Source organism: Octopus bimaculoides, chromosome 16 (assembly GCF_046866305.1).
Source record: "Octopus bimaculoides isolate indiv1 chromosome 16, ASM4686630v1, whole genome shotgun sequence".
Classification (NCBI taxonomy): Eukaryota; Metazoa; Mollusca; class Cephalopoda; order Octopoda; family Octopodidae; genus Octopus; species Octopus bimaculoides.
In genome coordinates, this window is record NC_142943.1 from 29,298,527 (window position 1) to 29,370,615 (window position 72,089).

Sequence of the window (72,089 nt, forward strand, 5' to 3'; positions counted from 1 at the left end):
TTACATGAAAACAAAATCTCTAATAGTAGCAGTAGCAGCAGCAGCAGCAGCCAATAAGTCAAGAGTTATGAGGGCAACATAACTGGATTTATGACTGAGAATTAACAAAGTGAATTGTGTTGAAGACTGGCAAAAACAAAGATGTCTTTTTTTTTTATATATATAATCAAGCTTAATTCATTGTTTCTAAGTCACAGTTTTGAATTTTGCTGGATCAAAGAGTAAAAGACTAAACCTTGCTTAACTGGAATATACAGTGAGATTAGTAACACCATGAAATAGTAATAATATTGGTAGCTAATTCTTCATTTGAGTCATTTTTACAAGGTTAAAAGTTAAATGAAATATTCAAATTAATATCAATTAGGATTCTCTAACTAGCATTCTCTCTTGGATCAGGAAAAAAAACTGATACCAAAGGGGGTGACATTTTTTAGTTTATAAAAGTGTGGTAATTAAATAAGGAAGTATGATGAGTAAGGTAGCAGTTTCAGGAATATGGAAGAAAGAATGGTTCAAGAACTTTTTTTTTTTTTTTGTAGTTAGAAATAGTTGTATTGAGAAAATGGTGGAAAATGTATGTCTGAAATTAAAGTTTATAAGTTTTGAAGAAACACAAATGTGAGACATAGGGATTTTAATTGAGTAGGTGATCTTTTACGATGGATACTGGGAGAAAACTGGCCATCTTATGGGGCTTGTGTATGTAATCCACGGGAAGTGTTTTGTAGGAACATAAATAAAGGTTTGAAAACAGTTTGAAGAATAATTATTATTAGAGACATTAGCAAAGGAGTCATTTTATGCAACCATTGCATATGTATAAAAAGAAGAAATTGATTCAAACCACTTTGAAGATGAGATGCAGCCTTTACATTTAGTACAGAAAATAAACAAATATAATAATAATAATGATGATGATGATCATTCAATGTGTGTGTACAGGTTGAAATACATAAATTCAAACTTGAAAAGTGAAATTAACTGAAGAACTGTCTTGACATTTTTAATAAAAATTACAATTTGAAACTGAACATTTAAAACAGACATAAGTTCAATTCATTTGATAATTTTTCTTTGAGTATAATGCACATATTTACAATATGTATGAGTGTGTGTATGTGTATATATATATATATATATATATATATATATATATATATATATATATATATATGAGGGATCAAATCTAAACCAACCATATGAAGTATACCATTCTTATAAAATAAGACTTGCCATAAGACATTATACTCAAGAAAAACAAAAATTGTTACTAAGTTTAATACTTCTGTTTTTTTCTTCAGTTAAAATAGGGGCATTCAAGTGAACAGAAGTATCTAAGGTTTTTCTAAGAATTTTCTAGAATTTTTTTTTTTTTGAGGGTGGGGGGATTTTTAAAGTTAGAATATTCATGCTTCCGGGATTTATATACCAAACTATAAAACAACAAGCACAATAGCAATCTATTCTCTAAATGGAAGACTTTGTACAAGAGGTTGATAAGTTCAGTTGAATAAATAATTTAATGTTTCAGGCTGTTGCTCTTCATCAGAGAATGGAGAAGATTAAAAGACAAAAAAAAAAAAAGCCTTTAAAGTGTTGTCCTTTAGTTGCAAGCTAACAATGCTACACATTGGTGTGCAACCAAAACAGCAAAACAATCATCCTTGTTCTCAGATCAAAGTGCAGGAAACCAAAGTATTATATTTCTTCACCTAAATTATCAAAGAACTCTTTCACACATTCTCTTATGAATTTATTGCCAATGGAGACCATCACCAAGTTTCTTTAGATTCCAGATTTTAACCTATTTTCGAACTGACCTTGAAGTTTCATACAAACACATACTTACATAATTTTCTTTTCTTTTTCCATACTAATGTCTTTTAGCAAGGTTTTAAAATATGTAGAACAGAGAGTTGGATTTCAAGTGAGACTTACTGATTACAATGTTAACTTTGATTAAAATCTCAATAAAACAGCTGTTAAGAGATTAAAATAAAAAAACATTTTTTTTTCTCTTAGTGTAATCTTACAACATAAAACTGAAAATTTCCTAAAACTTAAATCCAGGAATACAGCAGTCAAACCCAGCAAATATAGAAATAAATAATGGTTGTTTATTTTCTCCATTTGAAGCTTAAACTTGTTAAATTATTGTACTGATAACATCAATAATACAAAAAGCAGAAAATCTCTTCAAGGAATTGGTTTAAAATACATGAAATGGAATTTAAAAAAAAAAAAAAAAATTACCAAAAAACAAAAAAAAAAAAGATTAATAAAAATCTTTTGACGTATTCCAATGTATTTCATGATTTCATGACAAATCCTAGATAGAGGGAACTTAAAAGAACTAACACTAAAGAATGGTTAAACATCACATGAAGTAATAAATAAAAACTGCAACTTAAAAGAGATTTAGGTTTCGCAGTTGAAGTTAATATATGCAACATATTTAGAACCAATAAATGGATGAAACAACAAGGAACAGAGGTTGACTTTGGGTAGGTTTCGTTTTCTGTAAGGTTTCTTCTTCTCAGCAATAATAATTGAAAAAGATTTCCACATCCAATTATTAAAAATTTGAGTTTTCTTGTATCTTCTCATAAGAAAGAATTTCTCATTCAGTCATTCAGTTCTAAAATATTTATCACAGGGCTTTTACTGAAAAAACAGGAAAGGATTAAAAAAAAAAAAAAAAAAAAAAAAATCGAAATGTGAAATAAAAAAAGAAAATGCAAAGGAAGAAAAAAAAAACCCATTCAAATTAGTTAAAAATAATTTGAAATCTGATAACTTTTTCTTTTTCTTTTTTTGTTTTTGTTGTTTCTCTGGAATTCAAGTTTCCAATGTTTTGGCACATTTGTTGAATGTCCTGAAAGACTGCACAAACCAAAAGGACAATCATTAAACGAAGAAAATAAATATGCTATGAAAAAAAAAAAAATTTTAAGGAGGGGGGTAGGGGGACTTGAGAAATGGAATGATGTAAGAAGAGAGAATGAAATCACAGAGTTAAGAACTAAAGTTTTTTTTTTTGATCACAAAAATTGCTCTCTGGATTAAGTTTCTAGCTTTTTGTTTGTTTTTTTTTGTCTTTTTTTTGTTTTTTTTCTTCTTTGTCTTTTTGTTTCAAAGTATTCTTTATCAGAGTTCCAACTTGTAAGTCTGCTCAGTTTGATTAATTTAGTCACTGACTTCTGAGCTGCACCGGGACCGCTGTCTCCGATTGGAAGAAGAAACAAAAAGACTAACACACTTTCGAGATTCCAATTGCTCAAGCCAATATTCTTGCTCTGTAGGGTCCACATATGTTAAATTCTGAAAGATAATAATTAAAGTGCAAAATAAATACATATTTATTAATTAAGAATTAAGTCTCAAAATAATTATTGGTAAACTTTTAATTCCACTCAAGACAAAAATGAAACATTCATCTACGAATAAAATTGGCTGAGGGTCTCATGGATTTTGTTTACCAACTAAGTTTCCTATATTCTATTTGCACAAATATCATATCAACCCTTTTGATACAAACCCGGCTGAAACCGCTTCTGGCTCTGTAGTACAAATATCTTGTTTTCGAAAGTTCTGAATTAAAATCTTCCACCAAACCTTAGTCACAATTTATGTTCCTAACACTAGCTTAATGATAACTATGTTATTTTACTAAACTCTTTGTTATATTTAAAATTAATTGAAACACAGAGCGTCTCAACAGAAATATGGTAACAAAAGAGTTAAAATATTTAAAATTAATTGAAAGAAACAAAGAGCATCTCAACTGTAATATGGTAACAAAAGGATGAATGATTTTACATAGAATAATAATAAAAATATTACCTCTAAATTAAATAAATCAGGAAACTCTAGTCTTAACTGCATCCAATCTTTGGGAGGTTTCTGAGATGAAGGGGAAGTCGACAAATGAAGAAGCTTCTGTCGTGACAATTTGCATTTCAGTTTTTCTTGGGAAGCTACAAAATTTGAAACAGAATTTTGAGAACATTCAGAAAAAATACCCAAGCATGAAATCCAAATTCTATCCATAAAAGTGGGGATTATCCCTGTCTATGTGTGTGACGGAGGGTGTAATGCATTTCAATGTAAGTTATTCTAGATTTCTTATTCTTTTACTCGTTTCAGTCATTAGACTGTGGCCATGCTGGGGCACCACCTTGAACAATTTTTAGTTGAATGAATTAACCCCAGTACTTTTAAAACCTGGTACTGATTTTCAATTAGACTGTAGAAGTTCACAACAAAATAGGATTGAGAGAGAGAGATAATTTCGTCCAGCGCTCTACCGATTGTATCAATCAACCGCACATGTAACAATAAATGATATTAACAGTACTACAACTTTACCTTTCATCCTTTCGGATGATAAATTAAGTACCAGCTGCGTACTGGATCTAATCAACTGGGACCCCTTCCCAAAAATTTCGGGCCTTGTACCTAGAGTAGACAAGGATATTTAACAGTACTGAAGAAAAGCAAGGTACATAACTCTTACAATATTACAATTACGCCCCTTGCAACTATTCCTCATAAAGTCAGAGTAAACCAACAGCGACTTTTAGAAACAACGGGATCCGTTTGTTCACCGTGAAGTAGAAATGGGACACTTCATACAGAAGTCTTCCACTCAAAAACAGATTTCTCTTCTCCTCTTTTACAGCAAATTAATTTGTAGTCTCTTTTGTGCGAACTTCTTACTTCATGCATTTACAACAAAAATTAATTATTTCTGTCACTAGATCAGTTAAAAATCCAATGATAAACCCTCTACTATACACCAACAGATAAGGACAATAAACTATACCATTGAACAGAAAACTGAAAGATATAGCAATAACATGCTCTGGATTTTTCACACACACAGGTGTGTGTGTGTGTGTGTGTATCAGAGTTTATTTTGAATTCTTGAATTATCTGATAATTTTCATTTTTATTTTCATTAAGAAGTAAGTGTTATATAGGAGTTGTGTGAAGTGCTTGAAAACTGTTTCTTACAAATTTCAGGCAAAATATCATTCATCAAATGAAGAACATCTGTCAAAGAATGGTATTTATTTTCTTTTACATCTCCAAAGAAAACAGATCTGGAACTATTGACACAACCAGCTGATTTGGGCCCATTACACTTCTGGAAATAAAGGGAAATAAAAAATAAAAAGAATGAAAGAAAAAAACATAAATATACACGTGTGTTGTACATTGTAAAGCATAATAAAATATCAGTTGTAAGCCAAATGTTTCTAAGATGTAAGAATTAATAGAAAAAGATATATTTAATCATCATCATCATCATCATCTTCGTTTAACGTCCGCTTTCCATGCTAGCATGGGTTGGACGATTTGACTGAGTACTGGTGAAACCAGATGGCTACACCAGGCTCCAATCTGATTTGGCAGAGTTTCTACAGCTGGATGCCCTTCCTAACGCCAACCACTCAGAGAGTGTAGTGGGTGCTTTTACGTGTCACCCGCACGAAGGCCAGTCAGGCGGTACTGGAAACGGCCACGCTCAAAATGGTGCAATTTATGTGCCACCCGCATATATATATACATATATATATACATATATATATATATATATATATATATATACACATACATAAGTAAACATATATATATATATATATATATATATATATATATATATATATATATATATATATATATATATATATATATATATATATATATATATATATATATATATATATACGATAGGTTTCTTTCAGTGTCTGTCTATCAAATTCATTCACAAGGCATTGGTTGGCCCAAGGCTAGAGAAGAAGACACTTGCCCAAAAGGTGCCAAGCAGTGGGACTGAACCTGGGACTATGTGGTTGGGAAGCAAGCTTCTTACCATTCAACCATGCCTATATATATATATATATATATATATATATATATATATATATATATATATATATATATATATATATATATATATATATATATATATATATATATATATATATAAACCTCTGTACCTGGCTTTCGTTGACATGGAGAAAGCCTTTGACAGGGTCCCCCGATCCCTTATCTGGTGGTCAATGAGGAAACTTGGGATAGAAGAATGGTTAGTGAGAGCTGTGCGAGCCATGTACAGAGATGCTGCCAGTAAGGTGAGGGTTGGAAATGAGTACAGCAATGAATTCCGGGTAGAAGTAGGGGTCCACCAAGGTTCCGTCCTCAGCCCCCTCTTATTTATCATAGTCCTCCAGGCAATCACAGAGGAGTTCAAGACAGGTTGCCCCTGGGAGCTCCTCTATGCTGATGACCTTGCCCTAATTGCGGAGTCACTATCAGAACTAGAGGAGAAGTTTCAGGTGCGGAAGCAAGGTCTAGAATTGAAGGGCCTTAGAGTCAACCTAGCTAAAACCAAAATCCTAATAAGTAGGAAGGTAGATAAAGCACAAACTCCTTCAGGTAGATGGCCCTGCTCAGTATGTAGAAAAGGAGTAGGTAGTAACTCTATAAGATGTACCCGGTGCAAGCTATGGACACATAAGAGGTGCAGCAACATCAAAGGCAGGTTAACTAGCAAGTTAGTTTTTGTTTGTGGCAGATGTTCAGGTGCAATAAAGACTGTAAACAAACAGGAAACAACTTCTATCTCATTCCAGGGTGAAAAACTAGAGGTAGTCGATAGCTTCCGCTATCTGGGCAACCAAGTTAGTAGTGGGGGTGGGTGCGCTGAAAGTGTAGCTGCTAGAATAAGAATAGCCTGGGCAAAGTTTAGAGAGCTCTTACCCCTGCTGGCGACAAAGGGACTCTCACTCAGAGTAAAAGGCAGACTGTATGACGCATGCGTACGAACAACCATGCTACATGGCAGTGAAACATGGGCTGTAACTGCTGAGGACATACGTAAGCTCGCAAGGAATGAAGCCAGTATGCTCCGTTGGATGTGTAATGTCAATGTGAATACCCGTCAGAGTGTAACTATCTTGAGAGAAAAGCTGAACATTAGAAGCATCAGTTGTGGCGTGCAAGAGAGACGATTGCGCTGGTATGGACATGTGGTGAGAATGGAGGAGGATAGCTGCGTGAAAAAGTGCCACACCCTAACAGTTGAAGGAACCCGTGGAAGAGGTAGGCCCAGGAAGACCTGGGCTGAGGTGGTGAGGCAAGACCTTCGTACATTGGGCCTCACCGAGGCGATGACTACTGATCGAGACCTTTGGAAATGTGCTGTGCGTGAGAAGACCCGGCAAGTCAAGTAAGATCGTTGCCAGTGCCCCTGGACTGGTTCTTGTGCGGGTGGCACATGAGATGCACCATTTTGAGCGTGGCCGTTGCCAGTACCGCCTGACTGGCTCCTGTAGGATTTTCGAGCGAGATCGTTGCCAGCGCCCCTGGACTGGCTTGTGCGGGTGGCACATAAAAGACACCATTTCGAGCGTGGCCGTTTTCGTGCGGGTGACACGTAAAAGCACCCACTACACTCTCTGAGTGGTTGGCGTTAGGAAGGGCATCCAGCTGTAGAAACTCTGCCAAATCAGACTGGAGCCTGGTGTTGCCATCCGGTTTCACCAGTCCTCAGTCAAATCGTCCAACCCATGCTAGCATGGAAAGCGGACGTTAAACGATGATGATGATGATGATGATATATATATATATATATTGCTATATTTCAGGATGGTCACTTTTTTTTTGCTTAGAATGGACTACAAAGGACAGGAGGGGACACATGAGATGGAAGAGTTGCTGAAGAGGTTACAGATGTGTGATGAAAGATTTCCAGACAATGGACATACGATAAAATAAGAACAATAATAAACAAGTTAAGAACAACTATATAGTGTGTGTGTTTATTTGGCAGGAAAAAAAAATGACCATCCTGAAATATAACAATATCTGTTTCAACACACAATTTCACATCAGGAATCTTACAAGACAAATTCATAAACATATTCTTTTTCTTCTTTTACTGGTTTCAGTCATTTGACTGTGGCCATGCTGGACCACCGCCTTTAGTCGAACAAACTGCCTCCAGGACTTATTCTTTGTAAGCCTAGTACTTATTTTATCAGTCTCTTTTGCTGAACCACTAGATTACGGGGATGTAAACACACCAACATTGGTTGTCAAGCAATGGTGGTGAGACAAACACAGACACACAAATACATACACATATATATATATACAATGGGCTTCTTTCAGTTTCTGTCTACCAAATAATGATAATTAAGGATAGAGGAGGGGATTACAGTGAAAATTTCAGCAAAACTAAGAAGAGAGTTCCGGATAGTTCTATGAAAGAGGGACTTGCAGAAAGTGCTTGGGGTTGACAAAAAGAAAAACCATTACATTTTCATTTTAGGTCAGACCATTATTATAGAGTGAAGAAGATGAGAGGAAGGTTTTTTTTTAATGGAATACACAAGACTGAAAAAAAGACATGGCTCTTTTTATTCATTCGTCTTTGAAGTACATTAGTGAGAATGTTTGTCTATGAGGTGAAAAGATTTTTATTGCATATGGTATATATATATCTATAAGTATTATAGAATGTCGAATGACTTGAATGCTAATTCTACTCCGGTGGCTTAATTACATCAGCAGCAGAGATAAGTACTTGATGTATCAGTAATAAATTAATGAAATTGATAATGACAGAAAAATAGAGCAGTATGCCAATGTTGCATAACCGGCACCTGTGCCAGTGGCATGTAATAAGCATACTTCAAACTCTGGGCCTTGCAGAGGCAGTGCCAAGTGACCGAGACCTTTGGCAATTTTACCGTGCTTGGGAAGACCCGTCAGGCCAAGTGAGATCGCAGTCGTAACCAAAACTGGTGTTTTGTAACTGGCACCCATGCCAGTGGCACATAACTCTTTCAGTGGTTGGCATAAGGAAAGGCATCCAACTATAGAAACCATGCCATCTATGCATTGGAACTTGGTGCAGCTCCCCAGCTTACCAGTTTTCAGTGAAACAGTCCAACCCATGCCAGCATGGAAAGCAGACATTAAATGGAGATGATGATGTTGATGATGATGACACACTTCTTTTGCTTTCATCATTTAAACATCTGTCTATCGACATTTAGTCTGTTGATTGTGCTTTCAATAGAGTGTAAGGTTATTTAAAAAGTAGGTGACATCTGAATGTATAAATAATGCAAATACACAAGAATCTCCACCTCTTACTGCAACTCATTAAACTGAAGCAGTGGCAGGTGGCGACAGCTGGTGACCAATCCATTGCCAAGGATTGAAACAGATGGAGATCTCTTGTTGAAGCCTTATGTTCCAAGTGGTGTCAAAGGAATTACAAAATCTCTAAATCAGTGGTTCCCAACCAGGGGTCTGCAAAGGTAGTACTAGGGGTCCGTGAGTTCAAAATTTCATTTGAAATCTGAAATCGAAATCGAACCGAATCCGATGACTGGCACCCATGCCAACCTCTCCTTCATTGAACACTAAACTCTGCTTGCGAAGACCTGTTGAGGCAAGTAAAATCGAAATCGTAATTGAACCATACTCGATGAGTGGCACCTGTGCCAGTGGAGCATTAACAGCACTGTCTGAGCGTGTTCATTGCCAGAGCAGCTGTCTGGCTTCCGTGCTGGTGGCCCATAAATAGCACCATTTGAGTGTAATTGTTACCAGCGTCGCCTTCTAGCACTTGTGCTGGTGGCATGTTAGAAAATCATTCGAATGAGGTCATTGCCAGTGCCGCTGGACTGGCTCCCAAGCAGGTGGCATGTAAAAACACCTTTTTAAGTGTGGTCGTTACCAGTACCGTGTGACTGGCCCTCGTGCCGGTGGCATGTAAAAGCACCCACTACACTCTTAGAGTGGTTGGTGTCAGGAAGGGCATCCAGCTGTAGAAACTCTGCCAAATCAGATTGGAGCCTAGTGCAGCCTTCTGGCTTGCCAGTCCTCAGTCAAATCATTCAACCCATGCTAGCATGGAAAGCGAACGTTAAACGATGATGATGATGATGATGATGATATATATATATTCTTTTATTGGTTTCAGTCATTTTGAATGCGGCCATGCTGGAGCACCACCTTGAGTCAGACAAATCGACCCCAGGACTTATTCTTTGTAAGCCTAGTTAGTATGTTTTGTATTGGTCTCTGTGGGAAAACTCATTTAAATAAAAGGGGTCCTTGGTAGTAAAAAGGTTGGAAACCAGTGCTCTAAACCCTTCCCATTCTAATTCTCCCACTCACTTTTCCTCTCTGTTACTGTTCATCTTTTTCTGCCGTTCACTCGTTCTCTGCTGTTTGTCATTTGACAGTCTCCTACTTCCTGCCGCATAATCTCATTAGAATGATTCCTTTTACCATTTCCCTTTTCCTTGTTTCAGTTATGTGACTGTGGCCATGCTGGGGCTGAAGGAATTAATCCCTGTCTTGATTTTTTAATGCCTGGTCTCTTTCGCCGAACTGCTAAGTCATAAACACACAAACACTGGTCGTCAAGCAGTTGTCGGGGACAAACACAGTTACAAAGATATATATACACATAGGTATATATAAATATACAGGCTTCTTTCAGTTTCCATCTACCAAATTCACTCACAATTGTTTGGTTGGCCCGAGGACAAAGACACTTGCCCAAGGTGTCATGCAGTGGGGCCGACCTTGGAACCCTGTAGTTGGGAAACAAACTTCTTATCACACAACTATGCCTGTGCCTCCACACAGCTACGCTTGACCATTTTAGTAAATAAAAGCCCTTTACTAATCATTGCAAGTAGACAATTCTCCTTACCAATACTGATGGACTGCTCTCACTTAGGGGCTCATGAGATAGACTCCTTTGGATCACAAAATTTGCCTTGTTCTGCAGAACATTTTGAAGACTAATTTTTCTCTGCCAAAAAAAGAAAAAAGAAAAAGAATCAGACATTTATTCAGGATTAATAAAATATAAAATGATTTAACGTTCTTGTTTGTTTTACCCATCAAAGTGAATGCCAAATATGACTGTCACCTTCAAAATGGTATCATAAATTCTTAATGATTCAAAAGAATACATCAATAACAATACTGAAGATTATTCAGTTACAGGAAACCATTCCAAATGATTGTAGATCCAGGCACCCCAGTTAATATAGACAAAACCCAGATTTAAAAAACTGGATGATGATGAAGACGAGAAGAAATGAAAGACAAGCCATCCTTAAATTGAAGGATGGTGACTCATTCAGAACTGAGTGTCAAAGGGAGGTTTTGTTTATGAAGGACTTCTTTCAGTTTCTGTCTACTAAATCCATGAACAAGGCTTTGGTTAGCCAATGTAGGACTGAACTCAGAACCATGTGGCTGGGAAGTAAATTCCTTACCACACAACCATACTTGCACCTGGGTTTGGGTCGCAAACGTATGAAACACACGGTCAAGCATCGAGATAAATTTTCAGTCAAAATACAACTTGAATGTTTATGGAATGTTCGTGGAAATAGGCAACTGGAATGAAATTAAAATGTTTCATTTCATATAGGTGTGGCATGCCAATGTGGTTAAGTAGTTCAATCCCACTGTTTGGTACTTTGGGCAAATGTCTGTTGCCTGTAGTCCCTGGTTGATTAATGCCTTTAATGGATGGAGACTGTGAGGAAGCCTGTTGTGTGTGTGAGTGTGTGCCCCCACCTTGACAACTGACTGGTGTTAGTTCATGTCCTCATAACTTAGTACTTCAGCAAGAGATAGAAGTGCCAGGCTTTAAAAAAATTAGTACTGGGGTCAATTTGTTTGACTAAAATCCTTCAAGGCAATGCCCCAGCATGGCCACAGGCCAATGAACGAAACAAGTAAAAGATAAAAGAACCTAATTTTTATGCAAATGGTTTGTCCTTCAGATTTCCACTTAACTTCTCAGACTTCACAAAAACACCTCAATATTTTGGTGTAATTATTTATGAAGGACAGGTTATGTAATAAAACTCCGCAAACGGTAAATAATGATAATCAACAATTGTGGAGGTGATGGGTTGTAAACGAGGCGCAGGAGTGGCTGTGTGTTAAGAAGTTTGCTTCCCACCCACATGATTCTGGGTTCAGTCACACTCTCTGGCAACTTGGGCAAGTGCTGTCTACTATAGCCACAGGCTGACCAATGCCTGGTGAGCAGATTTGGTAGATGGAAACTGTGAGAAGAGAAGCCTGTTGTGCATATATATATATATATATATATATATATATATATATATATATACACACACACACACAATAATATATGTGTGTGTGTGTGTGTTTGTTTGTTCCACACCACTACTTGACAACCAGTTCACCACTACATGACACAGTTCAGCTAAAAGACCCTGATAGAATAAGTCCCAGACTTTTAAAAAAACAAGTACTGGAGTTGATTGATTTGACTACAAATTTGTCGAGGTGCTGCCCCAGCATGACCATAGTCTAATGACTGAAACAAGTAAAAAAAATAATAAAAGATGATAAAATCTAGGAGTGTTCAGAAACCAGTCTTTTTCATGCTTAACAACATGAGAGAAAAATGTGAAAAATTCCTGCCATATTACATTGGAAATAGCTGCAATAATTATTGTGAAAAATCCAGTTTTCTGACCCAGTCACAATGATACATTTAACCTAGATTTGTAAGCAGCACAGAGACTCTTGTTCAAGGTCTTGTTTCAATCACAAGAAGCTACACACATCTCAACAATCAAAATGAAGGTCATATGATCATTAATGATCATTAATATTATAAACAACACAGATGTATAAGCAGGTGCAGGTGTGGGCATGGGGTAAGAAGCTTGCTTCCCAACCACATGGTTCTGGGTTCAGTTCCACTGCGTGGCACCTTCGGCAAGTGTTTTCCACTATAGCTTTGAGCAAACCAAAGCCGTGTGAGTGGATTTGGTAGATGGAAACTGAAAGAAGCCCACTGTATATAATATGTGTGTGTGTGTGTGTGTTTGTTCCCTACAACCACTTGACGACTGGTGTTGGTGTGTTTATGTCCCCGTAATGTAGCAGTCCAGCAAAAGAGACCAATAGAATAAGTACAAAGTTAACAAATAAATAAATAAGTACTGGCTGAGTACTCCACAGACATGCATACCCTTAATATTTTTAGGGGGAGATCCAGCCTGACACAGAGTGTGACAAGGCTGGCCCCCTTTGAATTACAGGTACAACTCATTTTTGCCAGCTGAGTAGACTGGAGCAGTGTGAAATAAAGTGTCTTGCTCAAGGACACAATGTGCCACTGGGAATTGAACACGTGACCTTATGATTGTAAGCTGAATACCCCTAACCACTAAGCCACAAGCATTCACACTAAACACACAAACACGCACACACCTGCGGACACACACGTACACACACGCACACACACACACACACGCACACAACCAGCTTGTAATCAAATCTATTAAGCTTTAAGCCTAATCTATTCTTTTCATACAACCACTAAAAAATAATCTTCATTTCAATAAAGTCTCCCTTGGTATTAATACACAAACTACACACAAGAAGTGTGTACCGAACACTTTCTTTTACTCATACAGAACCATAACACTGTGTGTGTGTGTGAGTTTGTACACGTGTGCATATATATATATATATATATATGTGTGTGTGTGTGCTGGTATGTTGATGTAAACAAGAAAAATAGAATTCAAATTATGAGTATATGGATATCTTTTATTAATATTTAGCAGAAGTAACAGAGTGACTCAATGTCAGGGAGTTTCATGCATTGGCATTTATCAAACTCTGTTACTTCTGTTAACTATATATATATGGTGGTTGTCTACTCCTTAAACAGAGTTTGACCACCTCCTGCACCTACACCTTAGCCCTTTCATGGCGTCTGATGTGGCTTTTTAAACCAGACAGTGTTTTGAAAAAACACCCACACAGATTGCACCTCTGATTTGCACTACCAATACCTGCAAGTAAGTTCTGCTCATTGTGGATCCTAACATGTCTTTTAAGACCCCCATTGGATTTGCAAACCCTCTGGCACACACCACATTCAAACGTGTGCACAGACATATAATCAGAATAGCTGGATGAGGTTTGTTTTCCATGGGTTCGCAGGTGAGATTTGAGGCCAGCCAAGGACAGACATGGTCTGTCACAGACTGTGCACACAAAAAGGTCCTTGTCATTCACCTTCTCAGTCTTTACATTTTTCCTTAATATATATATATATATATATATATATGTGTATGTATGTATACATACATAAACAAAACATCTTTAAATGATGGTCTGACCGTCTGCTCAGCAAATGGGAAGCAGTAATTGAAGTAGATGGTGAATATGCTCCAGAATAATCATTTGAAAATGTTTTTGTTACATGTTGTTATTGTTTTTGTTGAATAAAATTTGTTGAAAAAAATTCCACTGAGGCCAACTTCACCTAAAGGGATGATAGGTGAAGTTGGCCTCAGCGGAATTTGAACTCAAAATGTAATAAATAGCTAAAATGCTGCTAGGCATTTTGCCCAGGGTGCTCACAATTCTTTTCTACTCTAGGCAGAAAGGCCTGAAATTTTGGGGGAGGGGGCTAGTTTGGGTTAGATTGGCCCCAGTACGCAACTGGTACTTAATTTATCGGCCCCGAATGACCCAATGACTGGTGTAGCAGCATCATAGTAAACTGCTACAAAGGTAAAGGTGACGCTTTAGATACTAATAATTACAGAGGCATCAAGCTGTTAGATCAGGTTATGAAAGTTACGGAGAGGGTCATAGCCCAACTAATTAGGGAGCAAATCAATTTAGATGAGATGCAGTTTGGGTTCGTGCCAGATAAAAGCACCACTGATGCCATATTTCTAGTGAGACAGCTGCAGGAGAAATATCTAGCCAAGGATAAACCTCTGTACCTGGCCTTCGTTGACATGGAGAAAGCCTTTGACAGGGACCCCGATCCCTTATCTGGTGGTCAATGAGGAAACTTGGGATAGAAGAATGGTTAGTGAGAGCTGTGCGAGCCATGTACAGAGATGCTGTCAGTAAGGTGAAGGTTGGAAATGAGTACAGTAATGAATTCCGGGTAGAGGTAGGGGTCCACCAAGGTTCCGTCCTCAGCCCCCTCCTATTTATCATAGTCCTCCAGGCGATCACAGAGGAATTCAAGACAGGTTGCCCCTGGGAGCTCCTCTATGCTGATGACCTTGCACTAATTGCGCAGTCACTATTAGAACTAGAGGAGAAGTTTAAGGTGTGGAAGCAAGGACTAGAATCGAAGGGCCTTAGATTCAACCTAGCAAAAACCAAAATCCTAATAAGTAGGAAGGTAGATAAAACACAAACCCCTTCAGGTAGATGGCCCTGCTCAGTATGCAGTAAAGGAGTAGGTAGTAACTCTATAAGATGTACCCGGTGCAAGCTACGGACACATAAGAGGTGCAGCAATATCAAAGGCAGATTAACTACAAAATTAGTTTTTGTATGTGGCAGATGTTCAGGTGCAATAAACACTGTAAACAAACAGGAAACAACTTCTATCTCATTCCAGGGAGAAAAACTAGAGGTAGTTGATAGCTTCCACTATCTGGGTGACCAAGTTAGTAGTGGGGGTGGGTGCGCTGAAAGTGTAACTGCTAGAATAAGAATAGCCTGGGCCAAGTTTAGAGAGCTCTTACCTCTGCTGGCGACAAAGGGACTCTCACTCAGGGTAAAAGGCAGACTGTATGATGCATGTGTACGAACAGCCATGCTACATGGCAGTGAAACATGGACTGTGACTGCTGAGGACATGCATAAGCTCGCAAGGAATGAAGCCAGTATGCTCCGCTGGATGTGTAATGTAAATGTGCATACCCGTCAGAGTGTAAGTATCTTGAGAGAAAAGCTGAACATAAGAAGCGTCAGTAGTGGTGTGCAAGAGAGACGATTGCGCTGGTTTGGACATGTGGTGAGAATGAATGAGGATAGCTGCGTGAAAAAGTGCCACTCCCTAACAGTTGAGGGAACCCGTGGAAGAGGTAGGCCCAGGAAGACCTGGGCTGAGGTGGTGAGGCAAGACCTTCGAACATTGGGCCTCACCGAGGCGATGACTACTGACCGAGACCTTTGGAAATGTGCTGTGCGTGAGAAGACCCAGCAAGCCAAGTGAGATCGTTGCCAGTGCCCCTGGACTGGCTCTTGTGCGGGTGGCACATAAGATGTACCATCCTGAGCGTGACCGTTGCCAGTACCGCCTGACTGGCCTTGTAGGGTTTTCGAGCGAGATCGTTGCCAGTGCCCCTGGACTGGCTCTTGTGCGGGTGGCACATAAAAGACACCATTTCGAGCGTGGCCGTTTTCGTGCGGGTGACACGTAAAAGCACCCACTACACTCTCTGAGTGGTTGGCGTTAGGAAGGGCATCCAGCTGTAGAAACTCTGCCAAATTAGATTGGAGCCTGGTGTAGCCATCCGGTTGCACCAGTCCTCAGTCAAATCGTCCAACCCATGCTAGCATGGAAAGCAGATGTTAAACGATGATGATGATGATGATGATGATGATGAAAGCATAAAAGGGAAAGCTGACCTTGGTGGAATTTGAACTCAGAACGTAAAGACAGACAAAATACCGCTAAGCATTTTGCCTGGCATACTAACAATTCTGCCAGCTCGCCGCCTTAACAGAGAGAAAATATTCTTTTCTACTCTAGGCACAAGCCCCGAAACTTTTGGGGAGGGGGCCAGTTGATTAGATCGACCTCAGTACACAACTGGTACTTAATTTATTGACCCTGAAATGATGAAAGGCAAAATCAACCTCGGTGGAATTTGAACTCAGAGCTTAAAGACAGATGAAATACTGCTAAGCATTTTGCCCAGCGTGCTAACAATTCTGCCAGCTCGCTGCCCCATATTATTATCACCTATATTGATTTCTCAAGTTTGAATACAACAGATTAGTAAGGGATTATAACCCATTAATTGAATCAACTTAATTGGCTTATAAACTTTGATTATTTACTACAATACCTTAAAATTTATCAATAAACTAGCTGACCCTGTGCCGTCAAAAATGACGGCTAATTGTAGCATTTTATATATAAATATGGATGGTAAATCAAATCGATACACTTGTCAATATTATCTAGGGGTTGTCTTTTGAGATGTGACATCAATCATCGTTTGTTACCAAAAGAACGATGGTTCACACATACAAACATTCACATACTTCCCTTGTACACGCACACACACATACATACACATAGAGTTGAAACGCTGCCACTACCAGTTTGTCACCACCCCTTCCTTCCTTATTCATCTATCACCCCTTCCTTTCTCGTTCATATGTTGTGACAGAGAAGCACACAAGAGTATTATTGATGTAGATATATTTGCAAATTTTCCCTTGATACAGAGTAAATTTACTTTGGAGATAAAAAAGAAAATACATCATTCACATTGATTTCTCATGTTGTTTCAATGCAATAGATTTGTAGAGGATTATAACAGTTAAATAAATCAACTCGACTAGGACTAATTTTATGAAGCTCACACGATGAAAGGTCAAGTTTATTGCAGTAAGATCTGAACTATACATAGAGCAAAACAAAATACAGTAAAGCATTTTAACCCAATCCAACATCCAGTCGTCTGTGCTAAATGACAGCTGTTTCTGCTGTTAACAGGTGAACATATAAAGCTATTTATTAACTGGCTTTTAGAGGATGAAATTAATGAAATATTAAAATCAATGTCACTGTTACAAAACGGTAACATGTAATTAACAGTCTAAACAGCCCTTCATTAATATTATTAAAAAATAGTTTCTTCAACATATATATCTGATTACATCAATTTATTCTTTGATATTGGTTTCAAATTTTGGCACAAGGCCAGCAATTTTAGGGAGGGGCTAAGTCAATTAGACTGACCCCCAGTATACAACTGGTACAAAATGCTACTAAACATTTTATTAACGATGTGCTAATGATTTTGTCAGTTTGCCACCTTAATTTACTCTTTAATATTCAACCCCTAATTAAGGCGGTGAACTGGCAGAAACGTTAGCATGCCGAGTGAAATGCTTAGCAGTATTTCGTCTGCTGTTACTTTCTGAGTTCAAATTCTGCCGAGGTTGACTTTGCCTTTTATCCTTTTGGGGTTGATAAATTAAGTTCCAGTTGCATACTGGGGTCGATCTAATCGACTGGTCCCGATCCCCACAAATTTCAGGCCTTGTACCTAGAGTAGAAAATAATATTCAGCCTCTAACCAAAAGCTTACGTACAAACGCAAATTACAGTTCACTTTGTATACTTCCTGAAATTTCAATATAATAATTCCCAGGTATATCAATATACAAAAGAGCCAAGTACCAAACTAAATAAACATGACTTCTTTAAATAGAAGTGAGTAGTAATTACATTGTGACTAGTATGTAATCAAATGTTACTATGACTAAGAATGCACACTCGCTCTTCCTAATACAAATTTAAACTGTCTCAGCTGTTATTAGCCCACTTTAATCCTATCATCCAGTGCTTTCCTCTCAACTATCCTCAATTTACCTAATTAAAACACATAACATCAAGTACTTTCAACATAACTCACTTTATAAATGAAAATTAATAAATATATAGAATATAAATTATGTTATTTGTATAAATAGACATATTTTAGGGGAGATATTATATATTCAAAATTTAACAGGGTAATTGATTAACCCTTTTGTTACCATGTTGAGATGCTTTGTGTTTCTTTCAATTAATTTTAAATATAACAAAGAATTTAGTAAAATAACTTGGTTATCATTAAGCTAGTGTTAGGAACATAAATTGTGGTTAATGTTTGGTGGAAGATTTTAATTCAAAACTTATGAAAATAAGACATTTGTACTACAGAGCCAGAGGTGATTTCAGCCAGGTTGGTATTGAAAGGGTTAAGTAGAATGCAATAAAAAAGAGAAATATCTGTGGTTGTAGGAACAAATTTAGATGTGTGTGTTTTTGGTATTTATTCATAAATCATATTAAGAGGTTTTATCTTTTACTTTTTTAGTCGCTGAAAAAAATCTAAATCGTTAAAAGGTTTTCAGTTTATCTTTTAATGCTGGCATCATGTAAAAAGCGTCTGTGCTGGAACCATATAAAAAGCACTGGTGCTGGTGCCACATAAAATGCACCCAGTACACTCTGTAAAGGGGTTGGCTTTAAGAAGGGCATGTAATAGTTATATATAGTCAGTACAAGGTGTTGATGTGGCTGTGTGTATGTTATTACAAGAGTTCATATACAGATGAAGAATAAATTCAAGACCTATATATTTACAACATAAAAATATATTTTATTTACTGGTCGACGATGAAGCATAACCATAATGTAGAATCTAGTTGAATGAAGTAATCTATGCAAGAAAGTTCAGTGATAGGAAATATAGAAATAACAGCTAAGTGGTGGCTTTCAGTCATGTGGCATAGAGAAATAGACAGACATAGCAATGACGTGAATGGCTCAAAGTCCAATCAGCTAAGAAGCAAAGAGCAGGGTTAGCAAGCTGTTTTTATTACTGGAACACTAGACATTCTAGAAATTTCCAAGAGAAATGCTAAGCTTCTTGAATAATTAAGAATCAAGTCTCATGACACAGATGCTTCAAGAAAGTTAGAAAGCGGGGTTAATCTATAATCCTTCTGGCAAGGGAGATTATTCAACTATTTAGCTACAAAGACCACTACAGACATCTAGCTGTAGAAATCATGCTAAAACAGACAACTGGAGTCTGGTGCAGCCCTCTGGCTGGCAAGCTCCTTGTCAAACCATCCAACCCATGCCAGCATGGAAAATGGATGTTAAATGATGATGATTTATCAGCAAACTAATCAGACATGAGCTTACCTCACATAGTTTACCATTGGTGGACGTCGATGGTATATGATTATTCAAATCAACATCTGGATCTACAGGAAAAAATTTGTACATCAATGAAATGAAATAAAATGCAGATGTTACTGTGATGATGTCAAAATGCTTAAATATCAAAAGCAAAAAGACAAAGCAATTACGTTTTACAAAAAAAATAAACAGATAAATAAATGAAAATAAGAAATTCACAGTAAATTGAAATAAAATAACTGGAGCTATGATTACAGTTTAGATAATATTTAACAATTATACAATAAATAGTAAAACAAATTAAGACTTAAACTGAAGTCATGCGACAAAGGCTTTCATAAACACATATAAAAGAACAAAGTGTGAAGATTAAATACAACAAGGAACTGAATAAAGTAAATATTGAAAATAGTTTTAAGAAAACAATCTCAGTAAATCGTATGCAGCAGGCAAGTGTATTTATAACGACTAACAATGAAGGATAGTGTGATTTTTTGAAACTGAAGATAAATATTACTGTAACTGAGTCAATCTTATGAGATAACCAATAAAATGGTTGTAGTAAGTCATTAAGATTTCTATGAAGTCTAACCCAGTGATTGCCAAACTTGTCATGGAACCCTTATATATCTCCCAAAAACTGCAGCAACCATACCAATAATGGTACAAAAATTCCCTACCACCTTAATTTTAATAAAAACATTAGACCTAACAAAAATTCCTTAAGAAAGATAATTCGTGTGTGTGTGTATGTTTAATATTTTAAATTAATCTATCCAGTAGTGTTACACAGCTAAACTTAGTGGGTATTTAAGCAATGGGTGCGTGGATAGTTGATGAGTTAGTTGGATGTGATGCTGATGAAACAGCAATAACTCCTGAAATATGTATATACACTAGTTATTTTGTATCTTCGATTGAATTGTTTATATAGACAAATTCATATTAGAAACATTATAACTTTCAGTACTGGTTCTGAATTCTATAGAAAATTTGTAGAAATAAACTTAAGTTATATATATATATATACACATACATATATATATATATATATATATATATATATATATATATATATATATATATAATATGATATACAACTTGAAAATGATGGATACAAATTTTGTTATAAAGCAGAATTTTTTTAAGTGAACACACTTTAGAAAACATTGATCTAGCTAATAAAATAATTCGTATTTCCTTAATTCTTGACATTTTAAACTACAACAGAAATAGATATCCATAATTATATAAGTCTAGGTAGATAAAAAATTCATAACTTAAAAAAAAAAAAATGATGGTAAATCTTTGGAATAAATTATTTGGTTTTTTGGGGTGGTAGGGGGTTGTTTTGTTTTAGAGATTGTATCATAAACAGGAAAAGAAATGTTTGAAATAGCTGGTTTCCAAAAACATTATATAATCTCAGATATTAACAATGCAAGAAAACAAAAAATATCAAATTAATAAATACAGTCGGTGTAATAATATCTATTCCAATATCTTGACTAAATTAAAATATTATATCAGGTGCAATCTTGTTTTTACTGTAAATTAAAGAAAGCTAATATTGATGAAAATCAATACCTTATCTGCAAAAACACTAGATTATCTAATTTAGAAGTTAATCTATTTAAAAGAAAGAAAACAAAACTTAGAATCAATTACAAAAATATTTCCATAACAAAATGTTTTCTGAACATGATTTCAAGACTTTTGAAAGAAAATAAAATCCAGAAATGATTTATATTTAAATGATTGGGGAAAATCACAAATCAAAGTTGGAAAATGGTTTTTATTCTTTTATTATTTTTATTTGAAACTGTTCTAAGAAAAAACATTGTTTTATTCCTTACCAAATGATAACTAAACAGTGAAAAGGTTTATGGAAAAATATCTCTCTATAAGGAAGTCATAAGTTATTTTGGATTTACTAACATAACATACCACCCAGTAGAGTTTAATATTCAAAATTATTACAATAAAAGAAAAAAAAAACAAACGAACAGAATCAAGTTTTCCATTTTCTTTCTGTTTTTCTAATTTTGAAACAATAATTTTTTTTTTTTTTTTCAATAACAGTTGAATGAATCTAAACTTCAAATTTCAATAGAAAAGCAAAAAATTAAAATTTCTATTAACTAGAAATGTTATTCTTTTAAATAAAAAGAAGAAAAAAATCAATTTGAAATTCTTATGAATGGAAGAGAAATATATCCAGCTATGCATTTTCCTATTTTAAGCATGGAACAAAGCCAGCATAATCTCAATTTACACAACTAAAATATCAAAATACTTTTTTAAAAATGTCATCTAAGATATCTCTTATTGAATATTATTTGATTAGAAATGAAAGTCCAACTAGGCCAGTTGCCAGATGCTTTGTTTTTAACTAATTAATTTGCTGACAACACACATTAAGCTGTTGAGCATTGATAACTTCTTTGAGTAAACTTACCCTTACCATTTTTAACTGCTGCCAAAGATTTTTGTAAAGTCTAGATCTTCCTAAGTTGTTAATATAAATTTATTTTGTACAGAATAAAAAACTGACAAAAACCAATGCAAAGTGAATATTTGCAAAAGGACTTTCGTGAAGCAGCAACAAGCGAAGACAGTAATAATTTCTTAAATCCATCTGCGTTTAAAAGAAAACTATCAGGGTTTCACAATATGTAAGAATTAGGTAATTCTGCCATACTCTTGTCCAAAGTTATTGCTGTCTTCAAACATAGACTCATATCTTTACTGTATTCTAGGAGAGAAAACTTTCAGAGGGAAGATTTCAAAAAATATCGGTCTTACATCAAAACTAAAGCCATGAAGTTCTTTTGAAATGTTCTGTGATAGAAGCTTGTTTAGAACATGATTGTTTTACTTCTTTCAGTCAGTCACTGGACTGTGGCCATGCTGGGGCACCGCCTTGAAGAATTTTTAGTCGATCGAATTGCCCCAGTATATATTTTTCTTTTTAAAACTTGGTACTTATTCAATCAGTTCTTTTTGCTGAATTGCTAGGTCATTGGGATGTAAACACATCAACACTGGTTATCAAGTAGTGGGTGGCGGACAAACATGGACCCAAAGGCACACACACACACACACACACGATGAAAAACTTCCACAAAACACAGAAAAGATGCAAGGCTAGGTTTGAAGATGTTAGATGCTATTTTATAAATTACAGAAATGAATAATACTAACTAATGAACTCAATTTTTAAATGAAAATTAATATATGCAAAAACAGCCTTAGAAAAAAATCAATGCTCAAATGAAATTTTAAATGCAACAAAGCAACCAAATGAAAATAACCAATTGAAAATAAAGAAATTTATAACGACACACAGAAATAATATGAAGCAATCTATAATAAGCTAAGAAGCTTTTTATAGATAAGGTTCAGCTAATTACCAGTAGGGCTTAGGAGGTAGAATCCACCACAGAAAATATTCCCGTTTTGTGTACCATTTAAGGTTTCTAAAATCAAGAACATTAGATGACGTTTGCATCAGTATAAGTTTTACATTCAGTTGTAAAATAACTAAATATCAAGTAAGTGTTGAACAGTGAGAAGTGAAAAATATACATGTAAATGAAAAACCAAGAAATAAGTGTTAAATATTTTAAATGTAGAATTATAAATGAAATGAGGAAAGCTTCTAACAACGCAGAAATGGAAGTTGAAGAACTTTTACATATTTCAGGTGCAAAGATCCATCATCATCATCAGAAGAAGAACACAGTACAAGCATCTAACTAAAACAGGTCCACTGCCCATCTGGCTATCCAAAAAGCAGGATCTATGTAACACATATTTGTTTGACTGTATTTTTCTGAAGATGAGCTTTTGCATCCGAAACATAAGTTTTTCAACTTTCATCTCTGCATTGTTAGATTTCCCCATTTCATTTATTATTCTGTTTCTGTACTATGACACTTCAAGCGAACTACAATTCTTTTCTATTTTAAATGCAATAATAAATCCAACACTTTCAATATAATTGGGAAAAGAAACAAATGCTTTTGACCTGCATAGAATAATCCTCTTGGATCATTTATGATATTCAGTAACTTTAACCCTTTAGCATCCAATTTACTCAGTGAAATTCATATTGTTGTCAATTATTCATGCATTGCCTTTGTAGCTTTGAAGTTTGATAATGTGATTGTTTATTTTTAGGATGACATTGTAGGGCAGGTGTGAGAGGCAAGATCTCATTCGTTTGAATAGAAAACAGGTAGGCTATTTGACCACTTTAGATGCTAAAGGATTAAACCAGTCACATTTGGCCCAAATAGTCTATCTGTTTTATAATCAAACCAGCCAGATGTGGCCAATCACACCTAACCTACAATAAACAATCACATCATTGGAATCTCAACTCTACAAGACGGCATGTGATTAATTCAAAACAATGTGAATAAATAAGCATTACTTTTGGCAGAGTAAATTGAATATTAAGAGATTAAATCAACATGGTGTTAACACTATTCACTCACACCAAAAATGAAAAAGAAAATCAAACAGAAGAAGAAGAATGTAATTAAAATTCCTCAATAAGAACAGGTGAGAAAAGTTTCTCAAGATGCACAAGACCACAAGTTCATAAAGGAAGATGATAAGCATTAAAGATAAATGCAAACTTTCTCAAGAATATTAACAGTAAATGAATTCGGGGTTGCAACTGGGAATTGGTACCTGTTCATTGGAAACCTAATATTGTCATGTCCACTAGATTAGTAAGTGATAACAACGACGACAATAATAATAATAATTTTTTTCTACTATAGGCACAAGCCTGAGATTTTGGGGGAGGAGGTAAGTCAATTAAACCAACTCCAGTGCATGACTGGTACTCATTTTATCTGCCCCAAAAGGATGAAGGGCAAAGTTGACTTTGGTGGAATTGAAACTCAAGAGTCTAACAGAGGAAATGCTGCTAAAGCATTTTGCTTGGTCTACTAACAATTCTGCAAGATCACCATAACAACAACAACAATAATAATAATAATAATAGCAATAGTGATGGCTTCAAATTTTGGGGAGTAGGTAAGGTGGTTAACTTGACCCAAATGATCAATTGGTACTTATTATATTGACCCCAAAAGGATGAAAGGCAAAGTCAACCTCAACAGAATTTGAACTCAGAACGTAAACATGGATGAAATGCGACTAAGCATTTTGCTCAGCATGCTAACATTTCTGCCAACTCGCTAGTAACAGCAACAACAATAATAATAATAATCAGCTATGTTGAATATATAAGAATGTGTAGCTGAGTGGTTAAGAAGTCTGCTTCTCAACCACATATTTTTGGGTTCAATCCAATGTGCGGTACCTTGGAATGTGCCTCCCACTATAACCTTAAGAGAGAGAGAGAGAGAGAGAGGGAGAGAGAGAGGGAGAGAGAGAGAGAGAGAGAGAGAGAGAGAGAGAGAGAGAGAGAGAGAGAGAGAGAGATTTTGCAGATATGTTGTGTTTGAGTGTTTGTGTCTCCTTGTCCACCGTGTGATTGTTGTAAATGAATAGCATTCATTTCCAATATTCTATAGAAACAGGTCTTTGTAAGGGCAAAAAGCACAGTCAACTCCACTGGTTTAAGTATGCAGAATACAGGAAGGATGGAACTAAAAACTAGCGTGGTGTGGAGGATAAGTTGAAGGTTCTATCAACATATTTGTAGAACCTATTGTGTATTTTAGATAGGGACTGGAAATATCCTTTCGTAAAACTTTGTAATCTACAGAATCACTTGATGCTTGTTTCTCTCTGGTGCCAATGGAATTTCACAGGTGAAATTAACATTCAGATTACTCTGTCAAACATAATGTTTTTCTATTCACCTTGTTTTGAACTAATCATGGCTTTATTTACATTGGGTGGATAGGTGTCCCTACCTTGTTTGTTGTCATCACAATGTTTTGGCTGATGTACGCTCCAGCCTTCATCAGGTGTCCTGGTGGAATTTTGAACCCAACCTATAATTGCCCACAGGCATATAGCATAGTGGTTAAGAATGCGGACTACTAACCCAAAGATTCCGGATTCAATCCCATGCAGTAACTTGAATAAATAATAATAATAATAATAATAATCATTATTATTATTATAATTTACATAATTCCTCATCTCTAAAATATAGAACAGTATTAATCATGGCTCATATCATAGCTTTGAGATATCAATGATGTGATTTTCTAGTTGTAGAATGACAAGTATAAGAGGTCAGATTTGGCTGGTTTGAATATAAAACAGAACATTTGGGCTGGATATGGCAAGTTTAAATGCTAATGGATTACATATCTCCTCTTGCACATCACTTTTTCCTGCAACAGAGAATTAGTTAAGAATGTCCTGGGTACAAACCCAAGGCAGTTGTATGTTGTGACCCCCCTTCAGTCATGAATGACCATGGGATTGCACCTAGAAAGTTACCCTCTGAGGCACAAGTCTGGGCAAGGTTGTTTATGGAAGACCAGCAGTCACCCATGCATACCAGCCTCTCCTCTCCCCGCCACCGATGTTATCCAAGGGGAAAGGCAAAGGCCAATACAGCTTGGCACCTGTGACGTCGCAACTCATTTATTAACGTGCAAGTGGCTGAGCACTCCACAGTCATGTGTACCCTCAACATAGTTCTCAGGGAGATTCAGCGTGACACAGAGTGTGACATGGCTGGCCCTTTGAAATACAGGTACAGCAGAAACAGGAAGAAAGAGTGAGAGAAAGTTGTGGTGAAAGTGTACAGCAGGGTTCACAACCAGCCCCTGCCGGAGCCTTGTGGAGCTTTAGGTGTTTTCGCTCAATAAACATTCACAATCATCATCATCATCGTTTAACGTCCGTTTTCCATGCTGGCATGGGTTGGACAGTTTGATTAGAGACTGGCAAGCCAGGAGGCTGCATCAGGCTCCAGTCTGATCCGGCAAGGTTTCTACAGTTGGATGCCCTTCCTAACACCAACCACTTCGAGTGTAGTGGGTGCTTTTTATGTGCCACTGGCACAGGAGCCAGTCGGGAGTGAGGGGCACTGGCATCAACTATGTTCGGATGCTGCTCTTTACATGCCATCAGCACAGGAGCCAGTTGGGGCAAGGGGGCTGGCTTTTTACGTGCCAGTGGCCTGAACATAAAACAGGTCGATCATCATTGTCATTCAACACCTGCTTTCCATGCTGGCATGGGTTGGACGGTTTCACTGAGGACCATCCAACCCATGCCAGCATGGAAAGCGGACGTTAAATGACAATGATGATGATGATGATATCTGGCCAGTTTAAATGCTAAAGAATAGAAGCCAAGAACTTTTCAGCACCCCTTTTGTACATGACCAAGTAAAATTCAGCTGTTTCATCTAGGCCAGCCTGCACTCTCTGCAAGGCAGACGATTATAAAGGTTAGCAGCTCGAGTTAACAGAATTCAATACTTTTGCAATTGCATTGAAACACTGGAAATATTTTGATGTTCAATACTTACCTCTTTTCAATGGTCTCGGTTTTTGTAACTTTGAAGTACGCGGAGCACGACCTTTGCATATCTAAACAAAAATCAATTTTATTCGTAAGTAAATGAATTAAAATGAGCTTTAACAGATATGCATGTGTGTATTAAAATAATATAATCAATAAAAAGAAATATTGGTAAATTACATAAATTTAAAACCCAAATGAGAAATCAAAATCTGAAAAAATAACACAAAAGACAAGTCTGGGCTGTATTCCAATAAAATGCAGCATTTAAATTACTTTTGGGCTGTTTCATAAAATTCTCTTCTATTTTAGCTTCTTTCACTGACTTGTTTCAAAATCCTTGCTCAATTTACAAATACGAGTTGTAAATGAGTTTCACTGTCCTACAAGCAGTGTCATTTATTTCCAAGAGTAGACATTAAAACGCTGATGATTTAATTATACGAGGGTGAGTGTATTTATGTCAACTGATGCTGGTGTATTTATGTACTTGTAACTTAGCGGTTCAGCAAAAGAGACCAATAGCGTAAATACCAAGCTTAGAAAATAAGCACTGGTGTTGATTTTATTTGACTAAAATTTCTTCAAGGCAGCATTCCAGCATGGCTGCAGTCTAATGACTGAAATAAATAAAAGACATTTTGACAGCGTAATCTGAATGCTAAAGAGTTAAGTATCTACGTAACACTTTACGTGGAACCTCTGTTAAGATCAATAAAAAGTTGTGTTCAAGAACAGTGTCTCGGCTTTTTTGATGTCTAAGCTTTTAGCTAAACACACTTATACAAGCTATGTCATCATACCTTTTCCGACGGGGAAGTTTTTATCTAAATGAAAAAAAAAACCCACATTTTTTCTGTTGTGTTGTTTAGGTTATATTGACATCTACTGTTAGACATCTTATACATTAACTCAGGAGAATCAAATTTTTTTTTAAAACAACAATAAGTTGTCTGGTTCTCAATCTTAACCAGATTATGTTATACAATTTAGAAATCCAACTTACTGCTATTGTGTCGTAATATTGATTTCTTTCTCATTGCGCACAATGAAGAATGAGTGAATAACATTTATGACATTCATGGGGGCATTTATTGACATTATAAATGAAGTGAATTGGTTTCAATTAGGAACTAAAACCAACTTATGGACTCAGCTCACAAAACCCTTCTAATTTATAGCCTACCACCTATCGTCATGTAAAATGAGTCTGATCACATTCAGCAGTCAGCTTACAGCCTATTCCCAGTTATAATTTATAATCTATGTATACTCATTTTATAGGTTTCAGACACTTGGCTCCGGTCATGCTGGAACAACACTTTCAAGGCATTTTTTAATCACTGTCAACCCCAGTAATCTTTCTGGTACTTGTTTTATTGACAAGCCAATTTTAGTCATCATCATCATCCTCATCATTTAATAATCTGTTTTCCATGCTGGCATGGGTTGGTTGGTTTGACAGGAATTGGCAAGGCTGGGAGCAGCACCAGATTCCACTGTGTTTTGGCATGGTTTCTACAGTTGGATGCCCTTCCTATTGCCAACCACTTTACAGAGTTCACTGGATGCTTTTTATGTGGCACCATCACCAGCGCTTTTATGTGGCACCATCCCTAGCGCTTTTATGTGGCACCATCACCAGTGCTTTTTATGTGGCACCAGCACCAGTGCTTTTTATGTGGCACCATCACCAGTGCTTTTATGTGGCACCAGCACCAGTGCTTTTTATGTGGCATCAGCACCAGTGTTGGTGTAAAGAAATATAACCAAGGAGAGATCAAATACCAGTTTGCATTCCAATTCTTCTAACTTTTGCTGCTGTACAGACATAAATATGCCCTGTCTTTCTCTCCCTCATTCACACATATACATACGTAGAAAGAGAAAGATGGATGCATCCAGAATTTCAATACAGATGATGTCCTCTTCAAATGGACCTATCAATAGCTTTCTAATTAGTGCCTGTATATACATGGATATATTATATACATGTGTATGTTATAGACATGTGTATATTATAGGCATGTGTATACTATATACATAATCTGGAACCTGTTGAAATTACTCCCATCTGCTGTTATCATTATCATCACTTTAATGTCTACTTTTCCACACTTGAATGGGTCAGATGGAGTTTACTGAGGTAGATTTCCTACAACTGAATGCTCTTCCTGTTGCCAATCCTCACCTGTTTCCAAGTAAGGTTTTATTTGCCCCATGGCCAGACATGTTTTCACAGAAGAATACTGGAAATGACCAACACTGCTTGTATGATGGTGACACTCGTTTACATCTATAATGCAATGCCAAGGCAAGGAGACACAAACATAAACATTCACACACACAACATCCATCAACTGAATCTATTCACAAAGACACTTTCTCAAGGTACCATGCAATGGGACTGAACTCAGAACCATGTGGTTGGGAAACTGACTTCTCAACCACACAGCTACAGCTGTGTCCTATGCATGCGATAAATCAAGTAAGCTTGTTTCAGTTCCCATCAACCCTATTTCACTCAAGGTTTTGGTTGTCTCAAATCTGTGGTACACTACAGCACAGAGGGCTTGAACCTAGAACCATGTTGTTGTGATATAAACTTCTTAACTACATACATTTATGCTTGTTTGAATGACCTAAACAAATAAAAGAATAAAGAAAAAAAGGAAATTTGCCATAGATTTCCTAATTTTTAATTATAAAAATGCCATAGGAGTTTTTTAATCATTGGATGGCAAAGAGGGATCAGATAGGAAACAAAAGGGTCCATTGGTGAAAAAAAATGGTTGAGAACCACAGAATTAAACATCCTTTTCTAAATGTTGGAGAACTGCAGCCATTGCCCATAAACTTCACTGCATACCATCACTCATTCTCTGGTGGCATGTAAAAGCACCTACTATACTCTCAGAGTGGTTGGTGTTAGGAAGGGCATCCAGCTGTAGAAACACTGCCAGATCAGATTGGGGCCTGGTGCAGCCTCCTGGCTTGCCAAATCCCAGTTGAACCATCCAACCCATGCCAGCATGGAAAACGGACGTTAAATGATGATGATGATACACCATTGTACGTACTCTATTGCCTATCCCTTTTTTTGTTAGAGACATCATTCACACACCCTACTTATCTGCCCATATTTCACAGTATACATCATGCTCTATACTTGCTGTACATGAGCGTGGCCGTTGCCAGTACCGCCAGACTGGCTCTCATGCCGGTGGCACGTAAAAGCACCCACTACACTCTCAGAGTGGTTGGCGTTAGGAAGGGCATCCAGCTGTAGAAACTCTGCCAGATCAGATTGGAGCCTGGTGCAGCCATCTGGTTTCACCAGTTCTCAGTCAAATCGTCCAACCCATGCTAGCATGTAAAGCGGACGTTAAACGATGATGATGATGATTTCACAGCCATCAATCCTTTTTGCACGCTTCTGTTCCTTATTTAGAGACTGAAACGTTTTGTTCTCACCAAAATAACCATACTAACATTCATAATATAACACAGGTACCAAAATAAATATACTAGCGTTATATAAAACTCCATCTCTAATTATATAAGTTAGGTACCAACACTTTACTTCTCTTCAGCTATTCAAGCAATCCAAGGTCATCATTTGTGACTCATTTGGCAGCTTCTTTTACTCCAGGGAATTTATTGCATCTTCAGTTTGTTTCATTGTCTGTGTAATAATTTACAAATATTGTTATTCCGAGTACTTATCGCTCACAATGATTACACTATGAAGTTCCTGTCTGATTCCTTTCCTACACTATGCACAAGACCAGTTACATGATATTGTTGGTGTCTCATAGCACTTTAGTCTTGGCTAGCCTAGCATAACTAAAATATTGGTTTTAATGAGCGTAGTTTTATTGAATGTACACAATTAGAAAAAGCCACCACTCATCAGGTAACCTGATATTACTAAATTGTGCACCCTTTAGGAAACTATTTCCCATCCCTCAATCTGCTCTGCTATAACTCTAGAACATTCTGAATATTTTAAATGAATTAATTTATGATAACAATTATCTCCTGATAAGACAGCATTAAAATAGTTGATAATACAATCAATTTCATGAAGAATCTAGAACTACCAACTGTTGCAAAACATCAAATTCAGACATTTAAAATTGGAATAACTATAATAATGGTTTTGAAAGTCTCAGACCAACAAAGACTGCAATTATAATTTTTTTTTTCCTTAGCACTCTGTCAGTTACGACAACAAGGATTCCAGTTGATCCGATCAATGGAACAGACTGCTTGCGAAATTAACGTGCAAGTGGCTGAGCACTCCAGACATGTGTACCCTTAAAGTAGTTCTGGGGGAGATTCAGTGTGACACACATTGTGACAAAGCTGGCCCTTTGAAATACAGGTACAACAGAAACAGGAAGAAAGAGTGAGAGAAAGTTGTGGTGAAAGAGTACAGCAGGGTTCATCACACACCACCCCCCTGCCAGAGTGTCATGGAGCTTCAGGTGTTTTCACTCAATAAACACTCACAATGCCCGGTCTGGGAATCGAGACCATGATCCTATGGCCGTGAGTCTGTTGCCCTAACCAGTGGGCCATTGCTTTAAAATAATTAAACTGCAGAAGCAAATGATACTAAATAATGATTTTCATAATATGAAAACACATGTTACAATGGGCCAACCTAACCATAGAGGAGTGAGGAAATAAATGGAGCACATAGGCAGGCAGCTTAATAAGATGGTTCTCAATCTCAGGTACTTTTGAAGGCGGTAAGCTGGCAGAAACGTTAACACGCTGGGCGAAATGCTTAGCAGTATTTCTTCTGTCGTTACATTCTAAGTTCAAATTCTGCCAAAGTCAACTTTGCCTTTCATCCTTTCGGGGTTGATAACTTAAGTACCAGTTACATACTGGGGTTGATCTAATTGACTGGCCCTCTCCCCCAAAATTTCAGCCCTTGTGCCTAGAGTAGAAAAGAATATCAGATACTTTTGAAGAGTTTGCTTTTGAAGAAGTACTCAAAGCCAGACAGCACTGATGCCAGAAAGCCAGTTTCTGGGAAATAAGGCCCTATGAAATCATATTAGCAGTTACTACTTAGATCAGTGATTCCCATCTTTTTTGCTCTCATGACCCCTTATCCAAAAGCTTGAAACCCACACGACCCACAAGAAAATGGGCCTTTCTGGGAATGGGATGCACCCATGCATATTTCTATGCATTGGGATAGATCAGTAAAGAAATAGAAACATTGGCCATCATCATATGTTTTTCCATGCTTGCATGGGTTGCAAGGGTCTTGCTCCAACAACAATTTGCCACTTGCCATCCTTCTGTCACCTTGGTGAGGCTCAACATTTTGAGATCAGATTTCATTACTTCTTCCCAAGTCTTCCTTTTCTCACAAGCTCTTTTCATTTTGACAACTTGGTACTTCTTTACCTATCATCCTTTATATGCAAATGTCTAGAACAGCGCAACCATTCTCCCTTGTATATGTTATAGCCGATTGCCCTAAAACTCAATTTTTCTCTCAAATCATATGTACTCTATTGTTCAGACACACTAACATTACATTCTAGCAAGGCATGTGGTGGTGGGGGGAGTCGTAGTAATGAGATTATTTTAGCTAAATAAATTACATAGGAAAACCACTGAAAATAAGATACAAAACCATTTCACTTTTGAAAATTTATAGTGTGTGTGTGAATGAAGTCAGGGATTTCCTATCTTGTTTGGCACTGTGTGCTAACTGTCCTACATTCAAGATATTAAATAACTTTTTCTGATCCAATCAATTCAATGCCAATTAGGTACTATTGAAAATGCAATCAACCAAAGCAATACTGTATAACTGAAAATCATTTCATTAATAAAACCTGCAAAAAACAAATGAACATTTCCGTAGTTTTCTCAATAAACATGAGGAGAATAAGTTCGTGTTTAGGATTTCGGTACCATTTGCAATCAGCTGAATTTAAAGAAGGCAACTTTTTTTAATGTCCAAAGATTATAATAATGTTAATAAATTTAAACAATAAATTGATAGAAACAAAACAAAACTGTGACGGAACTGTTTACATAACAAATTATACAAGCTGAAAATAAAATAAGGGAAAAGTAGAGGTAACACACACACACACATGGAGGGGCTCACACCTATTGAATAGTGATAGAATTAGATGTAAGACCAGCAAATTTGAGGGGAGGGGTAGTTAGTCAATACCATGACCTCAGTCGACCCCAGAGGGATGAAAGTCAAAGCTGATCCCAGCAGGATTTTGACCTTATTAAAGATGTTATCGTCCAAACAGCTGCTGTAACTGCAGCTAAAGTTAAACCTAAAGTGAACAAAATGCCTATTATCAGGAATGTGACAACAAATATGTTATTGTTCTATTAATTACAAAAGGTTTCGCTTCATTTCTAAGCAGTCACCGAATATACCTACGATAATAGATTTATTTACTTTACCGTTGACACAAGTTAATATTTATATTCTAATAACAAAAACATTCGTTAAGAGTAAAGAAAAAAGCAACATTGTGAAATTACATCATCAAACAATATATATATATATATATATATATATATATATATATATATTCCTGATATATGTATATATATATATAATGTGAAATGAAAAGGAAAGGGTAAAAAACTGATGATATGCAAGTTACGTGTAGGATTTTTAAAGAGTTTTTGTAAATAAAATGACGAATTACCATTTAGGAAGACTGTATGAGAAGTTAAGTAGCAAGAGGAAAAGTAAAATGGTCTCACAGTAAAAAAAACAGTATTTTTATAATGAGTCAGTCACCACAAAATAAAAAAAACCTCTGCAAGCTAATTCAAAGAGGGAATTCCACACCAAAAATTATGTCACCTATAAAAACAGAGAGAGTTGTGGGGGCGAGAAAGAGTGGAGACGTCACTTAAGTATAAAGTAGCGTTTGAATATTATAATGCCATTTTAAAAATAGGTTTTCTTCTTCAATGTAATTATGAATGAAAAATTTAATAGCGCATACACACAAATTAAAAATTAGGACGTGAATACACACACAAAAATACGAATGAGATTTAAAAGCCTAATGAGAAAATCAATGAAGATCAAAATTTTGGGTGATTTGCATTTTATATGTGTAAGGTTGTTTCTACATGAAATCGTTTAAGATCAACAACAAAAATGGTCTGGTTTCCGTCTATTTCTGAAAACGCCAAATTGTGGGAGGAGTGGGAGGAGAATGGAAAGGAGGAGGAGGAAGGGGTGTCGTCTAGTCAGGTCATTCTGTCATACCTGGAGAGATTCCGTAGATTGTACGGATAAGAAGACTTGTCAAGATTATGGCACCAGTTGACTTAAATTAAAAGAAAAACAAATCACCTGTTTCATTTCTTTTTTTTTTTTTTTACAGCCCATAATTTAGAGTCACCAAGAAAGAAAAAAAAATTGAGAACTTAACCTGTATTTAAGTACAGAAATTGGAATCCTGTCAAGGAATGGAACCTACTTATTAAGAAACAGTTTTCATCGAGATATAGACATATATATATATATATATGTGTGTGTGTGTGTGTGTGTGTGTGTGTGTGTGTGTCTATATACATGTATACATGCGTGCATATAAACATATACATTTATACTAATCGTAAATACCTATGTACTTACAGGCTTATTTGTATATACATATAAATGTATGTACACACACACTGTGTATATATATATATATATATATATATATATATATATATATATATATATATATATATATATATAAATATATATAATAAATGAGTATATGCATATATACGTACAAGTATGTGTATACCTACATCTACCTGTATATATAGGTGCATATCTGGGTACAGGACGTTGCAAACAAAACGTAGACAAAAAAAATAATAATAACCAGAGTACTGAAAACACACAGGCCACATAGAGAACATTTTCCTTATATATATATATATATATATATATATATATATATATATATATATATATATATATATATAGATAGATAGATAGATAGATAGATATGTGTGTACACACTTTATTCATATGTACATATTAGCATAAAATCACATTCTGTATGCTATTAGTAATATGTTAACTGTCAATCATCTCTTTATTATATTTATTATGATTGTAAAGCTAATTATTACCTCACCACCAAATATCAAAATATCCGGAAATTTTAATGGGTAATATTCCGTGAAATTCAATGATTAACGAAATTATTATTTTACTGAGCTCACAGTATTTTAGCGTAAACACAGACAGACAGACAAACATAAACAGATACAGACAAAGAGAGGATATACCAAACACTAACAGTACAGTCATTATAATTAATACATTTTTGTCTACGTAAACAGTGCGATGTATAAGCTAACATTTTCACCGTTCTAATTTGTGAACATTAAATACTACTTAAGAATAATAACAAAAATAATATTATACGCCGTCATTTATATTACATATTCCTAGATCTAAGTGGTTGTTGGGGGTGGATAGGGGTTTACAAAAACATACATTTGTATGTATACAACACAGTGTGTATGTGCGCTCAACATATGTACTTTTGATATACACACATACACACACACACAGAGGCAGATGTGTGTGTGTGTGTGTGTGTGTGTATGTGCATGCAAATACGCTTAAGAATATAGGGTGGGGATAGGAAGAGACGGTCACTGTTGTGGGTGATAGAATCAGACATGCTGCTAATTAGTAAGTTAGACTGACAGAGAGGCAATAAATAAATAAATATTGGAACAGAGATAGACGGATAGAGAGAAGTTAAGGAAATGCAGTAGACAATAAGAGAAAAGACGGCGACGGTGGCCGCCACAATAGTCAAGAGAGAGAGAGAGAGAAGAAGAAGAAGAAGATTAGTACTAATGAAAGTCAGACAAGTAGCAGACAAGACTTGTAGGCAGACAGTAAGATCTATAATAATAATAAAGTGGTGATCGTAAATAGTAGTGATCGGGGTTGCTCCCAAAATATGTACATATCAATAATGTCCACTCTATCCATTTAACATGGTTCTTTCCTACACTTATATGTAGGTTGGAGGGTAGCGACAACCTTTGGAATAAAAAGGCAATATGCAATAACGAAATATAGTGGATGGATTAATTTCGTGTGAATGAAAAGTAGTTGGGTTAATTAGCGATCCTCGTAGAAGAGTAGTGAGAGAGAGAAACGAGGGGGATGATAATGCAAGGTGAAAGAGAAAGGGTTAATTAACTAGAGCTGACACAGATAAGGGGATGGATATTAGAGGAGAGAAAGGATGTGGTGATAGAGAGGGGACAGATTGTTGATAACAAATAAGGGAGACTGAGAGGAAGAGACGAAAATAAAAATAAAAAGAACGTGGAAAGAGATCGATAGATGAATGAAGAAAATAAACAGCAAAGCAAAAAGAGAGACGATAAGTGAAAGGCAAAAAATATATTTATAAAAAGAAGAGCAGAATGAGATGATTAAGAGAGAAAGAAGGGAATTAGATTAAAGAAGCCAGAAAAATAACGAGAAGAGAAAAGCAGAAGGAAATGTAGAGAGAGAGAGAGAGAGAGAGAGAGAGAGAGAGAGAGAGAGAGAGAGAGAGAGAGATACTAGAATGGATGGAGAGAGGGAAATAGAAAGAGAGGAGACATAAACAAACCGGAGGGTGAGGGAGAAAGATTATGGAAAACAAGACAGGGAGACCAAGAAATGTTTGGGGAATAAGAGGCAAATAAATAGGGATATGGAGAAAGAGATGTGCATAAGAGAGATATAAATAAAGATGATAGAGGGGGAAAGAAGACGGCTAAGATAGTAGTCGCAGTATTGCAGCTGAAATAACACCCTAAAACTGACAAATGGTGAACGAACGGCAACGAGTCGTGGGAGATAAATAGGTTTCCTAGGTTTATAGAAATACAATGACATAATAATAATAAATGTAGAATTTAGGGAATGGAAGATGTTGTGTGCAAAATATACGGACACTTGTTTCTTTCGATATTTATGTTTATATATTGAAACTATTTTTTTTTCTTTCGAGGGAAACGTCAAAATAAATGAATTTAGTAAATATCTGCGCAAAATGCAACGAAAACAAAATAATATAATATATTATACATGTACATATGTATGTTATGCATGTAAGCAGGTGTACAAAAATGTGTATGCGGTTGTGTGTGTGCATGTGTAGTTATGTGTGTGTATGCATGCGTGTTTATATATCTATGTCTATTTCTTTGAACGAGCACGGGTGCAATAAACAAGCAAATAGGTTGCACAAGTTATTTTTAACAGATGGACAAGCAAGAGCAGACGATTTCTTAGAGTGGCATTGGTAAAACAAATAATAATAATGCACGTATGAGAATCGGAAAATATTTGTTTCTATCTGTTGTTTAAATAATATAACAGAGATCAACTCACAATGACATTTCTTTGGCAATTCATCTTCCCGGAGTGTGTGTACGTATGCTGTAGTTACAAACCTATCAGCAACGGGGAGAAAATGGTTCTGGTAAAAGCAGAAAGCGCCACTGATCGTGTGAAGAAATTAACAGACCCGCTTGCCCTGGTCTGCTACTCAATCTCACTCACTACCTTCTCTCTCTCTCTCTCTCTCTCTCTTATTTATTCACTAACTTCTGTCTTTTTCACTCACTCATATTTTTCTGTCTCATTTTTTCACATACTAACTTCTCTCTCTCTCTTCCATTCATTCATTACATTCTCTATGTCTCTTTTTTTTACTCATTTACTATCTTATCCTTCTCTTTCCCTCTCTCCAATCCACTAACTCCTTTCTCTCTTTTCATTCACTCGCTTGTTATCTTCCCTTTCTCTCTTCACTCACTATCCTCTCTCTCTCTCTCTCTCTCTCTCTCCCAATCTACTTTTTACTCACTCACTACTCTCTCTCTCTCTCTCTCTCGCTCACTAATATAGTAATTCTCTATTTCTTTCTCTTTCTCTGTCGTCGACTGTTTAGTGGTTGCACGTGACCGCTTCCGTTCCCATCTAAACCGGGTGCCTCTTTAATGCCGATGACGATGATGATAATGTGTTGGAGAGAGGTTGCTGCTAATGAGGGGAAAACAGATATGGAAAGATTGACAGTATAATGTTAATGAACAAATATGATGCTGAGACGGAGTAACCAAAGGCAGTTGGTTTCAATTGTTTTACATTATTTAATCTTGTTTTGTCTCAGTGTTCTAAGTTCGAACTTCACCCAATTTAACCTTAATTTTAAAACGGCAGATGGGTTTTAGCATCAGTTGTTAATATGAGAGAACCAATTCAATTCAATATTGTTTCTCCCTTAATAAAATTAGCCCCTATGCCAACTCGAACGAAATTAATATTTGTGATGGCATCAACGCGACGAACTGGCAGAATCGTTTGCACGTTCCGCTGAGGTCGACTTTGCCTTTCAACCTTTCGAAGTCGATAAAATAAGTATTGTTTGAGCTTTGTATATTGATGTAATCTACTGGACCCCTCGTCCAAAATTTTAGGCCCTTGTGACTATAATATAAACGAATATTAGTAACTAGCAGAGCCACCCGGCGTTGCCCGGGAATGAAATTGTTGCTTATTGGTACTTGGAAACTTTTACGATAATTCACACAGCGAATATACCACGTTATTGTTTCACTGTTATATACACAGATATACATTGACGCATGTCAGTCGAAAAGTGAAAGTGTAATAGTAATACTTACTTTAACACTCAATGGTTTTACACTTTTGTATATGACATGTACATACTATTCATGTAAGTGCTTCTTCATATACTATGTTTTCTGTCTTGCCATGTTTATCACTGAGAATGTAGAGGTTATTTTCATCTCCAACTCTAGAACATCCAACATACAGCTAACCATCTGAGAAGCAAGGTTGAAGGAGGTTAAGTCCCACCACCTTTAGAGATTGAACTTGTGCTTTGTTGATAGACATTGCAAAGGTAAGTTTGACCGGAAACTGCAGCCTCTTGAACTGAAAGGGGAGATCATTTGAAATGAGAGGTATCCTTGGAATGAAGACATTCTCACCCATCATGCTGCCTGTAATTATTGTTGCTTCCAACACATGGGGCATGGCTGTTTTAACAACCAACCTTGTTCTATTGCAGAGTCTGGGTGCATCAAGGTTTCTTAATAGCATTATGGGAGCACCTATTTTCACGATCAGAATGTGTGGTGGAAATCCTGGTGGCTGAAGTGAATTGAGGAACTCCACTGGGTAATGCGTTGCCTGTCCTTGATCAGGGACAAAGTTAATTGATCTGTATGAACATTCAGGTCCTGGAAGCTGAGTTAACAAATTTAAATTCAGTTTGTCTACAGAATCATTCCTTGGTGCCAGAATTGTTCTTTCACATAGCCACTTGTGACTAACCCTAATCCTGGTTAGTAAATTATGAAATTACTTACATCAGTAAATGTGAAGTTGTTAGCGATTGAAAACGTAAACTGTTAGTGAGAACAGTAACGATTGAAGTTAAAGTGAGGCTGAAGCGAAATTTGTCAGTCAGTGAACCAAAGAGCCAGTATCGAAGGTACCAGAAAAAAAAAACCTCAGCAACAGGGAAACACGAAACCGTACTTCTGTTAGTAAATGATGAAATTACTGACATCAGTAAATGTGAACTTGTTAGCGATTGAAAACGTAAACTTTTATTGAGAACAGTAACGATTGAAGTTAAAGTGAGGTTGAAGCGAAATTTGTCAGTCAGTGAACCAAAGAGCCAGTATCGAAGGTACCAGAAAAAAAAAACCTCAGCAACAGGGAAACAGAAAACCGTACTTCTGTTAGTAAATTATGAAATTACTTACATTAGTAAATGTGAGTAAACTTTTAGTGCGAACAGTAACGATTGAAGTTAAAGTGAAGAAAAAACTATGGCTACCGGAAGTTGACATTGAGGAACCTTTTTAAAGAAGTGAATCTTAAATATAAAGCAATATTATTTATCTTAATAAAAAAAAAATCAAATGAAGAGCCTAAGATTTATCCGAGGTCAAATTATTCCTGCATCACAAGTATGGAAGTAAATGTTGAAGCCGTTTTCACGTGATAAGCGATTACACACACATCTCTGTTTTATATATAGGGCTTTCCTATAAGTAGGTTATCTCCCTTGGCTAGGCGGTGCTCCATGTAGATAATTAAACTTCCGGAGGCTACCCACGCCATTGTTATTGTTTTACGTCTTATCATGGATATAAAGCAGCTTGATGATTCAGCTATCGAAGTACTTACTGTGCCTGAGTTAAAGAAATATTTAAGATTATATGGACAGTATGTTACTGGAAGAAAGGCGGACTTGACTGAAATGTTGAAAGGAATAAAAATTCTGTCGATGAAGAATGTCAACAAAGTAAATTCATCGGATGATAAGTTTGAAGTATCGGACGATACTTCAGACAGGAATAAGCAGAAGCTTATATCTCCTCTCGGTGAAGTATTGCCTGATCTAAAGATCTTTGTAAGTTGCCGAATTTAACAGATAATGACATAATTACCTCGTGCTACGGATGAAAGCAAAGCAACAGTTAAGGAATGCCATATTTTACCACGACAGACACGTACACAGCATCGAATACCACGATGTGAGTGAAAGCTGCTCTCACTGTATTGTCCGGTGTCTGGTAATCCCTTCGATACCGACATCAAACCAAAAAAAGAATCCTGACCACAGAGTGTGGGTAATTATGTCAAATGTCACTGGCAATGTGCATTCAGCTGATTGCAACTGTTAAAGCAAGTCACTGAGCATGCGTACATGTCATACGGGAGAGTTCCAATCAGGGGTGGATAACACCTTATAGGAAAGCCCTATAGTATAGATGACATTGAGGATAACGTTGATTATGTCTAGGGAAAGTATTTCAAAGGACAGACATCGGTTGGAAGGGCTACGTGAAGTGATTAATGGGGATTTGGATGTAGGGTGAATACAACATGGGTAACAAGAGCAATAGAGACGATTGAATCGGGTGGACCTGGATGGATGTGACATGAGAGCAACCAGATACGAGGAGCAGGGACCACTCTAATTGTGTTAGAAAAGGAAAAAAAACGAAGAAACAGTACGTCTGTGGGTCAGAGGTCGTTTGGGAGCGACTTCGCACAGTTATTATTGATAATGCATTTGGAAAGGAGATAAGCGCCACAACTTCCCATATACAATGATTACAACTTTTCAATGGCAGTAGCAACGTTGTATCTTTTACTTGTTTGGATTGCGGCCATGCTAGAGCACGGCCTTGAACGGTTTTACTCGAAAGAATCGACCTCATTACATTTTTTTAAAGTTCCGTATTTATGCTGTCAGTCTCTTTGCCGAACCATTAGGTTACGGGGACTCAAACAAACCAACACTGGTTGTCAATCGGTGGTGACACAGAGAGGGAGAGGGGGAGGAGAGACGATCGGTTCCAGTTTCTGTCAACCAAATTCACTCACAAGGCTTTGAGTGGCCGGGGGCTACAGTGGAAGATACCCAAGGTGCCACGCAATGGGACTGAAACCAGAACCATGCGGTTAGATACCATACTTCTTACTACATAGCCACGCCAGCGCTTTTTTCTTTTTTTTAAATTTTTTTCTTACTGAGCACGAGGACAAATGTTTGTATGGGAAATGTTTTGGTCAATTGGCTCAAGTTTACAGTATATTAATGGTAACTATTTTATCGATCCAGAAATAATTTTAACACTCCCGATGCTTTATTTGGAGTGTCTATGATATTTAGACAATTTGAATGCACCGAGTATCAATTTATGCAAAATCGCGTATTTTTGTTTCCTTTTTTTTTCTCTTCCTTTCTTTTTTCTATAGCTCAAGCTCCCAAATTATTTTCGAGCAAGTCTAAGTATATTTAGACTATATAGATATACTTACATAGCATTTATGTTTACTTTATTCAAACTAGTAATTACTATCAATTACGCAAAATGAATTCCACAAAACAGCCTTTCCCACTTTTGCTACCAAACCACTACGCTTTCCAGAAAATCTGCCAACTTGAGAGAAACTAGCCACCACTACTATTTGTCTGTACTATATTTCAACAAAACTGACCCCCACTACTTCCGACAAACATACAAAAGCCTCTCCAACCATTTATTTTCCTGTTGTTTACTTCCAGTTATTTATTGTTATTATTTTTATTTTATTTAGGTTAACCTAAAGTGACCATACAAGCTGACTTTTCAGAAACTGAATACTACAACTTCAGTCATTTATATTTTGCTCATTGACTATTAATACTTGCTCCAAATCGTTCAATATTTATTTATCTACGAAGGACGTCGGACTAGCAGTTTTGTTAGAGGACCGGACAAACCGGGTAGCAGGATTTATTCTGACTCTTTATGTTCTCTGTACAAATTATACCGAGGTCAACTTTGAAATCGCATCTTCCGCGGGGTCGATGAAATAAAGTACCCTTGAAGTACAAAATAAAGTATTATTCATTTCGAGTGAATATAGTCAACCTCTTTCCCTAAAATGTTAAGGCCTTGTGCCTAAATCAATATTTATACGAGGGTTATATATATATAAAAAAAAAAAGGAGATGCGAGGACTACATCGTAATCATACCGACGCCGAAGATTTCCTGGGATATTAAATTAAAGTTTGACTATATTAAAGATGAGCGCTCACAGAAGGAAATGGGATGTGAAGGCAACTTCATAACCAACCCGACTCCTGATGAAATTCCTTACAGAAGCCCCTTCTCCCGTTGCATATTGTAAAGGTTTTTCGATGGCTTTGGATGAGGATCCCAACGACTGGTCTCGCTGCCTTTACAAAGTGATCGAGATATGCTTACTGCATTCTTTCAAATAACAGATGATTACGTATTAAAATGGAAACAGGATTGTATCGAGCACAACATATTTGTATTATCTTAACAAGATTAAGCGGCGAGCTGACAAGAATCGTTAGCGCAACAGACAAAACCTCAAAGATTGCTTTTTATTGCTCTTTGCGTTCTGAGTTCAATCAAATAACGCCACGGTCAACTTTGCCTTTCATCCTTTCAGGGTCGATAAAATTAAGTACTCGTCAAGTACTGGAGCCGATGGCATTGGCTAATCCCCTTCTGCTAAAAATGCTAGTCCTCTGCCAAAATTTGCAACCATTATTAGACGGCGAGTTGGCAGAATCGTTAGCAGGTCGGACCAAATGCTTTGACGACATTTCTTCTGGTTCTTCTGGTTCTGAGTTCAAATTTCGCCGAGGTTAACTTCGGCTTTCAATCTTTTCTGAGTCGATGTAATCGATTATATCCAACTCTTTAAAATTGCTGGCCTTGTGCCAAAATTGCTGGCACATTATGTTACAAGGTTAACAGTCTGACAACAATCACTTAAGCAGATGTGGTGAACCTACAGCATTCTGAAAGAATAACATTTGAGGGGAAATCAATATACGAGAGTATGTTTTTGTTGATCTAATTTTTTTAGAAAACCCTTGCTCAAGATGCCGCGCAGTGGGGCTGAACCCGAAACCCCGTGTTTGCAAAGCCACTCTACTTAACCACACAGCCATGCCTACGCCTTTATTTGCTTCATCGTCCTTCTCGCTCCCCTCCTGACCTTTTGACCATAGCTTTCTATCCCTACCCATGATCCCCTGCCGACATATTTGGCATTATATTTCTGACCACTCCTTTACACTCTTAATTCCTGTTCCTCCACAACTTCAGTACATTTTCACCATTCCTTCAAAGATCTCTATTCTCCGCCGCTGCTACCCTTCCCTCCAACCCTTTTTTTTTTGTCCCACTTGACCCCGATTTCCTTCTTTAGGCCTGGCCCTTATCTTTATTCTCTCTTACCTACCCACCCCCATCTCACCTGACCTAGCTCTTTATTACACACACACACACGTTTGTGAGCGCGCGCACATAGGGCGTATAGTTAAGAGGCTCGCTTTGCTAGCATATAGTTTCGGGGTTCGAACCCTCTACGCGGCATCTTGATAGACAAAACTGTAATCAGAGACTGCAAGAGGAGGAAAAGTAACTTAGCCATGTCATGGATCGACTATCGTAAGGCGTACGATATGATGCCACATTCTTGGATTATGGAGTGTATGAACCTATTTGGTACTGCATCGAATGCTGAGCGATTGCTAGGAAAAAGTATGGCGAATTGGAGGACGGACATGACAGCATACGGAAGAAGTTTAGGGACAGAAGAATTCTGCCCCTGTCAGGTGTTTTTTAAGATTTTTTGGTTGGCGTCTGCTATTCCGTAAAGTTCTTTTTTTTTTCAATCACGGTTTTCATTTTGGGGCTTTGTAGGAGTATAGGTAAGTTCGATTTTATGGCGTGAAAGATGTTGGTTATCCCAGGACTGTGTGTGTTAATGAAAACACGATTCCGTTCATTAACACACAGAGTCCTGGAATAACCAACATCTTTCACGCCATAAAATCGAACTTACCTATACTCCTACAAAGACCCAAAATGAAAACTGTGATTGAAAAAAAAAAAGCACTTTACGGAATAGCAGACGTCAACCAAAAAATTTTTTAAACACCTCACAAGGCCAGAATTCAAATCAAAGAATGAATCAGAATTCTTAGTAAAGGAATGTAGAGACAGGAGATGTTGGACATGCAACAACATCAACAACTTCAAATACTTGGAAAGTGTTTCCCATATAAAATTCAAGAGCGGATCCCTTTTCAAAATAAATGCAGATATGAACTGCAAAACGCAAAATCTCATATACTGCCTTACCTTTCCAAATTGCAAGGAAAGTTATAAATAATTCCCTCTGCCAACGTGCAAGAATTCACAGACAACGTATCCGACAAGAAGAATGACGCAAGATTCCATTAAGTAAGCGTCTGGAAGTATGCACAAGGCTTTGGTCGGCCCGAGGCTATAGTAGAAGACTCTTGGCCAAGGTGCCACACAGTGAGACTGAATCCAGAACCATGTACTTGGAAAGCAAGCGTCTTACCACACAGCCACGGCTGCGCCTATAGATAACTTTTTTTTTCTTTTTTCTTTTTTTTTTTCCTCTCTCTCTTTACTCATTTAAAGTAGAATATGTTTGAGCGGACATGGTATGAAGCATTGAAACAAGTTTAGTAAATGGTTGAAAGATATTTTCTGGACAATTTTCTAGTTGAGTCATGTTTTTGGGAAAGCATTCATGAGCATTATTATTAGCAACCGACAGTGGAAGAAATCAAAACAACGAACCATTGAGAGAGGAGAGGCTTACTGAAAACAGGCGTATTGGTAAACAAAGAGAGAGAGAGAGAGAGAGAGAGAGAGAGAGAGAGAGAGAGAGAGAGAGTAGACAAGTCAGAAAAGTATTATTCTATCTTTTCTTGTCTGTCCACTTTCTGTTTCTGAGAACGCATTCTTTGAGTAATCCGGAGTAAGACGAGAGAGAACCAAACAGCAAAACAACCACTGAGTGTGTGTGTGAGTGTGTGTATGTGTATGAGTGTGTGTGCGTATATGTATATATATCACACACACACACACACACACACACACACACACACACACACACACACACACACATATATATATATATATATATATATATATATATATATATATATATATATATATATATATATATATATATATATATACATATGTACACGCCTAAGAAATAAAAAAGAAACAAAATGGATGAAAAAGACAAACCTAACATAGAACGAGTTAGAGAGAAGGAGAAAATGAATGAATGAAATAAAAAGAATACAAGAGAGAAAGAAAGAGAGCGGGGGGTGGAGAGGAAATGAGGGCTGAAACTGGAGCTTTGACACAGAAATTCAGCTTTTGTAAAAGACAAATATATAAAAGTAGAGCGCTGCTGATATATAAAGTTGCTCTGCTAATCGTTTCCTACGGCCGCCACTCAATTAGCAACAGTCATTCACCAAACGAGCAAATTGTTATTTTTGAACTTATTCTCACACATAAAATACACAACTTTTATTTATTATGTTAGAATTACGTCAGTCGTTCTTGCTTCGTTGTTTATTGTACACATTCGTTTCATTTCATTTTTTTTTTTGTCATATTCTTTTATGCTTCTATTCTTTTACTGGTTTCAGTCGTTCTATGGTAAATTAGATCGAGCCGAGTGTCTATTTTTATCGGCCACGGAAGAATGAAAAGCAATGAAAACGTGGACGAGGTTTGAACTCAGAACGTAACGGGACGTAGGCAAATACTCAGTGACGTAGCTAGAGTGTGTGTCGCCCGGGGCCATCCCCTGGGTTGGTCGCCCCATCTCCTATGCCCAGTCCTGTACAGGCTTACACAACACTCTCAAAAGTGCTGCCCTATAAAAGGGTCATACGTGGCGGACCGCTTCTTGTACTTCTACCGAAAAGCCACGCTACTACAAAACCATTAACTTACAGCTATGTAATAATATAAATCTTAAGCCAGTCTCTCAACCACCGCTCCCCAGTATGACCTCTATGGCACCAACAACACCAGATTTCCTTATTAAAATATTGTGTATTTCCAAATTCACAACCGATCTATTGAACTATGAATGTTCAATGTGTTTTTCTATCAACGCTTTCTCGACTCAGTCATTTACAGAAGAAACGGTTGAGCGGATTAAGTGTTTATTTCGGTTCTTTGTTCGCATTCCATCGAAGTGACTTCGCCTTTCATCCTTTCTGGGATGGACGAAATAACCATCCTGTATACATCGTTAAAATTTGTCACATTATTGTAATAATACCTTGCCGCCCACTGAGCTTCTTGATGGTGTAGAAACGGACACCGTTGCATCATGGGTATTTTAGGGACTGAGTAGAAAGTGAATAATCGCCCCCCCCCCCACCGTACAGGCCTGGTACTTTATTTAATTCCTTGGCCCCGAAAGAAACACGATTTGAACTCGGGGGGCAAAAAGCTGGGCCAGTTACTGCAAGGCAATTCTAATCGATGCTCAAGCGATTCTACCAATTGGCCGCGCATATTAATGGTAGGCATTAAATGCATTTGTAATGTTAAGCGGTGTAGACAAAAACAAAAGAAAAAAAAAGGAAACGAAAAAAATCAAGTGACTGGCCAGACGAGTAAAGAGACTGCAGTAAAGTTTCGATTCCGTGTTGAAAATAATTCATTTTATTTAAACTTTACTGAATTCTTTGTAAAATACATTACCACATTCTCTTTTTTTTTTCATATATGAAGAGCGTTCTCTTTCGCCCATGCTTGTCGTGCAAGTCTTCCAATAACTATCTGTAAATGTTGTTGCATGTATTACCGAACACATTACCCATTCAAGGAAGCTCAGTGCGTGCCCAACGATATACAAATAATATACACCTACCATCAATCTCCATTTTAAGCAGAACGGTAGCTCTGTAAAAGAAACGGGCTGGGAAGAACACCTTCTTTACGAACGAACAGTTTTCCACTGAGGAATCTCTGCCTATGCTGAACTTCAATGTATTACTTTGTCTCAGCAAAAAGAATATGCTGACAACCACGTTTTATGACTTCTAACGGCAGATGGGCTTCTGATCAACGGTACTTGACCTTACTACAATAAAACAAAAAAGCAGATGCTCCAATTTAATCAGATATTTCTCTTTGATAATTTACGGCCGTTAAAATGGAATACGACAACGAAGCGATGATGCACTCGCGAGCCATCTCTACTCAGATTTTCAGAAGCAGCTTCCCTTTCGGTTTACTTTTAGGAAGATCCGTCTCTCTGATAGTTATCTCTACCAGTTCTTCGTTACGTGAAAGTTTAGGCCAAACCAAACCAAATCAAACCACAAATAATTTACACAACCATCAGTCTAACGCCCAGCTTCCAATGTCCGTTAATATGAACGAGCTTCTGCCGTTTTCCAGATGCAGGGTCACTAATATCATTTGGTTATCTTGTCTTCTGTAATCTGCTTGCATTTGCTCTCACCCACCAGGCCCTACTTAGCAGCACTTTTGGATCTGTCGTATAAGCCTAGTTTTACACTGCAGATTCAAAAGTGTTGTCTATAAAAGCATTAGCCAAAGGGGTCACCCCATTTCTCTAGCAACGATACTGGTCACGTAGGCGTCCAGCAAGTGTGAAAGTTACTTGCACCATTGTGCGTCAGCTACCGAACAGTTGGAGAAAAAATAGACGAGATTGGTGGTAAAGTACGCTGTCTCCATTTTGTCCCTTTCTCGAAACAACTCAGTGAAGTCATGTCGAAGACAATGTCGACCATCTGATCTATAAGTGACAAATGGATAAAAGCAATTTGGTGTTTATAGTGTAGTGACGTCATTTGGCGCCAAAATACAGTCGCCATTACTGCGTTTTCATCCACGCATGCGCAGGGAATAGTTCCGATGGAACACAGGAAGAGTCCCATGCGCATGCGTAGTTCGACTCTCAACATTTTCCCGCGTTTTATCTTCCTCTTGCGTCGACAACTTCGTGAGCGAAGGACGTGTTTTGTATCGCTCTCTTCGAGACCCAACACACACGTGACGGGGACAGCGGACAAGTGATGAAACGACCAACAGCCGAATAACCAATGCTGTATGAATAGACCGACAAGAACTGCCGAATATCCATGCTGTTTGAATAACTACATAAATAAATATTGTTATGTTTCTGGGTACTACTAAAGCAGCGCGGACCCGAACGCGCAGTCGCGCGTCCGCGCTAGCTGGTCGTGAGTGGTCAATCCTAACCCTAACCCTATTCCTAACCCTAACCCTAACCCTAACCCTATTCCTAACCCTAACCCTAAACACGTATTCATTTGCACACGCGGGTTAGGGATAGGGTTAGGGTTAGGGTTAGGGTTAGGGACAGGGTTAGGGTTAGGGATAGGGTTAGGGTTAGGATCGACCACTCAAGACTAGCTAGCGCGGACGCGCGACTGCGCGTTCGGGTCCGCGCTGCTTTAGTAGTACCTGTTTCTGGTTTAGAGACTGCGTTATCCGTTCTTAAATTTTTCCTTAAAGTTTGATGTGAGGAATTAGTTATTTAACCTAAAGGTTGAATAAAGAAAGATATTTCTTACACTGGTGACCCCGAACAAAGAACAAACGCAGCCCGGATATTTCTTACACTGGTGACCCTGAAGACGAGAATCGCAGCCGAAGAAACTCTAGACCACAAACAAACCACAGTGAGATATTAACTCTACAGCATTTCCGACCGATACTACACGAGCCGTCGCCTGTCTCTCAACATGCTCGTCACTTCGAAGACAAGAATAACAACTTTCTCTGCATAGTTTCCTTTCGACTGTCGCATATCACAAAGGAAAAGAACTCACCGACACAATGGACACCCACATTTCACTTTCGACCTGCCAGAGAATGCAATGCAACCCGATGCACAGATCCACCAGAGAAGCCGCTGACATAAGTAAATTTCGAACAACTATCCGACCAAGAACTAACCGGATAACTCTATGGAAGCCCACACGAGCAACGTTTTTCGACAGTCACAGATTGAACTTTCTTTGCATGCACCTACTTTTACATTTCAAATGCTACTTTAGGAGAGTGGGTTATATATCTTTAGATATACACCTAACTTTCCTACATTAAATTGGAAGAGAACTGAACGCAGAAACTCCAAACTGATCAACAACAACAAATATCTATTGTACGGTGGAAAATAAAACAGCTTCTAACTGTCCGGTTTTAGAGTAGCCTGAAATGTAGATGTACTGTTCTTCGAGTTGGTGTCGTTATAGAGACAACTTGGTTCAACCACACTCAAATGGGAGAGCTTGCTTAGACGTCTTGCTTGGTCGCTGTCAGGCTTGGTAAGAGACAGTCTAATAGCGGGAACGCTTCGATGTTGAAACCCACGCATGCGTGGTTAAGGACTCAGCAATGGCGCCTATGCTTTTTGGCGCCAATATGACGTCACTACAATGGCTCCCCCTTGAGTGTGAAACACGAAATTAAAAAATTTTGGAGGGACGTCTGAGGCGAGATGGCCATCGAAACCACGCAGAAAATGCGGCACAAATATATATATATCAAACACTCGGTTTTATCTTCACTGTATGAGTGGGACATCCCCTCACGGAAAATAGCAAGAACCAACCGACTAAGATACCTAGTACCAGGCAACAGGTCGAAACTGGCATCGATGCTCAACCACAGCTCCGCAACTGACCACGACTTCCTGAGTACAGACACTCCAAATCAACACACTCGGTTTTGTCGACTCTGTTAGAGTGGATGTTTTCCACTCACGATCAACAGACCAAATTTTCCTTGTGTAAACTTTCATAGAATATTCCGTACCAGGTAAACGGTCACAACTAGCATCTGATGCTCATCTATAGCTCTGCTCACCGACCACGACCTCCCGCGTATGGACATTCCAAATTTCCTTGTGTAACTTTTTACGAACCGGATACATAGTTTTTTTTTTTTTTTGAATGGAAGAAAAAATGTTCAATAAAAAAAAAAAACTGAAATTGTCCAGTAAAAACACAATAAATCAAACGTAAATAGTTTTTTCCAATTTCTTGGGCCAATGCACCGTCCTGCCAAACCTAGTGACATAAGGTTCGCTAGGGTTCCTTTGCAACGACGAAGGTGGTGTAATCATTGGTGTGTGTGATTGTGATGGTGCTGATGTTGGTGTATGCATTGGTAAAGGCGTTGACAATGTATGTGGTGATAGTGGTGTGTGCGGCATTTGAAACACGGGCATGTCGTCCACGGGAGTTGAAGGTTTGTCAAGGTACGCTTTTTTCAGACGGTCGACAGACACAATTTCTGTACGACCATTAGCGTCGACCTTGAAAAACTTTGGAGTGCGAGAAAGCACACGATAGGGTCCTTTGTAAGGAGAAACAAGGGGTCCTTTGACAGAATCATCCCTAATAAACACATGAGACCAAAACTCAATGTCTGCTGGCACTCTAAAGGGAGGTGACTGTTGTCTGGGGCCCATAGATGGAAGATTAGAGAAATACTCTCGCAACCGAGTAACATAGGAGTCTGGGTGTGGTGGTTGTGATGAGTCTGGTACCACCATCGCACCTGGCAACGTCAACGTGGTGCCGTAAAGAAGCTCCGCCGAGGAGTAACCCAGGTCAGCTTTTACCGCAGTCCGGCATCCAAGGAGGACAACCGGAAGAATTTCAACCCAAAACTGCGGGTTGGGCGAGGCGCGTAAGGCGGCCTTAAGTTGTCTATGAAACCGCTCAACCATCCCATTAGAAGCGGGATGGTAGCTGGTGGTGCGTATACGATGCACCCCCAGGATTCGTGATAGGTCACGAAAAAGCGCGGCCTCAAATTGCCGGCCACGATCTGTGGTCAAACTGACCGGTACTCCGAACCTCGACACCCACCCAGAAACGAAAGCCTGGGCAACAGTCTCAGAAGTAATATCTGCTATAGGAATGGCTTCTGGCCAACGTGAGAAACGGTCAACACAAGTTAACAGGTATGAGAACCCGCGACACACTGGTAACGGTCCAACCAAATCAAGATGGACGTGACGGAAACGGGCTTCAGGAGAAGGAAATTGTCCAAGAGGGGCACGAACGTGCCTATGGACCTTCGCACTCTGGCACTTCATGCAGGAGCGTGCCCAAGTGACAATTGATCGCCGCATATTGGGCCAGAAAAACCGAGCAGTGATAAGCTTTACTGTTGCTGAGATGCCCGGATGTGACAAAGAATGAAGGGCATCAAACACAGAACGTTCATGGTTCGTAGGTACTAAAGGCCTAGGAGAACCTGTGGATGTGTCACATAATATAGAGCCCTCGGATGAAGGGAGTGGAAGATAAGCAAATTTACAGTTGCTGAATTTTGACGAAGTCAAATCTAAACTTGACAAAGAAGGTTGCTCCTGCGAAATTTCCAGCAAATCAATTTCCGCGGGAGTGGAAATAGAATGCACAGGAAGTCGAGAAAGAGCATCAGCTGGAATGTTCTCTTTCCCTGGCACATGACGAATGTCACCTGTAAATTGTGAGATAAAATCCAGGTGACGAAAAGCACGAGGAGAGAGCTTGTCCGTTTTAGAGGACAGAGCAAAAGTGAGTGGCTTGTGATCAGTATAAATCACAAACTCTCGTCCCTCGAGTTGGTGTTGAAAATGCCGAATCGACAGATAGATCGCCAATAGCTCACGATCAAAAGTACTATACCTGCGTTCGGCAGGCTGTAATTTACAAGAAAAGAAAGCCAAAGGTTTTGTTTGATTGTCTACAGTGTGCTGCAAAACAGCACCGACCGCAGAATCGGAAGCATCCACAGATAAAGAAAGCGGAGCATCAGGATGTGCAAGAACAGGAACGGAGGATAACTCCTGTTTCACAGACTCAAAAACAGATAACGCCTCATCAGTAAAAGTGAGTCCAGCATCCTTCTTAGAATGGCCTTGCAGTAGCCTCGTTAAAGGAAGTAGTTTGTATGCACACCGGTCAATGAATCTCCTGTAAAAATTGACCATGCCTAAAAAATGGCGCAACTGTCGCAGAGAAGTTGGAGGTGCGATGCGTTGAGTTGCATCGACTTTAGCAGGAAGAGGTTTGATCCCATTAGAATCAACCAAATGTCCCAGAAAATTCAGGGATGACTGCCCGAAAAGACACTTGTCGGGATTAATCTTCACATTATAAGCGCGAAGACGCTGAAAAAGTTGCGACAGATGGTGGAGATGATTCTCTTCCGTATCACTAGCGATGAGTATATCATCGACATAAGCGAATACAAAATCAAGTCCACGAACGACCTCATCCATAAACCTCTGAAAAGTGCTAGTAGCATTACGCAAACTAAAACTCATAAATAGGAATTCAAAACAACCGAAAGGTGTAGTGATGGCTGTTTTAGGGATATCCTCTGGATTTACTGGTATCTGATGATAGGCCCGTACCAGATCAATCTTAGAGAAAATGGTGCATCCATGCAGGTTCGCCGAGAAATCCTGCAAATTCCTGATGGGATAGCGATCAGCTATCGTCACTGCATTTAGTCTCCGATAGTCCCCCACCGGGCGAAAATCCGAATCCCCTTTACGGGCCAAATGTAGAGGAGATGCCCATGGGCTGGTGGAGGGGCGAATGAGGCCGAGTTGAAGCATGTGCTCAAACTCGGCCTTGGCCGTCTTAAGACGATCAGGCGCTAGGCGACGTGGTCGAGAAAAAACCGGAGGACCAGTCGTCGTGATATAATGGAGGGTGGAATGTGCAGGTTTAACCGGCTTGAAAGTAATATCCACCAACTCCGGAAAAGACGCTAAAAGAGAATGAAAAGCGTCCCCAGCAGTGGCAATAAAAAATGCTGGGCTAAGAGGAGAATTGGTAGAGCTCCTCGCCGGCGTGGAAAGGGATGTCGAGTCATCGACAAGCCTTCGACGTCGGACATCTACCAATAATTGAAAATGATTAAAAAAATCCGCACCCAAAATGGGATGTGGAATGTCAGCTATGACAAAAACACATTGAAAGTCTCTGCGAAGACCAATGTCTAAACGTAGAGAAAGCTGACCAAAAGTAGGAATCGGAGATGAATCAACTACGTGCAAAACAATTTCAGAACGGCGAGGTTTGTCGACTGTTAGACGAAGCGGCCAAATACTACAACAGGAACCAGTGTCAACCATGAAGAATTTCTTCGACACTTGGTCCTGGACGAATATTGCACGATTAAAAACAGGTTGGGTGGAGGAAAGGGACGTGCGCACTTTCTCCTCTACTCGTTTCCCGACGCCTTGAACGAACAAGGCTGAATACATTTTGTCGCCTTGTTCGAAAAGTTTGCATGGTACCAACACAGACCTTGCTTCTTCCAGGTAGCTCCCCGATCTCGAGAAAATTTTCGAGACCGGGAAACGCTACGAGATTGGGAACCACCACGAGATCTCGAGAAACAGAGGTTATTTACGGTGCGAGTGAGCTCCTGAATGCTACGTAGCAAATTCTCATTGGTCACTGAAGAGGACTGCCTTGCAGGATCTACGGAAACAGTACGTGGTGTGTCCGTGGAGGACTCAGAGCAATTTGAAACAAGTCGAGTCTCTCCGGCGAATGAAGGCAGGCTTGGCAACGCACACATATTGGTAATGATTCCGTCAAAGGTAAAATAGGAAGAAACAATAACGAAAAACGTATAAAATATGCAAAAGGCCAAAAAAAAATTTCACCGCAAATGGAAAAGGAAACACACTATTTTTTTTCTGTACCTTTCTGTTTTCCTCTGTAATGTATGTGCACAATAAGAACCAAAATGGAAAAAGAAAGAAGAAAAAGAAATATTCGCTAAAAAAAAAAACAATGTGGTTGCCTACTGTATTTTTTAATTTTTTTTGTATTGTTTTCCTTTTTTTTTGTGTAGTGTGTTTAGTTGTGAGCTTGTACTGTCTGCGGGAAAAAAAAAATTTTTCTTTTTTTTTTTTGAAAACCCACCTTGACGTGCTGAAAGAAAATGGAAAATAATAGTCAGAAAGAAAGAAAAAAAAAACGTCTGTGTCAGCTTGGCACAATGTGAGTTTGTATAGTCGGAAATGCTATAGAGTCAATATCTCACTGTGAAATTATTCAAAAAGTCGTTATGATGATGGCGTCGGCGGCCGGAAACTCGTGTTGCTCATACCAATGATGATGCTGATCAGTCCAGATCGTCGTGGCTGCAGTCGTTCCTTAGTCGGGGTCACCACTTTAGGAGAGTGGGTTATATATCTTTAGATATACAACTAACTCTCCTACATTAAATTGGAAGAGAACTGAACGCAGAAACTCCAAACTGATCAACAACAACAAATATTTATTGTACGGTGGAAAATAAAACAGCTTCTAACTGTCCGGTTTTAGAGTAGCCTGAAATGTAGATGTACGGTTCTTCGAGTTGGTGTCGTTATAGAGACAACTTGGTTCAACCACACTCAAATGGGAGAGCTTGCTTAGACGTCTTGCTTGGTCGCTGTCAGGCTTGGTAAGAGACAGTCTAATAGCGGGAACGCTTCGATGTTGAAACCCACGCATGCGTGGTTAAGGACTCAGCAATGGCGCCTATGCTTTTTGGCGCCAATATGACGTCACTACACTACCTTTTAGTTTTCAGGACCAGGACACTTTCTAGCCAAGTTTGTCATTTTTGCTTATTTCAATGTTTTTTTTACTGCACATCTTTACACGTAACACTCATTTCACTGAAAAAACTGAATTCATATGCATATGTTTTTGAATGTTCTATATTTTTTTTTTCTCTCGTTGGCCATTGGCATTGCACATTTCATGCACACGCATTGCTCATCTGTTTTTATTACATAACTTCTACTACAAGTTCTCCTTTTGAATGTCTGCAATTCTTTCTTCGCACGCACCCAGTTCTACACATGCACCACAATATTATGCCTTTAGAGTTGTTATCATCATGCCTGTGCCCACTCAGTTTTTTTTCCCGACTCTGTGTACGTCGGATGTCAACTTATGGTCTCTGCGTTCTTGTCAGACACAACTTATCTCTGTTCGACCCCAGGTTGGTCACGAAATTAACAGAGAAAATTGTCTGTCCAAGGCAACGCGCCATCATGCCACACTGTCGTCGTTCGGGCTAATCTTAGCAAATGCCCGCGACAACACCGCCAGACACAATTCACTTCTGCACCTCTTCAAGGCATTTTCACGAAAAATGCAACCCTGCAAGAAAACTTTTGCTGATATCATAGATAGAGAATGCACACACTCACTCGCATCAGATTATTCTACAACTGCAGGACTTTCTCTTGGTCTCACACGAATAGATACCAGTCCCGTATACCTTCTCAAGATTCTCTCACCTGATACGCACCAACAACTACCATCCCGCTTCTAATGGAATGGTTGAGCGTTTTCATAGGCAATTTAAGGCTGCCTTACACGCCTCGCCCAACCGCAGTCTTGGGTTAAATTTCTTCAAGGTCGACGTTAATGGTCGTACAGAGATTGTGTCTGTCGACCGTCTGAGAAAGCGTACCTTTTCAAACACCACACACCACTGTCAACATCACTACCACCACACACATTGTCAACGCCTTTACCAATGCATACACCAACATCAACAAGCGCGGTTTTATTTTGACTGTTAGAGTGGATGTTTCCACTCACGATCAACAGACCATCCAGAATGTTCAGTACCAGGTAACAGGTCCCAGCTAGCATCCGACGCTCAACTACAGCTCTGCTCACTGACCGCAACTTCCTGCGTATTAACATTCTAAGTCTCCTCTACATTTGACTTATTGTGTTTTAGTGGACAATTTCAGTGTTTTTTATTGAACATTTTTCTTCCTTTCAGAAAAAAAAAAAGAAAACAAACAATCAGACTTTTCAGACTTGTACATTCCGTGATTTCAGTTCCTAGACAGTGGTCATCACGGTTGTTTTATCATTGTCTCATTTGTTTTTCACTAGGTGGCATTTACTGCCCATTTTACTTGCATGTTTTTCGGTGGCCATCTTGCCTCAGACGTCCCTCCAAAATTTCTATTTTCGTGCTTCCACACTTGAGGGGGAGCCATTGTAGTGACGTCATTTGGCGCCAAAATACACTCGTGACGGGGACAACGGACAAGTGATGAAACGACCAACAGCCGAATAACCAATGCTGTATGAATAGACCGACAAGAACTGCCGAATATCCATGCTGTTTGAATAACTACATAAATAAATATTGTTATGTTTCTGGTTTAGAGACTGCGTTATCCGTTCTTAAATTTTTCCTTAAAGTTTGATGTGAGGAATTAGTTATTTAACCTAAAGGTTGAATAAAGAAAGATATTTCTTACAATAGTGCCTCATTTACTTCTCTCTCTCTCTATCTCTCCCCTTTCATTCCACCTGGTTATATTTCATTTATTTTGACTGTAACTGAAAAAGATGATGCTTAACGTGAAAAAAATGACTATTCCTCTGTTTTAGTGTTTGTTGTGTCATTCAGTTTAAATAAAAGATGTCACTTCTTTTTCCAATCTCCTTCCCCTTCCTCTCTTTTCTTTCTTCTTCCTTCTCATCCGCTAACAGCATTTGTCCCTGATTATATAAGTACAAACACAACGACCTACATGTGTGCGTTCTTTGGGTGTTGATTTTTTTTTTCTCTGCATATAAATAGTTAAAATTACGTTGAAATTTTGGAATATCCTGTGGATAGATGGTGAGTTGTTGACTTAACCTAGATAAAGATTAAAAAATTTTTAAAAAACTGAAGCTATCAGACAGATCTAAACACCATCGTTTCTGAGTGTCCAAAAGTCATAATGAAACAATGCAAAGATAGCTTTCATATGGCGCTGAGAATCAAGTTGCACATTCCCGCTTGTATGCTACATTTTAGTGTGTGTATGCAAGCAGGCAGATAGATAGATAGAGAGAGAGAGAGAGAGAGAGAGAGAGAGAGAGAGAGAGAGAGAGAGAGAGATGGAGAGATGGATGGATATAGACAGATAGATGGATGGATTTGGACAGATAGATAGATAGACACACACACACATACACACACACACACACACACACACACACACACACACACTTATCTACCGTGCATTCCATCAAATCTGATCTTAAAGTTGGTCCTGTCACGATTTGAAATCAGAAGACAAAGATCCAGAGTAATTGTCCTACGACACCTTTACCCAACGCCCCAATGACTGTCAGTTCACCTGTCAGATGTTCATTCTTTTATTATTATTTTGTTTTTTGTTTTTGGTTTTCAATTTAAAAATGCAAGTAATGATTATTTATAAAAAAAAAAGAAACTACCAACAGAGCTACAAGTTTATAGTTTATGTTAAAAACCTAAGATGTTTTACTCGCTCCCATATCGCACTGGCTTCCGACAAATTAGTAAGACATACACAATTGTAGAAAAAACACATAACAATGCCAGCGGTCCTCAACATTTTGCTCTAGGGACCGGGGGATCACACGTATAAGAAAATACCTTTCTACTCTAAGCACAAGGCCCGAAATTTTGAGGGAAGAGGCCAGTCAATTAGATCAACCCAGTGCGTAACTGGTACTTAATTTATCGACCCCGAAAGGATGAAAGGTAAAGTCGACCTCGGCAGAATTTGAACTCAGGACGTAACGGCGGACGAAATACCGCTAAGCATTTCATCCGGCTTGCTAACGTTTCTGCCAGCTCGCCGCCTTATCATACATATATAATGCAAAACCACCATGAAGACTGCAATAGTAAAAAAAAAACAAAAAACAATAAATAAATAAATAAATAAAGCTTAAAAGTTTATTCTTTCTGCGCTGCCGGAACCAAATGATTCGCAGCCTGGTGGTTAGGAACTTCTGATAACGCTATCGGCAAAATAGTCGGTGGAATGCATTGTAGATAAAATAATTATGCCAAAACCATTGATAATGAAGCACTTTGTTATGACATGGAATCAAGACGTATTTGTAAAATGTGAAATGTTTAAGAAACTGAGCTAATAAAATGGTTTGGCATAAACTCACGTTCCCTCTTCCAGTAACCGAGTTAACGGACGTTGCAGGTTAAGCGGTGGCGGTTTTCCTTCTGTTTGTACATTGTATAGGCGCAGGCATGGCTCAAGGGTTAAGAGGATCGCTTTGTAACGATACGGCTTCGCGTTCAGTCCCACTGCGTGACACCTGGGGCAAGTGTCTACTACTATAACCCAGGGTCGATCACTGCTTATGTGAGTGAATTTCGTTGGTAGACGGAAAATGTGTGGAAGCCCGTCGTATAAATACTTATTCTGCTATATTTTCATCAAATCTGATTTCAAAAAGACATGAAGACGTTGTAAAGAGACCAACAGAATAAGTGCCAAACTTTTAGAAAATCATAAGTACTGAGGTTTATTTGTTCGATTAAAACCATTCGAGGCGTTGCTCCGGCATGACCGCGGCCCAATAACTGAAACAAGTAAAAGATAAAAGACAAAAGTTATATTTAAAAATGATCAGCTCCTGTCAAACCGTCCAACCCATGCCAGCATGGAAAACAGATGTTAAATGATGATGATGATGAAGCTAACCCCGCTGGTGTTGGTGCCACGTAAAAAAGTGGCTGTCATTAGGAAGGGCATCCAGCAGCCTTGGAAACTATGTCAAAGCAGACAATGGAGACTGGTGCAGCTCCCTGGTTTACCAGTTCCTGTCAAACCGTCCAACCCATGCCAGCATGAAAAAATGCTTTAAATGATGATGATGATGATGATGATGATGATGTATTAAATGATGTATTAAATGTGCCACCTTTCGGAAAGTCATTCTACAAGAGAAGAGAAACGATTTTTAATTTAATTTATTCATTGGAAAGAAAAAAAAGTAGGTGGAATTTTTTCTTTCTTTCTTTTTTTATTTTTTATTTATTTTTTGTTTTGTATTGTTTTCTTCTCAGTTTTTTTTTCTTTTTCGTATTTGTTCTGATGATGAATCTGCATATGTAGTCGGTTCTGGTTTTGTCGTAAGAATAAAAAAAAAACGAAAAAGAAAATGAAAACCAGGATGTTGAAAAACTATCCACCTTTGTTTTCAACAACACGCAGCAACAGTGAAATGGTATACTTCAAGATATGGAATTAGCTGTAAACGATAATATAAAACTAGTTAATGTTTATTAAGTGAAGCCGGAAAAAACCGCATGGATCTTCAACTTACGGTAAGGAAATATCGGAAGTGGACATGCAACTTTGACACAATATGTTGAAGAGCGTTGGTGATTATGCAGGAAAATGTTGGTGTGACTCGTCGATTTACGCAAAGGAATTTGATTATTTCCGTTGGAACATGCACTTTCAACAACAACAACAACAACAGCAAAAGATCAATCCTGGATGGTAAAAAAGGAATAGCTTTCAGATATATTCACTTACATGAAAGAAATTATTCTTACAGTGCTGAGCGTCGATATAATATGATTCCAAAGAACAACGAATGCATAATTTTCAGGAGATAAAAAAAAAGAAGCTTGTTATACACCTACATGTATTTTAAATCATGTTCTTTTCTTTCTCTTTTTTATTTGTTTCAGTCATTTGACCGCGCCCATGCTGGAGCACCGCCTTTAGTTGAGCAAATCGACCACATGACTTGTTCTTTCTAAGCCTGATTCGTACATGACAAATGCAATCTATGAGTAGAACAGTAAAGATATGCAAGACATTTCTCAAGTTTCAAATGTGAATTTGTCTGTGTTAACTACATCTCAAAGATGGAACCTTGTAACTTTGCTGGAAACTGGCTCCCTCCTCAGTGGAAGATATATAATAATTAGAAAACAGAAGAGACATACATGCATGCATGCATACATACATACATACATATATGTTGATGTTGAAATTCCGATGAAGGAGCCTTGGATCTAGGCTAGAAACCGGTTCTTTCTCTATTGGCAAGAAATTTTGAAATAAACTGAATAGTGACATTCATACATGTGTGTGTGTGTGTGTGTGTGTGTGTGTGTGTGTGTGTGTGTGTGTGTGTGTGTGCGTGCGTGCGTGTGCGTGTGTGCATGTGCGCGCGCGCGAGCGTTTGTGTACGTGTTTATGCTTACACGTATCTGAAAACCTGGTGTTTATGTCGTGATTCTTTATGTCTTTTAACATAGTGGTTCGATAAATAGAGAGCGATAAAATAAGTCCCAGACTGATATAAGTACCGAGGGCGATGTGAACAACTAAAATCCTTTGAATGCGGTGTGCTCTAACATGGCCGCACACTGCAATGAAAGAAACCAGATTCTAGAAAATGAATAACATCAATGTATTTACCGAAATTGATTAACTCATCTGCATCTCTCACCCACCCAACCACCCGGTACATTTATGGCACGGCATTGTGCCAAACGTATGGGGCATTGTGTCAGTTCCGTGGCACTGTGCCAATTTGAGAGCGAGAAACTATTGATCTTGGAAGAAATTCGTTGATTTCAAAAGAAATCACTGATCATTTCACTCTCTAACTACATTGCTTATTGTTGTTTAGCTGCAGATTAACCTTCATCGAACAGGCCCTTGATTATTGGAGGCTTTCTAACTGTAACCGCATCACCTTTAGCTTCAGATTCTTGTACGTCGAGCGATCACGTAGGAGCTCTCTTGCCGATTCTCAATCAAAATCCGTTATATATTACTGGTACTCAATTTGTATTTTAATGAATGACAAATGATGAAAGTTAATCTCCATGCTGTATTTCTCGGCATTGAGCAAGCTATTGTATTCTGTACAAGCAAATCTCAAAACTTTACCATTCATTAACAGAGGACGATGGTTATATTTTCTATAAATCAATTTTGAACCTAGAGAAAGATTATTTACCCTAAACCTACCGTGCCTCCATAACTGTACAAGTAAAAGAATTGATCAACATATATATCGCTAAGCCATTAACGGCATACCTGTAGAAGTGTTCCCCTCCCGACTGTTTCCTCATAACATACAGAAAATTTGATATTTTTTAATGAAATTTTCTACAAATACTTCAGATGGTGTAAATTCCGATTATATTGGAATTTGCTGTAAAAAAAAAAAATGTGTGAGTGGAGAGAAGAATTTCGGAGAATTCACAAGAGTTAGCTTTGTTTCCTCATAACTTTCAGAAAAGTGGATAGTTTTTGATGAAATTTTCTACAAATACCTTTTAGGCGGTGTAGATTACGATTATATTGGAATTTAATGTAAAAAAAAAAAATTATGAACTCGCACACGTACATACTGACACACATCAGATGCCTACAAAATGAAACTTCAAATTTGGAAAAAAATTGTGATGTGTCAGAATATGTGTGCATGCTCACCAATTTTATTTCCACATCAAATTTTGATTTAATCGTAGTTTACACACTTTGAAAGGTATTTGTAGAAAATTTCATTAAAAAATACTCATTTTCTAAAGTTATGAGGAAACAAAGTCAGTGGGGCGGGGACACGCTTGTGTATGTATGTTCCGTTAACAACACTTCGTTTCAAAATACTCTAGTGCTGTGTGGGGACCGGCATGCGAAAGAATAGGCTCAATGTCTCCTTTGTGTGTTGCAAAAGGCGACTAAAAGAGGTTGAGATGGAATTTGCTCTCCGACTTCGTAAAACCCTCACTGGCAAACAGACTCCCCAAACAGAGCCATGAGTTGGAGGGTTGTTGCCCAAGTGGTGCAAAGGTGTCATCTGTCAGGGGGTAAGGGAATCACCAACAAGTGGTCAAGTGGTTAGGATTCCGCACTCTCACCGCGGCGGCCGGGGTTCGATTCCCCGCTTGGGAAAGATTTTTTTAAAGGCGGTGTTCTAGCATGGTCGCGGTCATATGACTGAAACAGATAAAAGAATAGGAGAATAAAACGATGGAAGCATCGACACGCGCTTATAGCGCATGTCCCCATAGTAGTAGTAGTAGTAGTAATAGCAGTAGTTTCACATCTTTTTAATGCAGTGTTTCCCCAACCTTTTCACTGCCAAAGACCGCTTTTATTTAAATGAGTTTTCCCACGGGCTTCAGGATGTAGAAAGCTCTGTCAGCTTAACATGTAATTCAGCTGAAAAAAATTAAAAATTAAAGAAATAAGAAATTTTTACGGAAATTACCGAAGAAAGACTCACTTTTCATGAACGACTATCGAAAGACATGACATTTTATAATACATTTACTCTGTGCAACTGTTGTGTCAGTTCAGATAAGTTTAAGATTTCCCATACTTTCAGTTGTTATTGCCATGTTTATTATGTAACACTGCCATCATTTTGTTGGGTACGGAATGCACCGGGTGACACCAAACAGATAGGAGATAGAATGTTTGTATCTCATTAATATCTCGACACTGCAATTATAATTAAAAAAATTTTTCATTGTGTATACCGTAAGTACTGTGGAATATGTAATCGACTAACCCCTCCCCTCAAATTTGCTGGCCTGGATTCAAAATTTGAAGCAATTATTATAAGAGGGAGGGAGAGAGAGAGAGAGAGAGCGTGTGCGCGTGCGCGGCCGACACATATAGCAGCTGATTGTTCGCCAAATTATTTATATTTATTTTGGTTAAAATCCAGAAACAATAAGGAAACCATGACAAAATAGTCATGTCTAGTCTAAAATATGTCGGGCGTGGCTGTGTGGTAAGAAGTTTGTTTTTCAACCACATGGTTCCGGGTTCAGTCCCACTGCGTGGCACCTTAGGCAAATGTCTTCTTCTATAGCCTCAGACTGATCAAATCCTTTTGAAAGGATTTAGTAGACGGAAAATGAAAGAAGCTCGTAGTGTGTGTATATATTTATTCTTTTACTTGTTTCAGTCATTTGACTGCGACCATGCTGGAGCACCGCCTTAAAGGGTTTTTTTAATCGAAGAAATCGACCTTCCCAGGACTTATTCTTTGTAAGCCTAGAACTGATTCTATCGGTCTCTTTTACAGGCTTCTTTCAGTTTCCGACTACCAAATCCACTCATAGGGCTTTGGTCAGCCCGAGGCTAGCCCAAGGTGCATGCAGTGGGACTGAACGCGGAACCAGGTGATTGTTTCCCACTACTGCTTGACAACCAGTGTTGGTGTGTTTACGTCTCAATCTCAATACCTTGGCGGTTTGACAAATGGCAGCAACAGACTAGTACCAGGCTTTAAAAAGTAAGTAAGGAGGTCGATCCGCTCGAATCGATTCGCTCTCAGCGGATACAACACCAGGTGACTATTTTGGGGGTCGGCCATTTTACGTACCTGTATCAAAAGATTGAATCTCTCTACTTTCGTCTGTTGATAATGATCTTAGCCATAAGGCCGAGCCCTCGTACCTTTCCCTCTGTCCTTCCCCCCTCTCTCTCTGCAGTTCCTTGCTTAATTTTTCAATCCCTCTGTCTCCTACCTCTTTCTCTTCCTCCCATGTAATCGGTGTTCGGTCAAGCACGATCTTTCTTTCTTCGCTTGACTGCCGCTCGTACAACACCTTATTTTCCTGTCTCTTGACTTTCATTTATGTTTGTGCCTTAACGCTTCCACTTTACACCACACCACACCACACCAACCCAATATAACTTGTTCTTATTAGTCGAAAGACACCTGTTGTTGTTCTTGTTGTTTGTATTTGTAATCGTGTTTTATTTTCTCCGTTTTCTTTTTCTTGCTTTCTTCCAAAAATTTAATGCCCTTAGCTTAGATTTTTGGGGCTTACCAATTTTGAACAGTCTCAAGCGTAACCGGCGGAAACTGTAATGATGATTGGAAGCTTGACTGATGAAAGAAAGCCACGAATGTTCCGTCCTGGTTTTTCCTGTCTGTCTTTGTATCGTCCATCTGTCCGTATGTTTTTATTGTCGTCCGTTACGTTCTTATTCCGTTTTTGCCTTGCTTCCTTTACATAAATAATTTCGAAATTTTAAAACTTATTCCATATCGTTTTGTTTAAGATCTATTTATAAATCTGTGCCGTCAGTGAAGATATAAAGAAAATAAATGTTAAACAATATTGGCGCTTGAAGTACATAATATAAACATGACATGTTTATAAAATACATTTTAAATACATATAAAATACATTCAGGGCATAGACGGATTTCTTTAGGCGCTTAAAAGCTTTCCGAATTTTTTCTTCCAAGAGTATTTTTTAACCCAATATTTAGAAGCTTCTTCTGATTCGAGTTCCACCATTAAAATTATTTCATATCTCTCAGAATGTCTAAATTGTCATTATGTAAACAACGTACAATTCTCGCTGGTAAGAACAAAGCTTCTGAACAAAGAAATTCGAAGAATCTATTTGGTATAAGGACAGAAGGCCTGTCATTTTTACAGAGGATACGGGTTCGAATTCAACTGTTGGCTTCGACTATTTTCGACCATTGTAATTTTAACCTAATATTTACATGCTAATATAGCGTCAGCTATTTCGAGTTCAACTTTTAAAAACGAGTTATTTGAAACATTTTGCAATTACCACTGAGATAATAAATCGTCAGGGTGCCATCGCTCGAGTTGAGGTACTTAATGAAGATATATTTCGTCACAAACGTTTGACTGAAATATTTATTGCCGAACATAAAGATTTTAGCGAGAGATGTCGCTAATGAAGACGTCAACACTTTGATAATTTGACTGAGTCATTAATCCAATGGCTGTGAAATGCCTCTGGTGCAGTAAGTGACAACAACACTCGTGTCCGTGTGCGAACAACTTCGTGTCCAAGGTCTTATTCAGATGCGTAGTAAACAAACTCATGCAGTGTATACACAATGTTCAATAAGGTTATCTGGGATGAAGAGAAGGTTCCGAACATCTTGCCAAGTTCCATGATGACAATGAGAAAATAGAAGTAATTCAAGCTACAAAATTTACTTTCCACAGGCACTAGGCGTAGAATACCATAGCGAGTTGCTGGTAGGAAATGAATATCGAATCCATGTGCCTGGCTCTCTCTCCGAAGTTGACCTTGTCGTGTCGCAGAGAAAAAGTGAGCAAGTTCAATCGGAATACGCTCTTAAGTAGGCGATATGCTTCTAACGCCCTCTTGTGTGTCGTTTAGCAGTTACGCCTTCTAAGCTTATAAAGGGGGAGCTAACCAATTTCGATTGGTTTGTTCTAGAACATTCGACAGGAGAGATAACTGTCATTGACTCCCAACGGATATTTTGCGGCTTGCGAACTTGCTTCAAATAGCGTTGCCTATAAGATATTGGTGTTGGTGAATTACAATGAACAACATTAATAATTGCTCTGAGAGAAAGAGAGAGAGAGAGAGAGAGAGAGAGAGAGAGAGAGAGAAAACCATGTTGCACTCGTAGAAGTTACTTATGAGACATTGTGAGATCGTACAGAATGGGTCTGTCCGAGAACCTGAGTTGTCTACACAAATGTCCAGAAGCGTTAGCATGGCAAGAGAAGAAGCGCAAGCCAGTCAGTAACCTTCAAACCTTCAACACTCTGCAATTAACTGACCAAAACGGTTTCCATTGGGGATGAGAGGTTTTTATAGTAGAACAAGCGAGAAAACCATATCACGCCACAGGCTCATGCTGTTTGGTTTCCTCTTGTTATGTTTCCCTCGGACTGACTCGCAGAGATAACATAACGAGTTATACAATTTAATTATTACATTTATTGTTCAATTACATACAACGAACGCACTCACCCAATGTTCGTTATGAATAAACAAAAGTCATGTCCACCATATATATATCAATGACCTTTTACTACGACAGTCCCACAAGACAACAACAATGAAACAATGAACTCAGACGAACCACATTACACACGGAACGTCAGACGAATTACATATCTAACAGTCCATATAACACCTCCCCACTGAAATTGATGCTACACAAGAAGTATCAACAGCAAAGTCTCTCTTGGGTTTTACGGGTTCTCTTGGACCGTCTTGGGTTGTCTGGTCCATACTCTGGAACGGGTAACATGGTCTTGGGTCTGGTTTGTCTTTGTGTTAGTGGCACAGTTTCCGAGATCTCCATCGGGTGATCTGTTGCAAATTCAAATACAGTGTTTTCTGCATCACCAGGTTCATTGTCTTCCTCAGTTGTGTACCGCGGTCGCAGCTGTTCCCAGTGTCGTCTCCACATCGGGCCATGAGGTATGACCTTCACGTTAAAGCAGCGAGTACCCAATGACTTCTTAATGATTGCTGGTACCCATCGGGGATCTTTGTCTCGGCGAGGTCCATAGTATAGTGCATACACAGGATCTCCGGCCTTGTACTGCCTGGTAACTTTAGCGACATCAGCCGAGCTTGGAGTCACCTGAGACTTATGTGCTTCCTTAGACTGTTTGCCTTGAGCAATGTGTACTGGCGATGGCAGCAGAGAATCAATCCTTGTTCGTATCTGCCGGTGATTCAAAAGTTCACTTGGAGAGAATCCACAGGATGTCGGTGTTCTCCGGTACTGCATCAAGAATTCTTGAAGTGCTCGTGTTGGCGGAAGAGAAGACTTCCTCAGAGCTTGTTTGAAGGTCTGCACCAAACGTTCCGCTGCTCCGTTGGTAGCTGGGTGGTAAGGTGCACCTGTCAGGTGTGTGATCCCGCGTTCTTTGCACCAGCTCTGGAACTCCTCAGACGTAAAAGTTGGTGCGTTATCGGTGACCAGTGTGTGAGGAAATCCGAAGTGCGCAAAGTCTTCCTCAAGCAGATTCAAAGTGGCTTTGGAGGACGTGGAGGAAGTGGGATGAATGCATGGGTACTTGGAATAAGCATCTGTGATCACCAGCCAATCTCTACCCATAAAATTTATTGCATGGTCCAGATGTAAGCGGCTCCACGGCTTTTCTGGTAACATCCATGGGTGAACTGGAGGCTTAGATGGCTGCCTTTGATGTTCGTTACATGAATCACATCGTCGACTGGCTATCTCTATAGCAGCATCGATACCAGGCCAATATACAGCAGTTCTTGCTAGCTGTTTCATGCGTTCCATGCCAAAGTGTCCGAGATGCAGAAGATTGAGGATCTTTGGCTGCAAGCTATGTGGAATCATAACTCTAGATCCATGTATAAGGCATCCATGACAGATACTAAGTGAGTTTGATAACTTACGGAACTTGTTGACTTCGTCATTGATCTCCATGTTCTTTGGTGGCCAGCCTTCACGGACGTAGCGCATCACTGTAGATATCACTGGATCTTTCCCTGACTCTTGACGGAGGACGTTAGCATCCACAGGTTGGACTTGAATACTAAGAGCTTTGATGGCACACACCATGTCTATGTCTTCACCATTTTCCTTTCTGTCAAAGTCGTTGTCATCACCGAATGGCAAGCGACTGAGGGCATCAGCATTGCCATGATCTGCTGATTTCCGATATTCAATGGTGTAGTCAAACTGGTTCAGCCACAGGGCCCATCGTGCTAGTCTGTTAGCAGCGAGAAGTGGCGTCCCTTTCCTCGGACTGAATAGTGATGTCAGTGGCTTGTGGTCAGTCACGAGTACGAATTTACGACCGTACAAATATTGGTAAAACTTCTGCAAGCCAAATATGATAGCTAGGGCTTCCTTTTGAATTTGACTGTAGTTACGCTGTGCAGAAGTGAGAGTCTTGGACATATTGGATATTGGGCGCTCGCTTCCATCAGGATAGCGGTGAAACAGGACTGCTCCAATACCAACGTTTGATGCGTCACAAGCCAGTCCCAAAGTTTTGTTTGGATCGAAGTGTATCAGAACTTGACTTGATGAAAGTACATTTTTCAAGTGATCAAAAGCTGACTGTTCCTCATCTCCCCACTTCCAAATAGTTGACTTTTTTGTAAGGCAATAGAGTGGCTCTGCTATACTGGCTAGGTTTGGGATAAACTTTCCATAAAACTGAACTGAACCTAGGAAAGATTTCAAGCTTGATTCGTTCGTTGGAGATGGCATCTTTAAGACTGCTTCGACTTTGGATCCCTTAGTGATCCCTTCAGCCGACAAAATGTGTCCAAGGTATTCTACACTGGGTAGTGCAAACTGTCACTTTTCACGGCGACATCTGAGTCCATTGTCGCTTAGACGTGTGAGCAGACACTTTAGGTTGTTTAAGTGACTGTTTGCATCTTTCCCACTGACGAGCATGTCATCCTGGAAGACGGCCACTCCAGGTAGATCATGGGTCAGGTTTTCCATGATCTCCTGAAAGTAACCAGGTGCTGACTTGATTCCGAAAGGGAGTCGTTGTTGCAGGAGTACTCCACGGTGAGTGCTGAGTGCGAGTCTGCGTTGACTTTCTGGAGCCAGTTTGATCTGATTATAGGCATCAGCAAGGTCTATCTTTGTATATCTGAATCCACCTCCGAGTTTCTGCATCAGTTCAGCAGGGAGTGGCATTGGATGACGGTGATCAGCAAGTTGGTCATTAATTCCCACAGAGTAGTCACCACAAATCCGTAGTTTGGGCTTCAGGTTGCTTGAAGCGTGTGCTTTACGAATCGGTACCACTGGCGTTCCGTATTCATTGAATTGAACAGGCTTCCAGATTCCCTTGGCGATGCCTTCTTCGTAACCTTTGGCCAGGTCATCACGAAGAGCAAATGGGACCGGACGTGCCTTGTGAAAGACTGGTGTTGCGTCCGATTTGAACTTCACTTCCAGTTCAAAGTTCTTGAGACATCCCAATTCTTGCTTGAAAAGATCTGGAAATTCATCACACATGTTGTTACAATCTTGCTGCAGGGAAACATAGGGCTCGCTTGAGGTCTTTGGATACATCCCTTCTGCACCTTCCCTCTTAGCTTGGCTGTCTATGCTTTTCAAACCTAGAGCAGTGTCTACGGAAATTCCCAGAGTCTGGATAGCATTCCGACCCAGCAAATTAAGATCAGAGATCTTGGTGAGTATGTAAGGTATAAGATCCTGCTTACCAGTTGTTGGATCCTTGGTTTGGCCCATGAAAGTTCCTAGAACAGGCAGGTTGTGCTTGCTGGCAGATTCATAGCGATGCTTGACATCTTGCAGCTTTGGTCTTCCAAGTTGTTTCCAGACTGACAAGGAAACAAAATTGCCTGTAGTAGCAGTGTCCAATTCCATTGTGAACAGTCTGTTCTGGATTGTTACTGGCACAATTAAACTATGAGTGTCTCGGGAAACTTCACCTAGGATCGCCTTGACTAGCTCAGCTTTTGTGATTCTTTTCACGGGAGTTTGTGAATGACCATTGCGTTGCTGATGTTGTTTTTTCCTACACACCGCTTGCAAATGACCCTTTTTATCACAAAAATGACATTTGGTTTCCCTGAAAGGACAGTCTGTTGCTTTGTGGGCCTTTCCACATCGGTAGCATTTCTCCTGGTTTGTGGAATAAGACTGCTGATGTTTCTTTTGAGGACTCTTATTCCTGTTCTGCTGGACCTTGTACACCTGCTTGGTTTTGGAACCGTATACAGTTTCTTTTGCAACCTTTGCTGCGTCTTCAGTCTCAATGGCAACCTGGACAGCACGGGCAAAATCTAGTTCTGAGTCTTTTATCTTAAAAAGCGCCTTCAGAACCGCTTCATTGTTAACCGAACATATGAATCTCTGTCTCAGAGCTTCATCCTGTGGGTTGGTGATCGCTGGAAAATCACAGGTAGCTGCATCCTGGCGTATACGTGCTGCCAGCTCCTGGAGAGTTTCGCCTGGCTTCCGCTGCATATCACTCCAAAACTTGAAACGCTCTCTCACAATGAAAAGTTTAGGGTCGAACTGTTCCTTCATGAAGTCAACGATTTCGTCCATTATCAAGTTGTTGATATCTTTAGGCGGATTTTGTTGGGTAGCCAGATTAGCAAGTTGTTTGTAAACAGTAGCAGTCTGATTGGTCAGGAACACTTGTGCCATGCGTTTTTCAGGTACAGCATTAGCAGCCACAAACGTACGGAATCTTGACCAGTAATCAGGCCATAGTTCTGTCGCTGAATCAAATGCAGTAAATGGTGGAATCGACACTGTTGTTGAAGCAGCTGAAAAATAGCCACTAGAATCGCCTTCAACTTGTCGAGCACCAAACAGTTTTAACAGAGCGTCCATATCTCTCTGATGTTGTTGCATTTGCTTGTCCATTTGTTCCCTAAACAATTTAATAAGTTCTACTGTCTGTTTTTCAGCCATTGTTATTACGATGAATAATTTTACGGTAAAGTAAGCATGTATCCTACCGGCGACGCCAATAAACTCTGTTATGTTTCCCTCGGACTGACTCGCAGAGATAACATAACGAGTTATACAATTTAATTATTACATTTATTGTTCAATTACATACAAAGAACGCACTCACCCAATGTTCGTTATGAATAAACAAAAGTCATGTCCGCCATATATATATCAATGACCTTTTACTACGACAGTCCCACAAGACAACAACAATGAAACAATGAACTCAGACGAACCACATGACACACGGAACGTCAGACGAATTACATATCTAACAGTCCATATAACACCTCTAATCACGTTTTTGTAAAGATCGGTTTTTTTGACGGATCTGCATTCATTTTATAGAAGATTAGAAGTGGGGAAGTTCAAAGTGGTGAGTGGTCAGCATGACCCGAGTGAATGGATCTACTCACAGCATAAATAAGTCGGGAAATGACAGCTGAGGGAAGACACTGACGCTGGGTTACCGGTGTTATTCTGGGTTTGTGAGTGCCTTTGAGTGGCTCTGCTAGACTGTACTCTTCTTGTGTACTGTGTACACCGTTATTTTTCATTTCATCTCATCTGATTTTGATGTAAACTGCTTCTGTTATGTCTTCCCATCCATTTCTTTTTATGATAACAACAACGAGATTATTACAAACATGGTAAACGCAGTTTAATATGAATTTCTTAAATATTACTTGTCAGCAAAGTGATGCGATATTTCAAAAATGTAGCGGAGTTTATCAAATGACTTTTAATACCAACCATCATAGCAACCAAATCAATGAAGGAATCGCAGCAAAGTCGATCGACCTACAAGTAATGGCCAAGTAATCTCCACTGGAAGCTCCCAAGAATCTGAATGTGATGTTAATATAAGCAATTGATTAGAGTGTTACACTTCTCCCTACAACACGTAAAGTCTGGTGGGCTTTTGAGCAGATCCTGTTTAAACTAATTTGCCAGAGCTATGGCAGAATGCCTCTTATGTATCACAAGGCAGGAGCGAACCTGGAACCATGTGATCGAGTAGCGTACTTCTTACTCACACGAATCGGCCATCGCCAATTTTACTACATTTTCAACGCAGCTACGCTTTCACTTACATACGTTACATTCCTGAGAATAATGGCATTTTATTATTTTTTTTAGGTCACTTCGGTATAATGGAAATAGAACTGAAAGTCGAGTGGAAACTAACAGGAAGATCTAAACTCATTAATAGTAGACAATCAGCAATTTTATCTCTGGTATC

At 38.5% G+C, this 72,089-nt stretch overlaps 1 protein-coding gene across 4 annotated transcripts; it reads right to left on the minus strand.

Annotated features, from left to right (window-relative positions):
* Positions 1-3,143: 3,143 nt before the first annotated feature.
* Positions 3,144-38,328, minus strand: LOC106872906 (uncharacterized). Of its 4 annotated transcripts, none has more exons than XM_089364300.1 (8): positions 37,710-38,328; positions 27,282-27,342; positions 23,215-23,280; positions 19,805-19,866; positions 10,751-10,852; positions 5,020-5,152; positions 3,847-3,980; positions 3,144-3,324 (listed from the first exon to the last, which is right to left on the minus strand). In XM_089364300.1, exons 1-8 carry the CDS (start codon positions 37,731-37,733, stop codon positions 3,190-3,192), a joined length of 717 nt encoding a protein of 238 aa, XP_089220426.1. In that variant the 5' UTR covers positions 37,734-38,328; the 3' UTR covers positions 3,144-3,189. The 4 variants fall into 4 exon arrangements, with proteins under 4 accessions (XP_089220426.1, XP_089220427.1, XP_089220428.1 ...); XM_089364301.1 differs by lacking the exon at positions 37,710-38,328 and adding an exon at positions 33,988-34,152; XM_089364302.1 differs by lacking the exon at positions 23,215-23,280 and having other exon boundaries at positions 37,710-37,956.
* Between the last annotated feature and the right edge of the window lie 33,761 nt (positions 38,329-72,089).

Excerpts from the sequence above, each read along its gene's own strand:
- LOC106872906 (XM_089364300.1), bottom strand. The coding sequence starts at position 37,733 with ATGAATTGCCAAAGAAATGTCATT. Across the intron at positions 27,343-37,709 it reads ATTGCCAAAGAAATGTCATT|ATATGCAAAGGTCGTGCTCC; the intron begins GTGAGTTGATCT and ends ATTTTTGTTTAG. Across the intron at positions 19,867-23,214 it reads CTACCTCCTAAGCCCTACTG|ATCCAGATGTTGATTTGAAT; the intron begins GTAATTAGCTGA and ends TTTTTCCTGTAG.